The sequence below is a fragment of the Gadus morhua genome, chromosome 21, assembly GCF_902167405.1.
Source record: "Gadus morhua chromosome 21, gadMor3.0, whole genome shotgun sequence".
NCBI lineage: Eukaryota > Metazoa > Chordata > Actinopteri > Gadiformes > Gadidae > Gadus > Gadus morhua.
The window spans coordinates 1,672,353-1,727,352 of NC_044068.1; the positions used below are offsets into that span (position 1 = coordinate 1,672,353).

Consider the following 55,000-nt stretch of genomic DNA (forward strand, 5'->3'; position numbering starts at 1 on the left):
ACCATCAGCAACACCTCCTCCACCACCACCTCGTTCAACACCAACACCTCCTCCACCACCTCATCCAACACCTCCAGACCACCTCATCCAACACCTCCATCACCACCACCACCATCAGCCACCGTCCCAACGGTCCAGGAGCTGCGAGCGACTGGTCAGGTATATACTTGATGGAACTTGCTCCCAGACTCTGTGGAGCAAATCCCATTGCAGGAACCGCTGAAGAGAAACTCTGTGAGTCGGAGACCTCTGAGTCAGTTCGAGCTAAAGAACAACATTTGAAAGACCTGAAGAAAACAAACAGGCCGTCGAGTTTCCCGACGACAGAGATCGCTCATCAATCAGTGACCGCGACACACGCGCTCTGTGGCGAAGCGGCGGTGGCCCAGCCGCAGACGTCCCCCCCCCCCCAACACACACACACACACACACACACACACACACACACACACACACACACACACACACTTGTGTTCGGTCGGGGGGAGGGGCTCCCACAGCAGCGTTGGACGACGTGCGTCACGACGACTCCCGTACGTTGGAAAGCCTTTGTCACGTCTCCAGATGGGAAAACAAATTGTGTCGATATACCATCGGGGAGCCCGAGAGGAGCGGGGAGGGAGAACAATAGCTCGTCCTTACCTGAGCTGCGCGGCCGGGTGGGATGGCGCTGGCATATTGCCTCATGAAAGTGTAATGTAATTCTCAACGGCTTTGCACTCCATTCCAGCAAATCAAAACACACTGACTCTAAACAAATTGAGGCCGATTTATTGCCTCTGGCTGCTGATTAAGTGCATAAGGAGAGAATATCATCTGAAGATAGACAGAACTGAGGACAGAGCTCGGCGGGTGTCTGCGGTCTCCGCTGTTTCATTTTGAAATGTTCCACTCCTAAACTCGTGGTTATTAGGGAGATCAGATAACGTTATGGTGATGCTCAGAGCATAACAAGTAGACAACATGGCGTTGTCTGCTTGGTTAGGCCTGCATACGCTCAGGCGTACACACACGTACGGCACTTAGACAGAGGTTGAAAGGTCACGGGCAAACTAGCCACCGATTCCAGTCTCTCTCCGGAGACACTTTGGTTGAACAAGGAGGAGGGGCCCTAACAGCTCGGGCCAATCGGCTGGCGCCTCACCTGTGATTGGATGGAGTGGCCTTGACAAGAGTTGAAGGGCGGAAGGGAAGCTAGATGGACCAATCACAGGCTGTGGGCATGAAGCTAGGGAGCTAGACCGGTAGAAGCAGCTGATAGTTCCAGACTACGGACGAGGTCAGCAGACAGAAGTCTCTCTTTAGGACACGGACTGACAGCAAGAAGACATCCTACAGGTACAGCAGACTAATGAACCACAGAGAGACGCAGAAACACACACACACACAGAAACACACACACACATGCATACACATACATACATACATACATACACATAGTATACACATACACACATTTACACACACATACACTCATAAACACACACACCAACAGGTACAGCAGACTGATGAACCGAAGTGACACGGCGCATGTAATGGAGGGGTTCTGTGGTCCGTCACTGTAGTACGCCATCTTCTCTAGCTCCTGCCCGTCCCTGACCCTCCATCTCAGCCATCTCAGTCATCTCGCGCCGTGAAATCCAACCGACACATGACTAAACGAGTTCAGCCCCCCCGCCATCCGCTGGCCCTCCTCTAGTGAGTCTCCTACACTGACAGAGAACATCATTCACGCTTTGAAATCCATCCGGCTGCATTCATGTAATCAGAGGAGTCTTCTTCATCGGCCAGCACTAGCACAACGCCTCCAGTTAGCAGTAAATGCTGGGTCTTTGAGCAAGGCACCACGGAGAAGCATGCACACACATAGACACAGACTAGTGCTTGTGGACGAAGTGATGCAAATGAGTGCCGGAGCAGTTCATACTGAGATGATATCCTTTCATCGACTCGTGGCTCTAGAGGAATCCCCGTCGTCTACTTTGTTTATGACGCATCGGGCGCCACGATTACTGATCATCGTTTCTTCAGAGGTGATGTAGCAGGAAGCCGAGTGTGATCCATCTTACACCACTATCAACTCCACACACCAATCAGAGGCCACTCCGAAAGGGACGGCAGCCAATAGGGGTGCAGGGCCAACAAAACGACCGGGACATCAATCGGGCCAGACTGGACGAGTGTTCTGTAGTTCACACTGATGACTGCCCCTCCTGACACTAAAGAGAAAGATGAAAGATTTATTCCCCACCTGCTCACTGTCCTCTTTCCCCAACGTTGTTCACTTTAAGAGCTTTCTGAGCTTCCTTTAGAAAGACGGTTAATGGACTATAATCCTTCAGTCCTCAGAACTCTGTTTAGTTTTTCTGTTTCAGGACAATTACGGCGGGAATCAAGACCCATTTTTTCTACAGAGCGTCGATCACGAAGCGCCATTCAGCCTGCCTCTTTATCTATCCCACACACCGAGACTCCGCCGCATTGTGCTGCTAGCTCTGTGTGAGAGAGACAATCTGATTCTCTGTGGCCTTCAGGAGACAAACGCCGGCCGCTTTCTGACCGGTCCTTCAGGGGCCCGTATACAGCGGCTTCAGACTGCGATCCAACCCACTGATTCAGTAACGTAGTGTTGTATCTTTTCTCATCTGCACCGTGTGATGTCCATCAACAGCCTCTCAGCTCTCCGTCCTCCAGCCCCCCCCCCCCCAGTATTCCTCGTGTTTTCATTGGTCCCAACGAGCAGCTCTTTGTGGTCAGAGTGTCGTCCCCATCCCCCCAGGGTGATGAGAGGGGGTTGCTCACTCAGTCAGCTGCGGCCCGCTGGGCTGATAAACAAACCTGTACTTAGTCCCCCCTGTTATTTCGGCCTCCGGTTGCCGGCGGCACCGGTGGCGGTTGCTATGGTTACCGCCGGGTGGGACGGACCGTCTGCGGGGACCTGTCCACGCCGGTCCACGCCGCGGCCGCCGGGCGGGGAATCGGAACACGGTCGAAGCAGGGGGAGCTTCAGGCTGTGACGTGTTACCGTGACGATGTGTTACAGCCGTGAGCAGCAGCGGCCGGCGGCGTCCATATGGAGTGGAGTGTTAAAGCCTAGCCTAGCGCTGACACTAACCTAGCGCTGAGGCTAACCTAGCGCTGACGCTAACCTAGCACTGAAGCCCTGCCTAGCGCTGACGCTAACCGAGCGCTGACACTAATTTAGCACTGACACTAACCTAGCGCAGAGGCTAACCTAGCGCTGACACTAACCTAGCACTGAAGCCCTGCCTAGCGCTGACGCTAACCGAGCGCTGACACTAATTTAGCACTGACACTAACCTAGCGCATAGGCTAACCTAGAGCTGACGCTAACCTAGCGCTGACGCTAACCTAGCGCTGACGCTAACCTAGCGCTGACGCTAACCTAGCACTGAAGCCCTGCCTAGCGCTGACGCTAACCGAGCGCTGACGCTAGAGCGGGCTAGCGGACCGCTGGGGCGCTCCAGCTTGTTATTTTCCCACCTGTACCCCTCGCTGGAGCGCGTCCAATCGGATCACAGCTCTGTTTGACGTTCCTAAACCGAATACATGCTCGATACCTCATTAATTCCTGCTCTGCCTCTCACCCATCCTCGCGTTGTTAGCAGCACTGGCATCATTAGCGCAGACCACAGCCACACCGCTGTTAAGCACAGTTGTTAGAGGTTTGTGTATGCTAATGCGAGGCCCGCTACCAAGGCAAATCCAAGAGATTCATGCCTCGAATTGGTCGGGACGGATTAGATGTGAAACATGGATCTGAGTCCTCCAATCAGGGCTCACGCTTTCTAATTAATTCACATTGTGTGATCAGCATGCATGGACACACGCACAGATACACACACGCGTCAACACACACACAAATACATGCATAAACACACACAGATGCACACACAAACACACACACACACACATATACACACATTCACATATACACAAACACACACACATACGTATCAACACATTCATAAACACACACACATACATGCATACACACACATACACGCATAGACACACACAGAAGCACACACACACACACACATATACACACATTCACATATACACAAAACACACACAAACACATACATATACACACATATAAATACACATATAAAAAACACACACACGCATAAACAAACACACACACACACACATACGCTCACACACACACATTCTCCCGACTGCCAGTAGGCATGTGATTTATTCATTCTCTCCCCACTATAATGTCCAATGCCGGTGTTCTATAAAATAACCATTACTCTACTGTTGCTCAAAGGCACTTCAACTGTTTATTTTGAAGGACTTGGTTTTCCTTGACCCGGTCGGTTGTTGGATTGATTCTGGTTTGTAGCTGTTTGCTTCTCCCCTGATCCCTCCCTGGTTTATTCATGACTTCTGTCTGCTTTATTCACGACTTATTGTTGGTTTATTCATCATCTGCTCATCGCTGGCTCCTCCGGTGCGTCTGTTTTTATTATTATAATGTTTTCAGGTGCTTTCTGATCTGTTGCTGGTTCCGTTACATCCCGGGAGTCTCCAGTGATCCGGTGAGAAGGACTGAGACCCCGACGTGGGTGGGGTTCTGTGGACCTCCAGTAGTTCTTGGGACATGCCCGTACCAGCTATGAGGTCACTGAGGTCCGGACCGTGGTCAAAGAAAACATTCAAACCTAAATACAACTGTATAGAACATCAGCGGTTGAGAACTTAAAATAAATGCTAAATTAAGTTGAGACTAGTAACTTTGTGTCCGCTGTGTGTGTCCGCTCCCCCCCCAACAAAAGTGAACTCCAGCCACTGCAGCCCCAGCCGGCATCATAGTCCCTCCACAGGTACTCCTGGTTGTGGGGGCAGACTGGTGTGGGTGCTGGGAACCTCCACATCCCCACAGAACAGAATTAACATTTAGATTCAATATGTGATCGATATTCCTCTGGAGGGAGATGAATGCTTATCTCCTTGTGATTTCCCCCAGCCCTCGCTCCCCTCCGCCCGTTATGGGGTTCAGTCTGGTACCTCTGGGGTACACAGACTGTACAGACTGTACAGCAGGAGGTATCTGACCCTGGAAGAGACAGACTGTTCCATTGCAGGGTTCATTTGCATTTAGGGCGTTAAGCAGACGCTAAAGCAAAGCGAATAGAAGCGACTTTGAGCAAGAAAGATAAACAATATTTCGCTGCCAGTACAGTATGGATGTTTATAGAACCACTACTGTAGGTAGTTCATAGAACCACTACTGTAATACTGTAGGTAAACCCATTCCCCGTATACAACAGAGATAGCTAGGATAAGACGCTACACGATACTAAGTGCTATTTTTAAGTGCAAGGATATACCATGTACAATAAGTGTGTACATTAAGTGCCAGGATGTACGACATACAAAAAGTGCATACATTAAGTGCGTGGCTGTGCAGCCTACAACAAGTGTATACAAAGTGTGGGGGGTAAGGGGGGTGGTTATTCAGAGTCCAGGTAAGCTACGGTTCATATCACCATAGCATATTGTATAGACTTCGAAATAGACAGAGAACAGAGTTTTAATATCCCGGTAGTATTTTTTGAGAGTGTAAAAAGTTTCATAAAATAGTCTTCAGGAAATTGACAGAATGTATTATAAAAGGCTGCATTATTTTAGTGTTTTCATACCCATAATCTTTCATTTCTGACGGGATAATACAATAATAACTGTGTGTGTGTGTGTGTGTGTGTGTGTGTGTGTGTGTGTGTGTGTGTGTGTGTGTGTGTGTGTGTGTGTGTGTGTGTGTGTGTGTGTGTGTGTGTGTGTGTGTGTGTGTAGTAACCCCTGGTCAAAGTTCCTCTCCTGCCTCCCGGCTATAACTGTTCCCAGGTAAAGTTAACTATATGAAGCACCGTCTCTCACTCTCACTCCACCGACCCGTTCTCTGGGTCTGTGTCCTGTGGACCTCCCTGGTGCTCTCCTTCCTCGCTGTGTGGCTGACGGCTGTCACCGACCCTGTGCTGCTCTGTCTGATGGCTGCCTTGCTAAATAGCGTCCGCCTTAATGGAAGTCCCCTCATTATTCACCGGCTACACAATGAGCTCTCCAGACGACCTCAGACCTGTCTAACTGATTCACTCAGCCGCCGCCACCGCCGCCAACGTAGCACTCCGGCGCAGAGTATTAGCAAACATGCTATTCACGTCTTTCCTTTTAACTTAGAGCATCGGGAATCGAACCAAGTACCTCTCGTTCGGGAGGCCACTTCCCTTCCATCACTCCGAGATGCCCTCGCGTTCCCCCCCCCATCCCCACCAACTGCCAAAACACTTGGCAGTTGGTTTCCGACTAAAAGGGATCACTCCTCATTGGGCGGCCATCTTCTGGCGTGCCGACAAACGTTTGGCGTCGCCTGACATCTGGAATATGATGGTCTTCTCTTCCCTCTGGACATTCTCTGAGGCTGCTTCCATCCTTCCAATTTCATGCATATTCACACACACACACACACACACACACACACACACACACACACACACACTCACACACTCAGACTCATACTCGCACACACGCACTCACACACACATACACACACACTCACACACGCACTCGCACACGCACACACAATCTGCTCAGAGCGGGCGTGTGCGCGTGAGAGAGACATGGATAAACGTGACCACGACAGGGCTGAGTGTGTATCGGAGCGCACCCAGGGTGTATAGGAAAAAGTATGTAAATAATGGATCTAGACACTTCATTTACTGTGGCGCTTTACGAAGGCATTATAAAACTCATGAAAGATTCAGGAGATGGGCCATATGGGGCGATGATCAAGGCAGGGAGACCTCGGTGACAGCAGCCCCGGTTTAGCCTCCAGAAATCACAAAGAGAGACGGGAGGACCGGATCAGGAGGTATGAGGAGAAGACTGAATCAGGATGTAGGAGGACAGAATCAGGACTGATTCAAGGACAGTACCAGGGCTGATTTAAGGACAGTACCAGGGCTGATTCAAGGACATTACCAGGGCTGATTTAAGGACAGTACCAGGGCTGATTTAAGGACAGTACCAGGGCTGATTCAAGGACAGTACCAGGGCTGATTTAAGGACAGTATCAAGACTGACTTGAGGACAGTATCAGGACTTATTTGAGGACAGTATCAGGGCTGATTTATGGACAGTATCAGGACTGGCTCAAGGGAAGTATGGAGGTTTGGTGAACACAGTGGGTTACCGATGACAGAAGAAAGATGCATTGTAAGACTGGTGATAAGAAAACAATACAAGTCTCTGATAGCGGACGTGGCTCCGGAATATTCTGTTCACTCTTTGGTCCCTTCGAGAGGCGGATACTGGATGGTTGTTTTTACATTAATGAGGAGACAGGGTGAGGGTCCTGGCTGAAAGATGTCTACAGGTGAAAAAACTGACACCGCTGTTTGAATGAAAAACCTCTCAGCTCAGAGTCGACCTCCCTAACTACGAGAATATCCAGGCCAGGAAGCCCTTTCCCTCTTAGAGGAAGCACAGCATTTTCTCTAATTTCCTCTACTTTCAAAGTACGGACGCGGCTACAATGCTCTTACTTTGAAGTCTCCGGGGTTGGAGGAGGGCTGCCATGGCAGATGTTGCACAGTGCCCTCGAGCGACTCTCTGAACCTTCCCCACCTCTATGATGCACTGGAAAGCGAGTGATAAGAATGTGTCAAATGTAAAAACCAAGCAACTTGTATATAGCCAAAGCGGTGTGTGCTAACACTGTGTGAACACTAGGGAACAGTTTTAGCGCATGTGCTGTAGCAATCGTTAACTGCTCATCTACTTCTGGGGTGGAAAGTGCGTTGAGTTAGGGATGCGTTTATTTGCAGGTATTATTCGGTAAGCTGGGTAGGCTACCCGAAACACTGTTGTTTAGGTCTGCTAGCTAAATTAGCTTGGTAGGCTAGCTGAGGCACTGGTGTTAAGATCTGTTGGCTAAGTTAGCTGGGTAGGCTAGCTGAGGCACTGGTTTTAAGGTCTGCTAGCTAAATTAGCTGGGAAGGCTAGCTGAGGCACTGGTGGCTAGGTGTGCCAGCTAAAGTAGCTGGGTAGGCTAGCTACGGCACTTTTGGCTAGGTCTGCAAGCTAAGTTAGCTGGGCAGGCTAGCCGAAGCACTGGTGGCTAGGTCTGCAAGCTAAGTTAGCATGGTAGGCTAGCAGCAGCTATGTATGCTGGGTTGACTAGCTATATATATTTGTGATATGGTATACAGAAACACAAGGGGGTTTTGAAGCTGGAATTAAATTAGTAATTATTTATTTAAGTACAATTTAAACTTTTTAATTACAGGTCATTTTGTCTATGAATGCATGAGCTGAAAAATGTTGTATCTCCTCAAAGCTGTAGAGGAGTTATTTTATCCCTCAGTAATTTAATCTCATTTGGTGCCTGGCACTACGATGAATACGACCATTCATCTCCAAGCCCTTGAAGCCTGTCACCTCCATTACCGGGGTCTAGCTGTCGTCAACAGATGCACACCTGTCTGGACGGCGGCCATCTTCTCCTCTGGGCTACGGATCGAACAGACATTTGATTTTGTGCCGCAAAATGGTTGACAGCTTCCACTCTCTGCGAGGTACAGGAAGGGGCGACCTCATTCTCAGAATCAACCATCTGTACGTCGGCTCGATGTGACTTATCTCCTCTCACCACTCGTCTATTTCCATCCAAAAGGTTCATTCAGCCTGAGCAGGAAGACCCATTCTGCATGGTGTGTGTGTGTGTGTGTGTGTGTGTGTGTGTGTGTGTGTGTGTGTGTGTGTGTGTGTGTGTGTGTGTGTGTGTGTGTGTGTGTGTGTGTGTGTGTGTGTGTGTGTGTGTGTGTGTGTGTGCATCAAAGTGGTCCACAACGGAAAGGTAGATAGATTAAATTACTTTTGACATGCATACACAAGCACACGCACACGCACACACACACACACACACACACACACACACACACACACACACACACACACACACACACACACACACACGCGCACACACACACACCCTGTGACCGTGCAGTGTGTGTGTGTCCAGTGTGCCGAGGTGTTTCCAATCGTAGTCAACGGTGCTCAACGGGCAGCTGTGGTGAGACGAACATGAATCCGCTGGCTCCTGTTCCCCCCCTCCCCCCCCCCCCTTCCCCCCTCTGGAAACCAAGGCCTGCATGACGGCTCAAGTAGCGAGGCGGCGCTAAAGGCTGTACCGACCGGGGCTGAAAGGGGTCTGCCGGGGCCCCTTCATTCATAGCCCTTTGTGGAGGGGGGGGGGACAGCCTGCCCGCCCCTCGTTCTGCTCCTCCAGATCACGGCTCTTCCTCCTCTGTGAGGGACGGCTGTTCCCCGCCCTCTCTGCTGATGTAAGCCGTCTGTAGATCCACGGCTGCCTGAGGAGACGTGTGAAGGCCACGTGGAGGCCGGACGTGGAGGATCGACCGACAACCGCCCAGCGTCAGCCACAGCCGTGGGGGCGGAGGGGAGGGGACACCTCTGGCTCGTTGTTATGGCGATATGGACAGGGTGGAAACAGTGATGGAGAGGGGGAGGGCGGAAGGGAGGGAGGGAGGGAGGGGAACATACAAAGAACAGCTTGAGCCAAGATATATATATTTTTATTTTCCAAGGAAATATTCATTGCTTTCTGATTTCCATAGACCTTTTATGTATATATGTGTACATATATTTATATATATATATATATATATATATATATATATATATATACATATATATGTATAAATATATATACATTTCTGCAGCAGTGTCTTTTTTGTGAATCTGCTGAGTAAAAGCAAGTTACAGTGCATCACTATGAGGAAAACAGCATTTTTCCAAAGCAGAAGCAAATTCAGACGGTGCAATCTCCTTCGGAGTGACACAGCCATCAGCCAATGGGATCACAAGGAGCAAATGGTCACTTGACAGCAATGCTTTTCACAGTTCCTGAAAGACTGAACCCCCCAATGGACCCGACACTGTTCGGGTTCCATGTATAATAATATTCCTGATATGTGTTGGTTCACGCAGCCCGGCAAAGGCTAGAAGCTATTGTGTCAAATAGCTTACTTTACAATTAGTGTATGAACTTGTGCTTTTCCCCATATTACCTCCACTTTTCTACACAGCGCTATTACAACAGTGGCCATCACTGACAAACAGTCATTGTCATCTTTCACCAGCAACTCTACAGTTCCCATCTCGCTAGTTATTCTAGTTGTGTTGTTTTTCTTTTACAGACACCGAATGCTTTCGGTTCCAACTGCCAAATCATCTTGGCGGCCATTTTGTGTGAATGGCCGAGAGCGGCAGCAGCGCTGGGACTCCTGTCCTGGATCTACGGCCACGTCTTGTGCTTCTGATGACAGTAGTAGGTTAATGTCTATTTTTGCAGTTTTACTCCCTCTCTTCCACTTCCTTCCCTTCTTTAGCATTAGATGGCTGCATGAATATTTCCAGTGTGCGTCATTTGATAAAATCTTATATTTTTACATGTCTCTTTTTTTTTTTTTGCAGATGTTTGTGTTGTCCGTTTCAGTAGCAACAGTGCTTCACTCAAACATGAGTTGTTCACGTTATTATTATTATTGTTGATAAATTATTATTGTTTCTTCCAGAATGAAGATAGAGGAGAGAAGCCATGGATGGAAAGCAGCACATGACTTATTATTATAAACGAACAAACAGAAATATGGTGAAAAATATTCATATTTTTGTTTACCATCGATCTCCCATATGTTTGGTGGTACTTTCGAGGCTAAAGCAGGTCACTATGGAATATGGAAACATCAACATTATTCTTAAGGTAAAGATCATGGCATTTACAAGAAGGCCTTGTTCACAAGGAACAGCGGCCTTCGTGTTTGTTTGTTTTTGTTAGTTTTTTCATCAGGGCTTGCTTTCAAAGTGGTCCCTTCACACAACGCGCATAAAACCCAGAAAATCAAAAACGACTGTCCGATATATTCCATTATACACTAAAAAAAAAACGCACGGCCCAAAAAAGTTTGGCACATTTACTCTCTGAGAGCCCAGTGTTTAAATCAACAACAAACAAAGACAGCGTTGTGTAAAAGAAAAAACTAAAAACCAAAACATGAAATCTAAATTCAATCTAGCTCTAAATGAAAGTCATTAGAATAAACGTTTGTAGGCACCAGCATTTCCCCGGGAGGACGTAGGAATCAACAGATAAATCAACCAATCAATGTGTTCTCTTAGTCTTTTTTCTCCACCACCGCGGAGGCGGGGGAGTTCGAGTCCTTCAGACGTTTGTTCTTCACGGCTCTGTGGAACCAGGAAGATAGAGGTCCTGCGGCCCCCGACTGTCCGTACAGCTGACTGAGTGGGCCCCTGGTTAAAGGGTTCTGGGCGCCTCCCTCACCACGGTCCGTGTCCTCGCCGTACTCCCTACAACAACAGCATTCCCTCTCCGTATTCCCAACACGTCGTTTCGGGCTTCAAAAATGGCCGCGGGCTTCCCCGTCTCGCAGCGGACCACGGAGGACAGGACCGCGGGCTACAAACCACACGTTGCGGGAGGCTCCGGGCGGGTGGTGGTTCTTCTCCAGGTCCCGCCCTGCTAAAGATCTGGTCCTCCGGTCCACACAGCACGCACTCTGTACTCCCACGGTCGCGGACAGCAGGAACGAGGTCCTTCGCATTGGCGCACTCCACAGAACGTCAGGTGGTGACCATGTTTTGCAAAAAACATGGTCACCACCTCATGTCGACGGACGAGGCAGCGGCCCACCGACAGCCCACCGTCTGCTCACAGTGGGTGGCGCGATCCTCTCGGGGGGGGGGGGGCTTCACGCCCGGCAACACTTGAAGCGTATGAGTTTGTGGAAGGCCCTCTTAAAGTCCTCGTTGGACATGGTGTAGATGATGGGGTTGATCAGGGAGTTCAGGTAGCCCAGCCAGGTGAAGCTGTCGAACAGCTCCGGGGAGAAGCAGGCGTCACACGCCGCCACCACCAGGGTGTAGATGAAGAAGGGCAGCCAGCAGACGATGTACGCCCCGAGGATGATCCCCAGGGTCTTGGTGGCCCTCTTCTCCCGGGCCGCCGAGATCCTCTTCTTCTCCAGCAGCGCGTCCGACACGGTGACCTTGACCTGGCCCACGGTGGCCGAGGCGACCGTGTCGCAGGACGAGGTGTCGTTGGTGCCGTAGTTGAGCGACGTGCTCGAGGCCACCGAGCCCGGCGAGTCGGTGATGAGGTGCGCCGAGGTCAGCCGCTTCCCCGGCTTGCTGGGCGACTGCTTCAGGATGCGTTTGCGCGCCTCCACGTAGATCCGCCCGTACAGCGCCAGCAGCAGGAAGGTGGGGATGTAGAAGGCGCCGAAGGTGGAGTAGATGGTGTAGAAGACGTTATCCGTGTTGACGTTGCAGGTGGTCACCTCCTCCGCCTTCACCTGGCGCCAGAAGAAGGGCGGCAGGGAGATGGAGATGGCGATGACCCAGGCGGTGGCGATCATCCCGGCGGCGCGCGCCGGCGTGCGGCGCTTGGTGTACTCCACGGCGTCCGTGATGGCCCAGTAGCGGTCCAGCGCGATCACGCACAGGTGCAGGATGGAGGCGGTGCAGCAGGTGATGTCCGAGGACAGCCAGATGTCACACACCACCTGGCCCAGGGTCCAGGTCTGGCACACGGTGTACAGTGCGCTGATGGGCATCACCAGGATGGACACCAGCAGGTCCGTCACGGCCAGCGACGCGATCAGGAAGTTGGCGGGCGTGTGCAGCTTGCGGGACTGGTAGATGGTGGCGATGACGAAGGCGTTGGACAGCGTGGTGGCGAAGGTGATGAGGGAGAGCGTGAGGGCGAGGGAGACCTGCAGCGAGACGCTGGCCTCCGCCGCCTCGTCCGGCGGGAACGTGGCGTTGAGCGAGTGGTTGGCGGCGCTGAGGTTCATGAGGTCCCCGCGCGGGACGGACGTAGGCGGGAGTGGGCTAGGGCGCTCCATCCCTCGGCCAACGCCGCCCGGACCCTCCAAGCATGGAGCTCCGGGGGAGGCGGGACACACACACACACACACACCGCACACACCAACACACACGAAATGAACACACACACACGAAACGAACACACACACACGCACGCACTCAGCCGCACTCACACATGCACACACGCACTCACGCACTCAGACAAACACACACACACACCAACAAGCACACGTACTCACACACACAAACACCAACACACGCACACGCACTCACGCACACATGCACACGTGTGTTCACAAACACCAACACACACACACACCACACACACACACACGCCCGTACACCAACACACGCACGCACGCACACACACGAACACGCACACACACACGCGCGCACACGCACCGGGATCCCCCTGCAACGTCCACCCGCGCTACTCAGCCATGGCGCGCTCTCCTCCCGTTACGCACGGGTCTACGGGTCCTCCGCGCGCCTCGGACACTGAACCATAAAGCCAACAGAGGAGGTTTTTCTGAAGACCCCACCCCCCCAACCCTCCTCTTCTTTGAAAACGTCTCTTGATTTAACTTCCACACTTCAGCGTCCGCATCGCTTTTTGATCCTGACGCAAACGACCCGAAGTGAAGCTCCGATGTCCATCAGTGTCCTGCTCCCACGCGACCCGCGGCGTTCTGCCGGCGGACTGATGACGGGCGGCGCTACATCCTCACCGCGCGTGCACATGTCCGCGTCCCAGAGACGCTCCCGCAGCGACACGAGACGCGCCGCACTCCAGAAGTTCAGTGCGCGAGAGAAGCTTGACACTTGTTTTTATACTGGCAGCCCACACCGCCTCTCTCTCTCTCTCTCTCTCTCTCTCTCTCTCTCTCTCTCTCTCTCTCTCTCTCTCTCTCTCTCTCTCTCTCTCTCTCTCTCTCTCTCTCTCTCTCTCTCTCTCTCTCTCTCTCTCTCTCTCTCTCTCTCTCTCTCTCTCTCTCTCTCTCTCTCTCTCTCTCTCTCTCTCTCTCTGCTCTATTCTTATCGTGTCTCTTTCTTATTGAAGTAGACCTCTTCCACACAAAGCCCTCCTGCTGGGTCATAAAGCCCCGGGGTTTAATGATTCAGCCTCTTGTGATGGACAGCAACTGTTGCCGCGAGGCCGCGCAGCCCCAGGACCACGGAGAGGGCCCAATGCGCATGTCCTTCTGTTATCACCCTCATTGGGATGGTAGTTGCGCAATTGTAAACACAACTTGTGCTGCTGTTGTTTTTGTGTCGCAAGGAGAAGTAATATTTATAATAATGTGGTTTTATAAACAGAAAAAAATCGAAAAGCCTAATTTTAAGTCAAAAGGTTTATTTTATTTAGAGCAAACCAATTAAACAATATGGCGAAAATAATATTTTGCTGCAAATATTTCCAAACAAATTTTTGTATTTTCTATTTATTCTGCTTCAGGAAGTGAAGCGTGGGTAAACAGGTTAACGCGTAGAAACGTGACCACGTGACCACGCGAAAGGTCCGATCTTCGTTTTCCGGTCTTCTGGCGAAGTCGCTAACAGTTCGATTCTCCATCTAAATAATAGCATCACCATCAAGACCGTCAATCAAAACGATAACAGAACGATAACAGATCGACGACCCTCACGGCCGACACACAATCAGCGGTCGGGTTTCAGAGAGTTCGTTCTCCTGCAGAACAACATCCTGTCCGATGAGCTGGGCGTCCACCGGACCCGCCCATGGACCTGACCCCGGACCCGACCACGTACCAGACCCTGGACCCGACCCAGGGTCCGGCCCAGCTACCCCGGGACGGAGGAGCCGGTACGTTCTAACACCTTCTGATTAGTGGCGCTTGACTTACCGTTCTGGCAGAACCGCGTTGGACGATCAGTGATGTTACACACCGCTGAACTGCGGTGTTTACCAGACAGATAAAACCACAGTGAAATAAATATTTTATATCGTGATATACTGAATACGATCTATGAAGCAAGTGTAGCAAAAATAACAAGTTAGTATGTCGATTTTTAATAACTCAGATTTTTCGTTGTGTTCATTTTGGTTGTCCAACCAGTTTGGCTTGTGTTGTAAACACTAATCGATATTGATTCCCTTATTGTCCACCATCCAACCGTGATCTCTAAAGTCCTCCAGTTGTCCACTAACCTCGACAACCTCAAATACTAGATTAATATTATATACTCATGAACGGGTAAAGTTAATCCTGCCTACAGCGAGGTTTTGAACCGAGGACTTTTGAGTCAAACACGCTAACCGCTGGTCAGCTCAGATACGGATCATAAACCAAAAACAACTCCGTGGACGTTGCGCCCGCGGTGAACGAGCCGTTACCATGGTTACTCCGGCAGGAGGCGGGGCCGCCTGGCTGGTGAGGAAGGCGCGGCTGGCGGTGGCGCTGGCGGTCATCAAGTCCCGCCCGCCCGGGCTGAGTGGCAGGCAGCAGGCGGAGGCTCTGGCCTCAAGGATGAGGAGCAGAGACGCCGGGCTGAGGAGCAGAGGCCAGGAGCTCCAGGAGGAGGTGCTGCGTCTGAGGCAGCAGCTGCTCCTCGCCAAGATGGCCGCCCAGAGACGGGACGTGGGCGGAGCCTCAGGTAAGATGGACGCCATCCGTCTGAAGTTCCCGGCCGTAGGGGGGCGGGGGGGGGGGAACCAGACCTAGAGGGGGAGGAGGAGGTGATGGTGATGATGATGATGATGATGATGATGATGAGGATGGGTGCTTGTGACGGAGAGTCCGCAGCCGGACTCTCCGTCTTAATAAAGCCCGTTCCCGCCGGGCGTTCCCGGGCTGCTGGGTGGAGAGGGCTCGGAGGCTTATCGGGAATAAAGTGAAGACGGATAAACGAATAAATCAGTCCACGGGGCGGGAAGAAAGGAAACCTTGATTTTTAATTTACGGGGCTCTGGTTGTTGGGTCTTAATGAAGCGATGCAGACGGGGGGCTCTTAAAGTCTTTATTCCATTTCAGGAGACACGCTGGGAGGGCGATTAGCAGCTGGCAGCCCACCATCGCAACACTCTAAAGGAGTCGTTTGTCACATCAGAAGCGCTCCTAAGGTCCACCTGGGAACATCTCCCCGGGGTCTTCTGTTCTGAAGCCCGGTGCTGCTGGATCCTGGTTTATTGAGGACTGGGTACTGTTGAAACCTGATCGCACGTTGTGGAGAACTAGAACTCCGCTGGCCAGTATATTAGCAGTGGAGGGACGAGGGTTTGAAGTCGCTGTTGATGGACACCAGAAGCTTCCATGAATGTGGAGTGATATTTGACCTTCTGAAAGCACTCCCCCGTGACCTGCGTCTGACAACAACAAGGTGGGCGGAGGGCGAGGGAGGCTGTGTGTGTGTGTGTGTGTGTGTGTGTGTGTGTGTGTGTGTGTGTGTGTGTGTGTGTGTGTGTGTGTGTGTGTGTGTGTGTGTGTGTGTGTGTGTGTGTGTAGGTGGGTCCATGGCCGCCTGCTCCTTTTATGTGTTATTTTATTTACACTCAAGGCTCCCGTTTGGGATGGATTGAAACCGTTTTACGAAGAGCAGGGAGAATCCCTCCGGGATGACTATCTAGTGGCACGACAATGAAATGGGTTGGACGACAGTTGAATCCAGTGTTCTGTCGGGATCAGGTGCAACATTTTATGTCCTTATCGATGAATCTATTGACCATTTTGTCCAGGTCATTCATTCAATATCTAGTGATTTAGAAGATGCTGTTTTGCGTCTTCATGTCATTGACGAGCAGCTAGCAGTCAGGTGTCTTGCTCAAGGGTCCCTGCTGCCAGACCGCAGACATCGTGGTCAAACCGGGAGCCTTTGGTCTGGAAGTCAAAGACCTTCATCACCTTCATCACTGTACCTCAGCAGAGGCTTTACAGGTCTGCCTGCTTCCCACCATCAACTCCTAATGATCGTAAACCAAGAACATTCCGAATATTGACCCTTCTGAAGCTGTAAATGGACCAGATGATGCTCATCATGAATGAGGGTTGATGAGAGTGAGTGTGAGGGCATGGCGTCTCGCGGCCGTCAGGAGGAAGCGGTGTGTTCAACGGGCTGAAGGCTCCTGGGTTTGGTACAGACGGTTAAACATGGCCGCCACACTGGGTAATGGGCCGAGTATCTCCAGGAGAGACGCGGAGAAGCCGCTATCTCATCCAGCTAACGAGCCCCCCCCCCCCCTCCTAACGAGGGCCCCCACCCTAACGACCCCCCCCCTAACGAGGACCTCCACCCTCATGAGTCAACGGGGAGGGACGGCGTTGCTAGGGAAACCAGGACTCTTCTCATGCAGGACCACCACAGGGATGGACCTCCGTCAGCAGAGTGGGAGATGATCGACCAGGAAGACCTCCGCTCATTGGATGCCGTCAGGCCTTGTGCGTTTTGTTACCGACGGCAACGGCTTAAAACGCCACATCAGTTGTTGTGTCAATCACTGCTCAAACCATCGTAGCTCTAAAAGTTTGATGACACCAACGGTGGACGTCGTGTTGAGCCAACACACTGTGACGCTGCAGAGCATTAATACTGTGCTGGAATGGACCAGAACGATCCAGCCCTCTGCCTCGGCTCCAGTCGTTGCCGGGAAATCACTTGGACCGAATGTGGAGTGTTTGGTTTCAGGCGCTGAGATGTTTTTGGGAGAGACTTCATTAAGGGCTAACTTCCAGCCCTACCATCTCGGTCAGGCCTGCGGTCTCCGGCCCACTTTGAGGTCTTCGTGCCCACGTTGCATCACAGCTATGGTTTATTCAATATCTCCATTAGCAGAAGCTCATCTCACGTAGGTTCTCAAGCAGCATCTGTTGGGTATGATTGCGTGTGTGTTTATGTGCGTACGTCGTGTTAGATATATATGGCATGGTGCAGATGGTTCACTTCAACTGTAGCTTGTAGGATTGTGTGTGCTTCACAATGCAACTCATCTGCAGACTTCAAATAAACACAAATAATCGAATGGATGACATCAGAAAGGCATCGGGTGTATAGTTGTGTTCTAGTGTAGGTTAAGGTGGGTAGGTCGTGACGTTGGTTAAAGTGGCCTCCTAACCCTGACTGTTGAACCCACTCCGCCATTAGCTCCCGGATAGCCAACCTTTAACTGGGGTTTCCCCTCACACATCTTTCACTCTCAGCAGCAGTACAATTACAAACCTTAATTACATATTCGGCCTCGACCTCATTAACCGGGACGTCACACGCACAGGGAGTTCAACCAAGTCTCTGCGCGTCAGCGAGGGGAGCGACGTGAGACGTGCTAGCCTGCGTTGTCTTCAGGGAAATAAAACACCTGTTGCTAACGAGCCGTAATCTAATTGTCTGGAGTTCCACAGGTGAGGATGGGTACCTGCCCCAGGACCTGGGGGTCCCTGCTGAGGAGGAGGCCTCCATGGTGGACTCGGACTCTGAGTCCCTCCTGCCCCACATGGACCCGGTACACCCCGTGGTCTCTGGGGGTCCACACACAGACCCTGTACCCCCTGCGGTCCCCGTGAACCCCCAGACCTTCTCCTCGGCACCCCCCAGGCGGTTCCCCCCGCCCCAGACCGCCTCTCCCCGGGGGGGGTCCATGCAGGGCCACATGCGGTTCCTCCAGAGCCTGTGTGGGCTCCGGCGGGCCGCGGACAGGGGGGGCGGCGGGGGGGCCCCGGGGCCCGCCTGGTCCGGCCCCCAGCAGCAGGAGGGCTCTGCGGTGATGGCCGAGTCCCTCAGCCAGCTGCTGGGCTCGGTGGTGGCGGCGGCGGCGTGTCCGGCGGACCCCCCCGTGCTGCCCTCGGGGGCCCTGGTCCTGGAGGCCTGCCGCGTGCTGGCCGGGGCCACGGACGCCGGGGGTTTGAACCGGCAATCCTTGTTCGTGACGGAGGTGGAGGGGTCCCTGAAGGAGCTGGTGGGGCTTCTGCTCAGCGCAGATCGACTCGGCAAGGTGAGTCACGCAGGTGTGTGTGTGTGTGTGTGTGTGTGTGTGTGTGTGTGTGTGTGTGTGTGTGTGTGTGTGTGTGTGTGTGTGTGTGTGTGTGTGTGTGTGTGTGTGTGTGTATAATCCGTACACACCCTTCCTCAGCGTGCCTCTGGCTTTAATATTCATTTTGGTATATTTCCCTAACAACGGTTATATAAAAAGGCGGCTCACAATAGAAATATGAATCACAAAGGCCTCGGAGCTCAGGACGACCATTACTAATCCACAACACATCGTGTTGTGAAAAGAAAAGGTCCTTTAGAGACGGAAGCAGCAGCCTCACAGCTGTTCACACGTCCCTGTGGTTCGTTCCCCCGGGTGGTGGCTCGCCGGGTGTAGACCCGGTCCACTAGAGCTGTTCAGATACCAGTATCGATACCGATACCAGTATCGAGTCTATGGACCAATCCGATACCTTCACATGAGTAGCTCCTTTACTACACAGACAGAGAATGTCGCAAACACGACGGTGTTACGCTGCGTCCGTTAACGGTAACGGAGGTTGAAAGTCGGAACAGGAAACGCGTCATATCTGACGTACGTGCGTTCGAGTGACGCTGTCAGAATAACATGGAGGCTCACGCTTAACTATAATAATACAAATGTATTATAATTATAGATTATAGATGTTAATTATCTAGTTCTGAAAAAAATGTGTGGACACTAAGTGAACTGACTCTACATTGCTGTCATCGTAAGAGAACCCTTCAGTAAGAACAATTGCTAATAGTAGTTACAATGCTAGATGCTGCATCGGTTTATGCTCGGTATCGGCCAATACTCAAGTTCAGGGATCGGAAACAGTGTCAGGAAGGAAAAAATTTAGTGCTGTCAAGCGATTAGTGATTTCGTTGTCCCATTAATTTTTCTCATTTTAATGCTCTTATCAACATGGAGAAGTGCATCGGCTTGCCTTGTGCAAATGTTTTTTTATTGATAACAACATTGGCATATACTGATCAAAACAGGACGATACAAAAAAAAAGCCTATAGTGCAATTAAACGATGAACATACAAACATACTGCCTTGAGCATAGCAGTCAGGCTACTGCTTCTTTGTTTTGAGCCAAAGAAAAGAATAAAAAAAGAAAAAAAAAATTGCGTTAATCGCGGGATAAAAAAATTAACGCCGGTAACTGACGGCACTAAAAAAATGGTATGGGACATCTGTAGTTGTGGCTCGGTGTGTGTAGACCCACTCCACTCTGAGGTCTGCTTCACAGCACAGCTCCGTGCCCTCTGGCCCCCTGGGGAGACCTGGGCTGGAACCAGGTCTATGACTGCACCGGTTTGATGAGGTGTGCTGCTGTCCAGAGATGTGAGGGGAGCCGAGGCTCAGGAGGGGATTCAACCCTAATCCCCCCTCCCTGGAGGTCTGGGAGAAGGCGAGGAAGGGTTTCCACGGCAATATCACCACGGGTCGTCCGTGCCGACAACGCGAGGGCAATTTCCTCGGGAGTTTGCGAAGAAAGGCTGCCTGCCCCCTTGCTGGGAGGCAGGCAGGAAACGAGCCATTCTCCGTTTGTCACGGAGCTCGGGGAGAAGCCTTTAATGGAGGCAGAGGCCGAGGACAGCTGAGCTAGTTGCCGATGTCGACACGATGTCGACATGCTGATAGGCTTAAAACTCACGACAGCGTTCTGAGCCATCCGACTGAGCGGTCATTACGTTGAAGTAGGCGGACGTTGGGAGCGTGGAAGCAGAACTGAAACCAGTTACCCTTCCTCTGTTGACGTTGTCAACCTCATATTGTGCTAATTTTAAGGACGTATCTTCTATGAATCATCGAGACCACAACACTGTTATCTTGTTAAGTCGATACCTTCATTTCATGACCATTCAATACCATACAAAGACAAAAGAGATCATCTAAATGAATTATTGCCAGGCTGCATGTGAACGTGATGCTGTGACTCTGTGTGATGGGGGGGGGGTAATATTTAGCCCTAGACCCCGGCTCATCACTGGTTTAATACCAGACCATTAAACCGTTCCATTAGGTGATGCCGGCCGTATTCACTCTTTGATAGAGCGTCCGACAGATGAATGAAACATTAGCGAGGCTCGTTTAGGAGGATTTTCCGGATGGTTGGAAAACAATTGGAGTCGAGGAGATCAGGGATCTTATCCCCAATGAGCTCCGGGTTCGTTGGGATTTGATGGAAATTGGTCTGTGGATCCGGTGAACTTTTCTTATTAGCTTTTTAGTCGTGTGATAATGACAAGTTAGGCAGCTTTGTGCTGGTGTGTTGAAGGCCAGCAGGGCCACATTTCTCCATTTAACAATGAGCCCCGGTATTATGGACATTGTTGACGGACTTAAAAGAAATATGACAAGAAATCCATACTTTTTTGAGAGATATATATATTTTTTTTTATATATTTTGTGAAGAAAACTCATTTTTATAAAAAAGAAATAACCCTTTTTCTAATTGTAAGAGTTTCTAATGCACTTGAGAAGGTTGGACTTTGGATTTCTATCCTGTGATTAGTTGAATACTTAGGTGTGTCAAGGCTGAACACTCTGCCCGTCAAGTCTTCTGTCATCACAGCCTTCAGAAGAAGTTAGCTTTCAAGTTGAAAGGACCTTATACAAATCCGCTAATAAAGGGGCTTCCCTTGATGTTCCATTACAAACCTGGTATTTCATCTTATTAGCTAAATCATTCAAAGGTTTGGCTGATTGATGATTAATTAATCACAGATTCCCATGCAGAGGCAGGGGGTGGGTTTGTTTACCAGAACCCTTTGGCCTCTGGGGGCCAGTCTGCCCCCCAGTCATCAGGACAGTCTTCCCTTTGATCAACCTCAAGACAGATTTAATGCTTCTAATATCTTTAAGAACTCACCGCCGGTCGTATTGATTCCCGTTGTCTCGGTTTGAGAGCCGTTTCAGTGGCTGGACGCGCCCATAAATCAGGGCTGACAGCCATTCCTGATCCTAATTGTGCAATTTCTCTGAAGGAACTGAAACCCAGGGCAGAGCTGTGTCGTCATAAAGAGACCGACCATATCGGTGGACGGTGGACTTCAAAGCAGTAACAAGTTTTGATAATAATTATAATTAGTCTGGACCGTTATTTTGCAGACCCTGTTGTAAGTGTTGACAACCACCAGACATAGATTAGAAACAACAGCTGTTTATTAGAAACATTATTGGACAGAGTCAAGACAAACCATAGGCAGCAGAAAGACAAGATAATTCGATTTTAATTGTACATTTTTCTTTTCATTGGTGCATTTCAATCTCAACATAGTGTGTGTCTCACAAACAGTATTCCTACTGTCTTTGCTGCCGTCTTCCACCTGATAGTACACCTAAACACTCTTCAGGTTGTAAGTATCATCTCTACCAGTGAATATCGGGACCATACACGTCTCTGTTTGTCCCAAGCCCTTGATACTAACCTGCACAGACCAGTGACCTGTACTGACCAGTGACCTGCACAGACCAGTGACCTGTACTGACCAGTGACCTGCACAGACCAGTGACCTGTAGTGACCAGTGATCTGTACAGACCAGGGACCTGTACAGACCAGGGACCTGTACTGACCAGTGACCTGTACTGACCAGTGACCTATACTGACCAGTGACCTGTACAGACCAGTGACCTGTACAGACCAGTGACCTGTACTGACCAGTGACCTGCACAGACCAGTGACCTCTACTGACCAGTGACCTGTACTGACCAGGGTCCTGTACTGACCAGTGGACCCTCACAGACCAGTGACCTGCACTGACCAGTGACCTGCACTGACCAGTGACCTGTACTGACCAGTGACCGGTACTGACCAGTGACCTGTACTGACCAGTGACCTCTACAGACCATTGACCTGTACTGACCAGTGACCTGCACAGACCATTGACCTGCACAGACCAGTGACCTGCACAGACCAGTGACCTGTACTGACCAGTGGAGCTGGAGACGGGAGGCTGAGCGTTTGATCCAGACGTCTTCAGAGCAGGATGATGCAACACCGAGAGTATCCGTGGCAGAGCTGGAAAGCAATCCGCTAAATAATAGATAACACATCGTACGGCCCGATGGAAGCAGGGAGAATTAACTGAAAAGCTTTTAAGTTTCTCCCAATCCATTTCAATTATTTGCTTTTTCCGACCATTCGTTTTATTGTTTTTCTGTGAGCTTAGTTTTTTATCAATTATGTAGTGCTTGCAGTTCTGTTTTAACAGTGACTTCACACCCACAATGGAGCTGCCCGATACTTTTTAACTTCTAACTTTTTAATACTTAGTTTACGCTGTAGCTTTAAGATTAAAACGTGCTTACTAGTCGGCACGTCACTAACTAGTATAGTAATGAGATATGTAGAAAACAATTTATTCACACTTTTGGGATTAACCAACTAGGTTACCTTTGGTTAAATATCAAACTTAGAGCTGCATTACATTGTCGTCTGCACATTATGGTCTGTACATTATGGTCTGTAGATCATGGTCTGTTATTGAACAATACGGTCTGTACATTTAGGGCTGTACGTTACGTTCTGTAAATTATGGTCTTTCGATACCACACCAGCTACAGTTAAAGGGAAACCGTCCATCCTGTTTAAGCCCTAACACCTATTAGCACTTTCCCGCCTCACTGAGCCATGTTGGGGTTTGGGTTCCTGGTCCTAAATGAGAACGCCCTGTGCTGGGTTCCCGGGGCTGCGCCCGGTGGCCGGTTCCACCCCACCGGAGGTCTGCATGAGCATCACGGGAAGAGCATCCTGTTCTCTTGTTCATTAGAAATACTCGGCGCTCCTCTGAGCACAGCGGCGGATCGCTTCTCCGAAAGCACTTTAGCCGACCTGTATGTGACAAGGGGGACTTGTTTGTGATACAGAAATAGCATGTTTTATGCAGCGACCACTTCCAGGCTGTAATCAGCCCCCCGGGGCGTTGGGTGTAGCTGGGTGCAGCTGGGTGTAGCTGGTTTCGGCGTCAGGGCCGCTGGAGGAGATGGATGACTCCACCAGGCTCGAGCAGTAGTCCCTCTCGGGGTCCGCTCTCCCAGCTCCACTGCATCTCCTCGCTGGTCTCCACACGGCCCCCCAGTCCCTCCCCGGGTCTCCCACGCACGACTGCAGCTCATCGCTGGGAGTGGGCCCCTGAACCCCCCGGGGCCCCTGGTCCCTGTCCCCCGAAACCCCCCCTTGTCCCCCAACCCCCCTGTCCTCCGACTTCCCCCCCTGTTCCCCGACCCCCCTGTCCCGCGGCAGTCCTGTCCCTCAACCCCCCTGTCCTGCGGCAGCCCGGCCCCCTGGCCTCCTGCCCCCCCTGGCCCCTGGCCCTTCGCCCGCGGCCCCCCTACCCCCCTGGCCCACCCTCCGTCCTCCTGTCCCTCCCTCCCGCTGAAGGGGAAGGCGCTCTGCTTCAGACCGGGACTAAAGACTGAGCTCAGGTCAGGAGCCTGCTTCGTGCCGTCGGGCCGCTGGCCTGGTTCAACGGAGTGCAGAACCCGACGTAGAGGAAACCGGCGGGACAGGACTCGCTCGTACGAGAGATGGACTTCCACTAACGCTTAACGTCATGGACAACATACGATGAAAGTGATGTTCCGTCGAATCCATTGTAGTTTCGGGTTATCGATCTCCTTCCGTCCCATCCAGTCGATTTTAATGGGTGGAGCCTACTCTCCCTCATGGCTATGTAACCAAGGTATCGACCAATTACGGTGCACTTCAGATCTACAGAGCACTGATACACACTTTTGAAACTCTTCTGACAGGATGTTGGAGAGGTGTGTAGTGGCTTCCTCCCTCTGGGATACGTTGTGTTTTAGGACCCTGCTGTCTTCACTTTAATTCATACTTCAGGTGACTTACTTTCTCTTCTATAAGAAGGACGGGCCTCACTTAACCTTGACCCAAGACCATGGAGCTCATGGAGATAAACACTGAGATAATCATACAGAGGATACAGCTCCCTGTGGTGTACCCCTGTACCCCCTGAACCCACCCAGCGCTGACAACCCGACCTAGTTCTAACCACACCCCCCCCCCCATTGTTTTGGATTCATCAGAGCCCACACGTAGTGCTGGAGTCAGGATGCACTCCATGCCATCACGGTGAACAATAATCCCCTCTCACTTAATTGTATTCCCTCCTACAATCGGTCAATTTGTCAACCTTTAGATTATTTCTGTGCGTGTGATGCATGAGGAGCCGGCTCGCCGTAGCAGGGCACCGAGACGGGGCCGGGCTAATGGGTTTGGCCGCGGGCGTGCGGACAGTTTCTGAATTTGATTTGCTGATTAAGTCGTGCCGTGTGCGGGTTTGAGAGAGCAGCCTTTCATGTCGTATTCATTCGGGTGCGGCGGCTTGGGGAATGGTTTTGACCTTTTTGTTTGCGGTGCTGTCACCTTGTGTCGCTCACAGGCCCCTGGATCAGGCGTCTGCTTTTTTCAATCAGACAGCGGTGGGATGATGGATAAGGCGTCGCCCGTGGTTTTATTCGCCCGTAAACTCAGAGGACCAGTACTACATTAAACTGCTCTGCATCCAGTGGAACAGTAATGGAGAGGCAGTAACTGCTTCATCCATGCTGTGATCAAGACCCTCCCGAGGCAGGGACGGCCTGGCAGTGATTGTGTCTCTTTCTGCGTGATATGCAGGGCATTGAGATGCAGCACTCGGTTTGGTTTCGGTTTGGTTTCCCATCTCTTGAGGTACGGCAACTCTGACGGGTTGGGCGCGTTCAGTGTGTCACAAAAATGGTTCAACGCGCCTACGCAGCTAGGTGAGCCCGCCCAAAACGTATTTTCCCCCGCTACTTTTCTTTTGCTCCACAAACGAGCCTGAGATCACCACCATCGCTGCGCTGTATTTGATGTGGAGAGTTCGAGGAGAGAATGAAACACAAATGCCGTCGTGTTTGGGTGCATGACATCCTCCGTAGGCGCTCACAGCTGGGTGGGTTTCACCACCTCCTCCAGGAACTCCGCCTGGATGACGGCCGGTTCAAGCGGTATTTTCGGTTGACTGGGGCCATGTTCGATGACCTGCTAGCCCGGGTTGGTGCCAGGACCTCCCGTCAGGACACCAACTACAGGCGCTCCATATCAGCAGCGGAGCGCCTGTCCTCCGTCTCTCTGCCAGTGACGTCGGGTCAGGCTCAACGCTGATAGGCTATCGCGGCTAAACGTCACGCGTAGGAGTGTAAAAAGTTAAATTTTCTGAACTCTGCGCGCAGGTACGTTTGGCGCGTAGGTGCGTTGTGCACGTTATTTAGGTGCGTCTAACGCGCTGCTTTACCGCGTGTAACGCATCTACGCGCCTAAACCAATGGTTCCCTATGTGGATAGTGGTTCGGGTCTTGGACTCCCAGTTGGGGTTCTTGGGTCTTCCTTCCTCCAGCAAGATGCCCTCTAACCCCTACCTGCTCATTAAGGACTTTGTATCTTTAGAGTAACCTTGGATAAATAACTAAATGGTACCTTAACACTGGCTCTGTTTCCTTCTCTGAGGGGGACTCGCTTGCTGTGAGAAGTTAAAGCGGTCAATCAAAAGGTCTTCCAATGCCCCCGGGCAGACCTCTGCTTGGGGGGGCCGCTCTGGTGCTGGCGGGGGGGGGGCTGGGTGTCTGTACGCATCCACGGTGGTGTAATGGGGTTCCTTATGAGGTGGACCGTCTGGGGCCGGAGGTCCTGCAGGCCACGCTGGAGCAGAAGATTGAGCGCCGCTGAAGAGCCCAGACGATTAAAACGTCGATGCTGCCTCTGCACCGGCGACCTCTGAGATATCACTCTCTCTGCGCGGTGCTCGTGTTTCATAACCTTCTGGGTTGACGGGTTCTGCAGAAGGCCCTCGAACAGCCGTCTCCTCCAGCCCGGCCTCGTAGCACCAGTTCAGACCCCAGCTGATACTGGTGTGCAGCTTCATTTGTCCTGGTCCCATCTTCAGCGACTGATGCCTTCTCCCTGTGCCTGGCCTCGTTTTAATATTTCATCCCGGCATTGCTGATGGAAATGATGGCAGAGAAATTAAGTCATATGTTTTTTGAGGGCGAGAGATACTGGCCAAGGACTGGACAAATATAGATCCAGGCTGATATCTTTCTCTGTTCCCGCCCTATCCCTGTGTCTTTTGGGAAGGAGAGGGAGACTGCCAGACCCAGACTGCAGCAGGAGAAGAACGGGTTAAACTGTGGGGAGGCCGGACGGAAGTGGAGCTAAAGGTTGTCTCCATCCACCGCTGTGATGGCTGGGAACAGAAAAAACCTGAGAGCAATTGAAAAGCTTTTCATTTTTTTTTTCTCTCTCTAAATGAACTCTGGCAAGATTCCCGTAGGAGAGACATCACTACGAGAGCGGAGCTGGATTGGACAGCTTCACGTTAATGGATGACATATTTAAATGTGTTCACCGGATGGATTCGTGAATAAATTACCATGAAAGCAACTTAAAACACCGGCTCCATTAGGCGATACACACTGACTTGACAGCCTAAAGAGGTTCAGCGACCCAGAGGTCAGCTAATTTACACATTGGTGTATAAATACATTGACCCGCCCCCCCGAGAGCCCCTCGTCCAATTGCGTTCTCACAGTGATAGGTTGTGGAATGCCATTGGTCCATGGTACACAAAGAGGGGCGGTCTCAGCATTGCTGATACCCAACTGACTAACTTTCTCCTTACATTTTTTTTTTAAAATACATGATATTTTTTTGCAACAAAACATGCTGTTGATACATCTGATTATAAAAAAATCTTTGGAAAACAATTTTTTTTGCACAGAGGGCATTTTCTCTCTGAACCAAGGCCTTTTTCCAGAGTCACAATTCTATTTTCTAAGGCCTTTCATAGAAAATAGAATTATTATTAAATCCCCCCCAAAAAATGTCTCTGAACCCAATACGATCCCACGATGATTGATTAAACAGCGATTTTATCATAAAGATGTTTGTTTAGCACCAGAAAACCAACAATTTATTCTAGGAAACGACCCCTTAAAAATATGTCCAGGAAATTCTCTTATTTCCCTGGATTTAATATTGGCTTACATCTCCTGAAAGTAAAGCAAAAAAGCAAATCATCATCACATTCATCTCAAAGGCCTCATCTTCTTATGGGTCTGACGTAAGAAATGCACTGTTTTGAAAACAGAGTTCACCAGGGGACATGGTCAACTCTCGACCCCCTAGTGTCACCAACATATGGACCACCTGCGGTATTCTCTACACTCCTAGTTAGAGACCCTAGATCAGTGGTTCTCAACCTTTTTTGAGCAAACGCCCCCCTGACCATACCCTGATCCTCTGGCACCCCCCCCAATAAAAATCACCTCACCTCTGATTGGCTAACAGCACTGTCCATCATTGTAATAAACCCAATTAAACCTCCAGAGCGACGGGGGAGGGGGGAGGGAGAGAGAGAGAGTGATTGGCCAAGAAAGAAGAGTTGAGGAAGAAATGGTTGGATTGAACATTCATTCACCGTGACCGCGGTGGGGGCACGTCTCCCGTCGGCACCCCGCGGCCCGGGCACCGTGACCTGGGGCACCGCGACCACTCCCGTGTCTCCCGTCGGCACCCCGCGGCCCGGGCACCGTGACCTGGGGCACCGCGACCACTCCCGCGACTCCCGCCGTGCCCCGTGAACAATGAATGAATGGCCCGGGAACCAGATTGCACACAGAGGCCTAATAAGGCCTATATATTTTGTATTTGAAATGCAACGGTCTTTTCGTGGAGACTACGCTCAGAGCAGCTGGAACTGAACAACAGCAAGAGGAAGGAGGAAAACGGGCTATGAAACAAAATTAGATATTTTTTTCTTGCTATCAGCCATGTCTGATTATGTTGTGTGGTTATTGAACTGTTAACCCGCGAACTTGGGTTATGTTTATCAGCGATAGAGATCATGACGATAGCCGATGTAACGGGAGTCCGCGCGTGTGCAGGACCGAACCGCGCTGTATGACCACTGTTCCACTGCGCATAAAAAGTAAAAAGTAGCTGAGACGGTAGAGGGGTTAGAAACCAAAAAATGGAATCACCATCCCAGCGCCCCCCCTAGGTTGTGTGAACGCCCCCGTTGAGCAACCATGCCCTAGATGGACTCACCGTTCTGTCCCCTGCTGTGAGGACCTTTCATTTCGTCCCTCCATCCCGTCCGTTTAAAGCCTTCTTTCCCTGGTGCTTGCAGACTTACAGGACTGTCTGTGTCGTCCGCTAACTCCTCACAGACGTGCTCTCATTATGTCACTAAACAACCACTCCGATCCGTTTGGCGTGTCGTCAGGACCTCTCAGTAGGAGCTGTAGCCCTGGGGGTTCTGGCTCCGGACCTCTCAGTAGGAGCTGTAGCCCTGGGGGTTCTGATTCAGGACCTCTCAGTAGGAGCTGTAGCCCTGGGGGTTCTGATTCAGGACCTCTCAGTAGGAGCTGTAACCCTGGGGGTTCTGGCTCCGGACCTCTCAGTAGGAGCTGTAGCCCTGGGGGTTCTGGCTCCGGACCTCTCAGTAGGAGCTGTAGCCCTGGGGGTTCTGATTCAGGACCTCTCAGTAGGAGCTGTAGCCCTGGGGGTTCTGGCTCCGGACCTCTCAGTAGGAGCTGTAGCCCTGGGGGTTCTGGCTCCGGACCTCTCAGTAGGAGCTGTAGCTCTGGGGGTTCGGGCTCAGCGGTGCTCACGCTGTCCCCTCGGCGCCCCTCTACAGGGGGCTGTGAGCGGGGACCACCTGACGGAGGTCCTGGTCCTGCTGGGGGAGAGCCGCCTCTTCCGGCCCCTCCTCGTCCGCCACCTCCTCTCCCTGCTCCGCGGCCTGGCCCAGCGGCTCTGTCACCTGTGCCAGGTAAGCTGGCGGGCCACGCCCATCACTGATTCAAAGGTGACATATTATACCAACCAGGTGTGAGTGTGATTAGACGTTACTCTCCTGACATCACAGGTGGGCGTGTCCACCTAGATGTGTGCTGGATGGATCAGTCTACCAGCCCACCCAGTGGACTGTAACAAATGTTACTCATCCAGATATTCAAAACGGCTTGTAATCGCTAATCACACCTGGTGTTATATTATACTATGTCACCTTTAAAAGGTTTTACCTGTATGTATGTATGTATTTTTGTATGTATTTATATATGTATGTACGTTTAAGCATGGTTTTCAATTATGGCCCCTATTGCACTCCTGACCATCCCTGAAGGAGGGATCCCCCACTCTGAAGGAGGGATCCCCCAGTCTGAAGGAGGGATCCCCCAGTCTGAAGGAGGGATCCCCCAGTCTGAAGGAGGGATCCCCCACTCTGAAGGAGGGATCCCCCACTCTGAAGGAGGGATCCCCCACTCTGAAGGAGGGATCCCCCACTCTGAAGGAGGGATCCCCCACTCTGAAGGAGGGGTCCCCCACTCTGAAGGAGGGATCCCCCACTCTGAAGGAGGGATCCCCCAGTCTGAAGGAGGGATCCCCCAGTCTGAAGGAGGGATCCCCCAGTCTGAAGGAGGGATCCCCCAGTCTGAAGGAGGGATCCCCCACTCTGAAGAAGGGATCCCCCACTCTGAAGGAGGGATCCCCCACTCTGAAGGAGGGATCCCTCACTCTGCGTTCCTTCTCTAGATATCTTCCTTGTTAATTAAAAGAGTGTTTTCTTGCCCTCTTGGGGGGCTAGGGTCAGGGGTGGGACTGGACCTGTGATTTAGGGCTATACAAATGACATTGAATTGTGTTGAATTCCACCGGGTCGCGACAGGGGGTGGACTGGGTCTCTAGCGCTCCATCCAGAGGGACGTGCAGGGTGTTTCTTGGGGCTTAAGGTGCAGGTCGTTCGTCAGCAGCTAGGGGTGTGGATCAGACAGACTCTGGGCGTTGGGGCCGGAACCTTCCGTCTTGGGGCAGAACACCCAGGCCACCACGCTGGCCTGGATTTTTAGGCGCCACTATTGTCCTATTCTACTGGTTTAAACCCTAACCCATGAACTGGTTTAAACCCCAAACCATGAACTGGTTTAAACCCCAACCCATGAACTGGTTTAAACCCTAACCCTTCTACTGGTTTAAACCCTAACTCTTCTACTGGTTTAAACCCTAACCCTTCTACTGGTTTAAACCCTAACCCATGAACTGGTTTAAACCCTAACCCTTCTACTGGTTTAAACCCTAACCCATGAACTGGTTTAAACCCTAACCCTTCTACTGGTTTAAACCCTAACCCATGAACTGGTTTAAACCCTAACCCTTCTACTGGTTTAAACCCTAACCCTTCTACTGGTTTAAACCCTAACCCATGAACTGGTTTAAACCCCAACCCATGAACTGGTTTAAACCCTAACTCTTCTACTGGTTTAAACCCTAACCCATGAACTGGTTTAAACCCTAACCCTTCTACTGGTTTAAACCCTAACCCATGAACTGGTTTAAACCCTAACCCTTCTACTGGTTTAAACCCTAACCCTTCTACTGGTTTAAACCCTAACCCTTCTACTGGTTTAAACCCTAACCCATGAACTGGTTTAAACCCTAACTCTTCTACTGGTTTAAACCCTAACCATTCTACTGGTTTAAACCCTAACCCATGAACTGGTTTAAACCCTAACTCTTCTACTGGTTTAAACCCTAACTCTTCTACTGGTTTAAACCCTAACCCATGAACTGGTTTAAACCCTAACTCTTCTACTGGTTTAAACACTAACCCATGAACTGGTTTAAACCCTAACTCTTCTACTGGTTTAAACCCTAACCCTTCTACTGGTTTAAACCCTAACCCTTCTACTGGTTTAAACCCTAACCCATGAACTGGTTTAAACCCTAACTCTTCTACTGGTTTAAACCCTAACTCTTCTACTGGTTTAAACACTAACCCATGAACTGGTTTAAACCCTAACCCTTGTACTGGTTTAAACCCTAACCCTTCTACTGGTTTAAACCCTAACCCTTATACTGGGTTTAAACCCTAACCCTTGTACTGGTTTAAACCCTAACCCTTCTACTGGTTTAAACCCTTCTACTGGTTAAACCCTTGTACTGGTTTTAAACCCTAACCCTTGTACTGGTTTTAAACCCTAACCCTGGTGGGAGGCTGCGTCACACTCAGGGCTCCGGCACAGTGTCAGCTGAGTCAGTCTCATTTCCAATCCGAAAAATGCACTTACTCTCTCACCCTCTTATCTCATTTCCATGGAAATTTCTGTATTTTTGTTTAGCATACGGCACTGGGCCTATTTCACTGTCGCCCGTGAGTCCTATGCTAATCACCCTGTTTCATACTCCGTTGTTATGGGAGTGGGGTTCAGGCCTTGCTGTTACATCACCTTAATGGACGAGAGGTTCTTGTTCTGCTGTCTTCTCTGCATGCGGATGTCTTAGGGATCCCTCACAGCTCCAGACATGCGCTCACTGCAGCTGGCGGCACGACTAGAAAACCACATCTACACCTCAGAATGGGTTTCCATCTTCACCTCTTCTTTAACCCAGAGTGAGATGCATTATTCATCCCATCCGTTGCCTCTCTCCCGTCGCCATCATGACCGTCTCTATCCCCCCCCCCTCGCCCCCCCTCGCCATCCTCTAGGCTGTTCCATCCCGCTTCCCCCCCCCCCTCCACCGATTCCTGTCAGTGCCCTGTCTTCACCCCGTCCGTCACTCCTCCTCCCTCTTCTCACCTCCTCTGTTTCTCCGGCGCTCCTCTTATCGTGTTTAATCGGCGGGGGTCGCAGCCGATGAAAACGCGCTTTAGTATTCAGCGTTCTCCCGATAGCCTCCGCCGCACACGGTCCTGATGGGAGAGTAACCGTGGAGACCAGAGGCAGGGGGGGGGGGGGGGGGGGGGGGGGGGGGGGGGGGGGGGAGTTGCTCCATCGCTCACTGAGACACGACGGAGGACAGAGAATACAACATGAATAAAAGAGGTGCAGCCGCCAATAAAAGAGACGACAGTGACGACGAGCTGAATGCGTTGAATTAAAACGTAGTTATTGTGTGTGTAAATAAAAAACAACATAGTGTCGTACTATTTCACCGGCCCTCCGAAATCAGACAGCGTCTGGAGGGAGAGGAGCAGCTGGAAAAGTAGGAAACCAGGGCGGCCCGGTTTTATATCTCGTCCTCTTTCTGTTTTTATACCGTCGTTCCACATCATCCCACACCGCCGTTTATTTCATGTGTCTGAACGTCTGCCCAAAGCTGCGCCTGGGGCGGGTCTCGTGTGTGTGCACGGACCCCCCATAGGCTGGCATGGGGGGGGGGGGTACTGTGTAAATACTAGACCCGCAGTCCCCTCCCTGCAGGCGTTGCCTTCGGGGGGGGGTCTCCTGTCTTTACTGGGCCTGCGGGCCCCTCACTGTGGGGGGGCCTCCTGCCCCACATCGATGCCCCCCATCCCGCCTGCTTCCTGTCGGTTTATAGAAGTGGCTCGGAGCCGTCCGCCCCCATCGGCCGGCCCCCCCTCACTGGCAGCGCCCGGTGCCTCGCCAAGACCCACGGGGACGGAGAGAGATGGGAGAAGTGCAAATGATGAGAGGATAAGATGGATGATTTGTGCCCCCCCTCCCCCCCCCCCCCCAGCCCTGCATATTCAGCCTCCAGTGGTCCTGTCACGACTGTATCCACCGGCCCTCCATCCAGTCTCTCTCTCTCTCTCTCCCTCCCTCTCCCTCCCTCCCTCCCTCTCTCTCCTCTCTCTCTCCTCTCTCTCTCTCCCTCTCTCTCTCTCTCTGTCTCTCTCTCTCTCTCTCTCTCTCTCTCTCTCTCTCTCTCTCTCTCACTCTCTCTCTCTCTCTCTCTCTCACTCTCTCTCACTCTCTCTCACTCTCTCTCACACACACACACACACACACACACACACACACACACACCGTCTGAGCTCAGCGAGAAGACACTCGGACCGCTGAGAGTTGACAGTTCAGGAGCATCATCTATTAGAGATGTTCCCAGACCATTCTTTCCTTCCCGATACCGATTCCTGGACTTCGGCCGAGTTTATACCGATACAGCATCTAGCATGTTGTTTTTTTATCCCGCCACCACCCCCACCTCTTCGGAGGGCTTCTTTGTATTGAATGAAGCAATATATATATACATACACACATACAGCATACAGAATATGTTACATTCAGATCCATATACATTGCATTTACTATTTTCCTACCATAATGATCACCCTGTTTTAGTAAGGTTCTGAATCCATATAAGGTGAGGGAGGATTATAGCACCACGATAAAGTGTAACACATACAACGCGACAAGGTGACAACAGACGACAGAGGGAAACGATACAGGACGACATCAGAACTGACAACACGTGACTGGACAAGACAATTGACGAACATAATGGGATGGTATTAAAGATTGGGTGGAGTGATCCCTGATTCACATTAAGTGGTCACGGTTAGGGTGTAGAAAAGGGTTGGTCATGTTATGCGTGAGTGTGGATGGTGTGTGCCTATGTGTATGTGTAAAGTGGTAGTTGCAGGGACAAAAGAAAAGGAAGAGAAAGAAAACAAAACATCTAGCATTGTTACTACTGACAGCTCCTGTTCTTATGAAACAAATTTGAGAACTAGATAGTTGAGATTTATAGTCTTTAATACATTTGTATTATTGTATTTAAGCGTGACCATGTTTTTTCCGACCTGGTAGCTGAAACACACTTAGGTCAGCGCGTAGGTCTGTGTCGTAGATGGCGCGTTTCCCATTCCGACTTCCATCTCCGTTACCGTTAACAAACGCAGCATAACAGCGGAGTGTTGGTGACGTTCTCGGCCTGCGTGGTAAAGGAGCTAGTCACTAGTTGGGATCGGATCGGCGCGTAGACTCACGTGCTCTCCGATACGCGGGGGTATTTGTGATGCGGGTATCGTTATCGGAACAGCTCTATCCTCTGTGGCTGCAGAGCCAGGCCTCCAGACCCCGGTGGGCTGGGCGGTCGTCCGGGAGGGGTAGCGGGGATCGAGGAGGAGAAGCTCCTCTGGGACGGTCCCCCTCCTGGCGTTCCTCTGAACCTTAAGGAGGAACAGAGTTAATTTGCAGCCGAGTCACCTTTGGCCGGGCCGGTTGACGTTGGAACGCGTCCCAGGAGCCAGGGGACCTGGAGAGAACCTCCTGATCTCAGAGGTCGCCTTCTGTCCCTCTCTGGGGATCAGTCCTGCCCCAGAGCCCTTTGGCAACCAAATGAGGGTCCAATCAGAGGTTAAGATCGGGGAAAGAGGAGCCATCGACAGAGCGATCAGAAGGGTTTTGTCAGAGATGGACTGAATAGCGAGGTTTAAATATGATGATCCGCATGGAAGGCTGTTCTCAGAGGACTAGAGGTTTCTTGCTTTGCTTCCAACCGGATTCCTCAAGAGTGGAGAGAGCGAGAGCCAGTCAGTCATCTGAATGGCAGAAAGTGATGCTGCGGCCATATTTGGAAGTCAATTGCTGCCAAGCCAAAGCCTGGCTGATAATCAGGAGGAATTTGAATATCTGGACGGACTCACAAGGGTAATCGGCTTGGCCCTCGTTTGGAGAGTGTTGGACTCAACCAGGCTCCCCAACGCCTCCTCTTCCTACTCCTCCTCCTCCTCCTCCTCCTCCCCCCTCTCCCTTCCTGTGAGGGGGGAGGAGTGGCCGGTGTTTGAATGCGGTGGCGAGCGTTTGAAGATGCAGCCTCTTCATCCTCTCCATCCTCCTCCTCCCCTTCAACCTCTTCATCAGCTGGCTCCCCACTCTGCCTCCTCCCCCAGGGGGCAGCCAGTGTCTCCGTGCCAGAGGGGGGGGTTCCCCCCCGGGACCGCCCCCCCCCCCCCCCCCCCCCCCCCCCCCTCCAGACGCGTTGCCCCTTTCCACACACATCTCTGAGGGCTGTTCAGTCTCTGTTCACATGAAGGGCCCCCAACCCGCCCCCCTGGGCCCCCGACCGGCGTGCTGCTCTCTCCTCCTCCTCCCAGCGACCGGCCCTTAGACGGCCTCCGTCTTAAAGACGTCCCTTCTGAGTGCGTTGCTAGTCATGCATATTTAAAAGCGCTTTTTTAAATGGGTTTTTAAACGACAAGGTTCACATAAGGTTTCATAATGGCCGATACCGATTGAGAAACTTTGTCAGAACTAAAGTGGATGAGCCTGTAAAAGCTTCCCCTTCCTCCTCCCCATAAAGGGGTCGGCATCGATGCCAGCGCTCTGTTGATGCAGTGGGTGTTTCCACATCGTCCTGAAGTGTGCATATTTAATTAAATCACCTCTCTATCTCTATCTCTCTGCCAAGTCACATGTTGTGTTATATATTTATATCTCTATGTCCCTGGGTCCCGCTGGGTTGTGTTATTTATCTATATATCTCTGTACGCTCTCTGCCCAGTCACTGGTCCCACTGGGTCGTGTTATATATCTATATCTATATATCTATGTCACTGGGTCCCACTGGGTCGTGTTATATATATATATCTATATATCTATGTCACTGGTCCCGCTGGTTCCCAGTAACTGGTCCCACTGGGTCGTGTTATATATCTATATCTATATATCTATGTCACTGGGTCCCACTGGGTCGTGTTATATATCTATATCTATATATCTATGTCACTGGGTCCCACTGGGTCGTGTTATATATCTATATCTATATATCTATGTCACTGGTCCCGCTGGTTCCCAGTCACTGGTCCCACTGGGTCGTGTTATATATCTATATCTATATATCTATGTCACTGGGTCCCACTGGGTCGTGTTATATATCTATATCTATATATCTATGTCACTGGGTCCCACTGGGTCGTGTTATATATCTATATCTATATATCTATGTCACTGGTCCCGCTGGTTCCCAGTCACTGGTCCCACTGGGTCGTGTTCCTAACAGCGTTGGTGCTCCGTGTTCCCAGCAGCTGTCACACTCTACAACCACGACGGCGGTTCAAACCGGTCGTAACCGGGCCTCCTGTCACTCCCTGCGGTGTGAGCTCTGAATGGATACGACCGCAGCGGCGCGGCGAAGATGAATTCCTCCACGGCCGCGGCCGTTGCGTCGTCCCCGTGTCCGCGGCCGCCGCCTGCCGGTTCACGAGGTGCGCTGATGCAAGGCCTTGCAAGGCGGCTGCCGGCTGAGACACATTAAGCCTCCGCCAGCACCCTGATCCCGTTATGTGTGGCCACCTTTCACTGTGCTGGAGACGGACACACCGGAGCATCGGAGAAACTATTACACTGGAGCCGGGTGTGTGGGGAGGGGTTTGTGGGGGGGGGGGGGGGGTGTGTGTGTGTGTGTGTGTGTGTGTGTGTGTGTGTGGTCGGTGAGTTTGTACTTCTAGGATAATTCCAATCCAAAGGTCCTGTCTGTGGTGATGTCGGTACAGGGAGCTCCCAGCTACAGAGCGTCTGGTCTCTACTGTATGTGGATCGGCTGCGGCCGCCTCCCCCACCCCCCCCCCCTCCCCTCTCGGTTGACCGTGGCGGGGGGGTGTGTGTGTGTGTGTGTGTGTGTGTTCTCTAAATGTACCTGTGTGTGTGTGTGTGTGTGTGTACTTGTGTGTGTGCTGTAAGTGTGTTAGCGCTGTAACTGGGTGTGTGTGAATGTGTGTGTGTACGTGTTTTCTTTATCTAAGTGTACTTGTGTGAATGTGTGTGTGTACTTGTGTGTGTGTATCTGCACTGTGTGTGTGTGTACTGTGTAATTCCGCGGTGTCCCTTGCATGTATTGAGCCTCTTTCTAAAGCTCTCGGAGTGAGGGAGGACATGATGTTCCATCTCCTCTCAGCTGCTCCTGCTCTCTGACTCTCGGCTACGGCACACAGCTGTTATTGTGCTTATTGTCAAGGCTGTATTGTACGAGCTGAGAGATTATTCTGAGAGTTGTTTGTCCTCCCTTATATATTTATATAAAGTATATCGTGATCCAGACAGAACCCAGTGCTGGCTTTGGACGGCCGATGTCGTCTGCATCTCATCTTTCTTTATGTCACGCTCGCTCCCTTTGACCAGTGACTCGTAGCTCAGGAGGTAGACTCAGTTCTAGTTGCTGGTTCGATCCCCGGCTCCTCCTAGCTGAGTGTCGAGGTGTCCCTGAGCGAGACGCCTCACCCTGACTGCTCCCGACCAGCTGGCTGTCGCCCTGCGTGGCTGACTCCGCCGTCGGTGTGTGAATATGAATGTCTGTGAGTCACTTCGGATAGAAGCAACGGTCGTGTTGGATCTGGATCCAGGCGGCTCGGTGGGTGCGATCAAACCCCCGCTGGTCCGTTGACCCCGGCCTCCGCCTCCACGGAGCCGTTTGACCTCGGAGCACGAGCCCCCGACGCGGCCTGCATGCCTCCAGCGCTCTCCGCCACGGAGCCCAGAACAGCCCCTCCAGGGCCCTGGTGAACGGGGCTTTCTGGGGAGTCACACCCCATCCCACGCGAGCCAGCGAGCAGGGACGTTCGTCTCAAGCTCTCCGCCGGCTCCGGGCCCCGGGGCCCCGGGGCCCGGAGCCGGCGGAGAGCTTGAGACGAACGTCTGTGAGCACTGGGAGTAATCTAGAGCCAATCTGCCGCGGAGTGCGTTCACCCTGCGGAGCCGGTTCCTCGGAATGAGTGTGAGTGGTTCTGCTGTTCTTTAGTGCTCAGTCGCAGCCTCGCCCCCCCCCCGCCCCCCCTACCCTAGAGCTCTCTGAGCGTCTACTCCCATCCTCCCCTCCTGCAGTGTTTCGGGGAACGGAGGAGAGGGAAGTGAGGGTCTGGATGTGTGGAGGTCACCCCGCTCTTCCCTTTGAGGTGCGAGGCGTGGGGGGGTGAGGATGGGGGGGAGGGGGTCGAGGATGGGGGAGGCGAGGGGCGTGGAGGCGGGGAGTGCTGGGTAATGCCGGCGTGTGGCGGGGAACGTGGAGCTCTGTGGGAGAGCACTTTAGCTGCCGGTCGACGGCCCTCGTCCTTAAAGCCCCATCCAGCTAATGGAGCCACCGCATTAAAACAATGACTAATCTGCATCAAACCTTTAGCACCAGCACCCCGGGGGGGGGGGGGGGGGGGGCTGTGAGTGTGTGTGTGTGTGTGTGTGTGTGTGTGTGTGTGTGTGTGTGTGTGTGTGTTATGTGTCAAGTGGAAGAGTGTGTGTGTGTGTGTGTGTGTGTGTTATATGTCAAGTGAAAGTCTGTGTGTGTTATGTATCGAGTGGAGGTGTGTGTGTGTCTTTGTATGTGTCTAGTGGAGCAGTTTGTGTGTGTGTGTGTGTAGTGGAGCATTATGTGTGTGTTATTTGTCTAGTTGATTAGTGTGTGTGTCTATCTCTCTCTATGTTATCTGTCAAGCTGAGCAGTGTTTGCGTGTGTGTGTCTGTCTGTGTGTCTAGTTGAGCCCTGTGTGTGTGTGTGTGTGTGTGTGTGTGTGTGTGTGTGTGTGTGTGTGTCTGTGTGTAGCCTGCCCCCCCTGTCGCCCCTGCAGCAGGTTCTGGTGAGCAGCATATGTTTCATGTCAGCGGCGGGCAGTGATGGATGTCCTCTAGAGAACCCTGCTGCTACTAAACCCCACCGCCTGGTCGAGGTCCAGCGCCCCGGAACCCTCTCCCCATAGGGCCCCCGGCCCCTGAACCCTCTCCCCATAGGGCCCCCGGCCCCCTGAACCCTCTCCCCATAGGGCCCCCGGAACCCTCTCCCCATAGGGCCCCCTGAACCCTTTCCCCATAGGGCCCCCGGTCCCCTGAACCCTCTCCCTATGGGGCCCCCGGCCCCCTGAACCCTCTCCCCATAGGGCCCCCGGAACCCTTTCCCCATAGGGCCCCCTGAACCCTCTCCCCATAGGGCCCCCTGAACCCTCTCCCCATAGGGCCCCCGGTCCCCTGAACCCTCTCCCCCCCGGAACCCTCTCCCCATAGGGCCAGCGGCCCCCTGAACCCTCTCCCCATAGGGCCCCTGGAACCCTCTCCCCATAGGGCCCCCGGCCCCCTGAACCCTTTCCCCATAGGGCCCCCGGCCCCCGGAACCCTCTCCCCATAGGGCCCGCGGCCCCAAGGCCCCTAGAACCCTGTGCCCCTATAACTTACAGCGGTAGAACCCTGGGCCCCTATAACTTACAGCGGTAGAACCCTGGGCCCCTAGAACTTACAGCGGTAGAACCCTGGGCCCCTAGAACTTACAGCGGTAGAACCCTGGCCAGTAAAACGTGGCTGTCATAAGGCTCCATTGGACTCCTCCCGCTGCTGCGAGGGAGCGTGTGGAAGGCTCTAGTTCCCGCGGTCCGTGGCTGACTTCAGGGCTCCAGCCTCGTTACGTTTCACGACGGAGACATCGATCGGGGCTCTGCTGTCTGCTAAGAGTCTGTAATGGACCGTAAACGTCCTGCGTTTGAGATCCCGAGTTACGAGATCGGGTAAACGGTAGGTCTTCTTTAAGGCTCTCTTCATCAAACACGTTTTGATCGGTTTGCGGGTTCTCCAGGAGATACCAGCCTCCTGGTACTGATCAGATCAATATACTGACCATTAGAATACTTTGTGCTCATCTGTTCCTGAAGGCCGAGGCAGAACCTGACCTTTGAAACATTCTGCCGTCTTTGAGGATGCTTACTCATTCTCTGCTCCTGCTCATCCGCCAGATATTCAAATTATTGATTTGATTTGTTCTTCAACACAACAATAATGTGACCTCGCTCCCTATTATACTTTGGGGTCGCAAGACTACATTTCAGGGGCGTTTGCAAACGAAACAATCGTCATTTTAAGCCCGGTATCGTGTTGAATCGCTGCCCTGAAGGGAATCTACGAGCGTGGACGGTCCACAGATGATTGCCACTGGCCTCTCCACCCGTTGTTGCGGTTGTTCTTGATGTTGGGGATTGAGCCAGCGACCTCCCGGTTCTCCTCCAGCCGTGGTCAGTATTCTGATTCACAGAGTGCGTTAATGAGCCCAATGCACTCCCAAGTTATTCTCCAACTTTGATCGCGGGTCACCGAGAAGCGGCCGCGCCAAGATGCATTAGCCCGTGCTGAGTGGCTCTTCATCACCGCTGCGTCTGTCGGGGGGGGGGGGGGGGGGGGGGGAACAGCACAGCGCCGTATGTTGTGGCCATTAGCATTTGCTGACACCACGAGCTTGTAAACCAAAGGTTAGGAGCGGGTGAAGGTCTCTGATGTGGCAGGGCCTGATTACCCCGCCTCGCGCAGCCAGAGGGGGGGCTACGATGGAGGGGGCGTTCGGAGAGATGATCACAGACAGAGCCCAGTGGCGGAAGGTAAAATGAGTCATCAGAAGAACGTTCCGGCGCTTTCTCTGAGAATCGGAGGGACAGTACGTTTCTAGGTTTAATATTGTCTTTAAAATCCAGTACATTTGTATTTTTTGTATCTTGCGTTCCTTTTGTTGCAGCTTGCACAAAAATACTCATCACAAAATTGTTCAGAGTTCACCTAGACTCTGCTTAGCCTCACCCCCCCCCCCCCCCCCCCCCCCCCCTTCCCCTCTCACACACTTATTGTATGTTGCACGTCGTGGCACTTAGGAACAGTACTTGGCATCGTGTAGCATCTTATCCTAGCTATCTGTGTTGTATACGAGGAATGGGTTAACCTAGTGATTGTTAGTGCTTGGCACTCGGTTCTATGAACATCCTCACTGTACCGAAAGCGATATATTGTTGTTTCTCCTTCTTCCTGCAAATGTACTTATTGTAAGTCGCTTTGGATAAAAGCGTCCGCTGAATGCTCTGAATCAAAATTTAAATGCAGCCATATTCCAGAGCACATTCCAGTTAACACTCTCAGTTAATCTATGGGTAGAATGCGACGAAATCGCACACAAATAGCAGCTTCCACGCGTTAGTCGAGCTGATCAGTCAGGCAGCAGGCGTCTGAGGACAGCGTGCGGACTCACTGATCCATGCTGCCGACACACCGGCGCCCGCCGTGTGCAACAGTTCATCCATCTTGTTTCGGCGAGATAAGGGAGAACGGGGACAGAGGCTGAACGAACACCCGGGCTGCGTCAGACGGCGTGGTTAAGAGAGGCACCGTTCAGCCTATTGATTGAAACTCTGAGGGGGGAAATCAAGACACCCAATCAGAGGAAGTCGTTACCCCTAATCGGTGCCCTGGGTTAAGGCTAGCCGATGCAAAACGGAGATTGGATTATGGACGTTGTGTGATGGGGACCGGAGACTTCAGCGCCGTTCCAAGAGCTTATTCATACCCCCGATTGAGGCCATTGGGTTTCAATCAGCTCCTCTCAGACGACCGACCTACACAGCTAGGAGGCCCCGCCACGCTCCAGGCCCCGCTGGCCACACCGGGCCCCTGGGCTGTCCTTGGAGGGCCGCCAGGCATACAGATGAGCTGCCATCTGTGGACACCTGGGCTCCGTCAAAGGGCGTGACGGTCACTGAAGGCCCCGCTCCCCAGGGGGTCCGGGACACCGTCGTGTCCCCCCCCCCACCGCGGGGGCGGCGGGTGGCTCAGGAGGTAGAGCAGGGAACCAGAAGGTTGCAAAGTTCAATCCCCAGCTAGGATACTCCTAGCTGAGTGCCGAGGTGCAACAGCCTGCTTCTGACGAGCTGGCTGTCGCCCTGCGTGGCTGACTCCGCCGTCGTGGCTCCACTCCGCCGTCGGTGTGTGAATGAATGAGTGAATGTGAGGCAGGGTTGTAAAGCGCTTTGAGTGGCCAGTGAGGCGCTGTATAAATGCAGTCCATACATCATTCACAGGCACACTGCTCAGCAAGACCGCTGTCGTACCAGCCCTGCACCAGTGTGGCTCAAATGATTATGTCGCTCAATATTATGATGACGATTATTGATCACGATTCTTCATCCATTTTGAAAGAACTTCTTTCATCGAACAGAAAACAGCCTCCACAGCAATAACGTATTTTATGAACCTATGAATACAAGAACGAGCAAACCAAAACAGGGCTTTCCTCACACGTTTTCCTCAGGCTACATATCAATACAGTTTTACCAAAATGAAGAAGACACCGAGTCAAAAGGACACACCCCACCTGCCCCTGGCCATCACCATGGGGGGGCTCAGGGGGATAGCGGGGCGGCCCAGCCACTCTGGAGACTTAGATGGGGTCTGGTTTCCTCTGTCCAAAGTGTTGACCCTCTCCTTAAGACCGGGACGGTCCACAAGGCGTACTGGACACGTGTCTTTGGCCAAATGGAAGGCGACAGCCTCGTTTGTCTCAATACGTCTTGGAGAACGGGCTTCATATTGAGTTGTGTTACGACGTCCCTCTTATGGATGCCTGTTTTGGACGGGATTTTGTGGGGTTTATTTCAAATTGATTGTATTATGAATAACCCCTTGAGATGAACCCACCTCGTTTCTCAAAGGTTAGCAACCTTAACAACATAAAGTACAATAGCAACATATTAAGAACATATTTCTTAATAACCCCAAAAATGTGTCTTTCATGCGTTTTCCATATTCCACTTGATGACATTTCAGGCGGTTGAACGCAAACCATGCAATTGACTCCAAACAGCAGGAAACAAGCCCTTTTCTGGAAGCAGCCTTCGCCTTCCTCTGCGGTTCGTGACATTCCCCGTGTCTGTGGCAGGTCTCTGCCTGGTGGAGCCCACTGTGTTCCTGCACTAGTCGTGGAGGTGTTATACAGCAGGGGGGAAGGAAATTATTTTCCCAGCACGCACTCGGAACTAACACCTTGGATTGGTCAGTGGCGACACCTTGTCACAAATTGAATACTCTTAAATGTAAAATATACTTCATCTATTTTATTCTTTTTTTTTAATTAAAAGAAATCGACACCTGCCATGATCAATAATTTTTTTCATTTAAAAAAGTATGAATATATCTATATTTTTATTATTCAATTTGTGACATTTTCACAATTCCCTGGCGACAATCAATGAATTGTCGTCTCAGTAAATATAGATAACTGTGCAGCCCCCACCCCGACCAGCGGTACGAACGATATAAAACTGTACCGGTGAAAGACGAGTCCTGAGTTGAATGTGGCTGAACAGCGAGAGCAGATGCTCTGTACGTGCAGGGCTCTGTTCCCGTCAGCCCTGCCAGCCACACAGACGCCCCCCCCACAAACACACCGCAGTACGTCCAGCCACCGACTGTAAACCTGGAGGGACGGATCACCCTCCCAGCGTTATCGGTGTGGTTGTCATTGTCCCACCCCCCTCCCCCTTCATCACCTGCTGCTTCTGATTGACTGAAGATCCGCTGCTGGTGAACGGTTCAGAGGGAAGGCTTCCTCTGGGGCCAGCGGTTCAGTCGCAGCACACTGTGTTTGGCTGTGGCTGCGGTGTGCGTTCTGGACGGTGTTTGCGGTGCCTTGGATGGAGCGTGGGCCCCCGTGGGCCCCCCCCCCCCTTAATGACATCAGGGCCAGGCCGGCGTTGATGAATGAGTGTAATCAGACCCTCTGCCCAGCGCAGCCGCCCTTCACGCCAGGCCGTCCTGCGGCTCAGACCGCGCTTATAAAGGCTGCTGCCAGATCCAGATGTCAGAGCCGTACTGCGGTCTTTGGCTCCCGACCCCAACGCCGAACCCCCCCCCCCCGAACCCCACGACCCCCGGCAGGGCTGTAGGTCTGGGGCCCGGCAGGCTGCGGGGGGTCTTCCTCGCACTTCACCCCCTCTCCTAGATGTCAGGCGTCCAGCTATCTTCCAGAGCGCTTCAGAAGCACCTCACAGCGCCGGTTCCTCTCTACAGCCCGCCTGGCACTGATCTCAGCAGATGAGAGGAGACGCGCTGTGCTCTCTGCTCAGAGGCCTGAGAGGTGCCCCCCTTCCAGCCTGGCTGGGAGGGGGGCACCTCTCAGGCCTCTGAGCAGAGAGCACAGCGCTGCTCTGAGGAGGATGTCTTCGGTCTGGGGGGGGGGGCAGAGCGGAGTAGTGCCTGAGCGACAGTTCCCTGCGACGGACTAAAAGCCAATCTTCCCCCAGGAAGCCCTGGGTGTGTGGTGGCGGCGGCGTTAATGCTCTGTGACGTTAAGTGTTCCACCCCCCCTGCACTGGGCTGTAGCGGGAGGCGTCCCTCAATACCGTGACACCCTACAGTCATGCAAGGTGTTTTAACGTCCATAATGAATACCTCATCCGCATGATTCATCTCTTTTTGCGGACTGCCGTCGCGCCTGCTGTTCATCCAACAGTGAGACCAGTCATTTGGTTTTGAGGACGCCGCGTGACGAGGCGTCGCGGTGAGAGGGGCTAGCTGCTAACCTCACCAGGCTAGCGGCTAGCGGAGGGGCGTCTGTTAGCGCGTGTTAAGCTGAGTCAGCTGTACAGTGATAAGGGGAGATTTCTGCCTCGCTGGGGGGGGAGAGGGAAGCGAGAGCGTCTTATCAGGAAGCACACTGCAGATAACTGCGCCGTGCAGTCAGGAGCCAGGAGGAGGACTCTCCTCCACATGGCCCCACATCCTTCCATCAGTCCCCAAGATGGAGGACCTCACTATCCCCAAAGTCAAAGTTTTCCACTTTTAGTTTTTTTTTTTTCACTCTTTTAGATTGTGTTAAATGTGTTTTCTAAAGTGGGTATTGAACCCGCCACTGGGAGCCCCCAGTGTGGCTGCGCGTCTCAGTGTTACGTCCCCAGTGGTTGGCTGCCGGTTGGAGCTCTGGTTCCCAGTGTGGTCGGCACTCATTCCAAAGCCATGAAGCCATCGACCGTAGTGTTGGAACGGAGCCTCCTCTACAGCCGGACACACGGGTTCACATCCCAGCCATCGTATCGGTTGTGTTTCCTCTCCGGGGGGAGGGCGAGCGGGTCGTAAAAGCAGAAGGATAACGCAGACCTCGGATCTATGAGTGCTTAAAGACACTCAAATCAAATCGAATCTAGGACTGCCTGCCATCTCACTGTGTGTGTGTGTGTGTGTGTGTGGGGGGGGACGGCTGCTGGTTCCGATCGGTCTCAGGCGGCCCCTTACGGCTTTGGTATTTGAGGCCGCCGCTGAAACATCAAATAAAAGTAAGATTGGACCGCTGCAACGTACCCATCTCACCCGGCGTCCTCTGAGCGTTGGGCGTGCTGCCGTCCAATCCCATCCCTGCTCTCTCCCAGACCCGTCCTGGCGCTCCGCTGAACGAGCCTGTAAAAACAAAGGCTGTCGAGTAAACCCGTGTTCCAATCAGTCGGTTTTATTACTGTGATGAAACGTGAGAGATGACATCGACATGCGATGTAGCGGTCCTGTAATCTACTGCTGACGGCTCGGAGAGGACGGATCAGGAGACAACCTACATTTACCAACGACGGTACCTGTCGTTGGTAAATCACTCTCTCTCTCTCTCTCTCTCTCTCTCTCTCTCTCTCTCTCCCTCTCTCCCTCTCTTCCTCTCTTCCTCTTCCTCGTTGCCTAATCCCTCTTCCTCTCAGAGTAGCCTCCAGGGAACGCGCCGTCCTTCCCACACCGGAGCTCCGACGGTCCCGGGTCGCTGCTCCTGGCCAGGACCCCCCCATCTCCCCTCCCCTGCCTCCTCCCTCCTCCCTCCACCCTCGCCGCTGACGGCCGAGAGGGATGGTGTGGCCAGGAGGGGAGGGGGAGGGAGAGGGGGGAGGAGGAGAGGAAGGAGAGGGGGGAGGAGGAGAGGAAGGAGAGGGTGGAGGAGGAGAGGAAGGAGAGGGGGGAGGAGAGGAAGGAAAGGGTGGAGGAGGAGAGGAAGGAGAGGGGGGAGGAGAGGAAGGAGAGGGTGGGGGAGGAGAGGAAGGAGAGGGTGGAGGAGGAGAGGGGGGAGGAGGAAGGAGAGGGGAGGAGGAGAGGAAGGAAAGGGTGGAGGAGGAGAGGGTGGAGGAGGAGAGGGGGGAGGAGGAGAGGGGGGAGGAGGAGAGGAAAGAGAGGGGGGAGGAGGAGAGGGAGGAAAGGGTGGAGGAGGAGAGGAAGGAGAGGGTGGAGGAGGAGAGGGGGGGGGGGTTGAGGTAGCAGAGGGGGGGGGGGGTTAGCGATGTGCTATTAGCCGTGGATCAAAGTGGAGCAGGCTCTCTCCTGGAAGCACACGGCGCTCGTTAAGGAGCTGACCAGGAGAGGGAGGAGAACCCTGATCCCCGTTCTCTACCCAAACCGTCGCCCCCCTCCGTCGCCCCCCGGGGAGAGGGGAAGTGGTTTCGCACCGTTTCCTGTGACATGGCGGCATGATGGCTGTCAAATGGTGAAATGCACACACCTACGCTTAGACACACACCCACGCTTAGACACACACCCTCATACACACACACCCTCAGACACACACACACACAGACACACACCCTCATACACCCACACACACACACACACAGACACACACCCTCAAATACACACACACACACCACACACAAAGAGACACACAGAGACACCGAGACACACACTTACACACACACACACACACACCCTCAGACACACACACACACACACACACCCTCAGACACACACACACACACACACACCCTCAGACACACACACACACACACACACCCTCAGACACACACACACCCCCTCAGACACACACACACACACATCCTCGGACACACAGACCCAGGCGGGGGTGTTGACGTCCCGTTGGCTGGGCGGCGGTCTGTCCTCTGGGGGGTAGAACGCTCCAGCCAGGGACAGCGGGACGGTCAGCATTCTTTAATGGGTCCCCCCCCCACGGACCCCTGGTCCGGGGCGGGCCTGAGGTCCGGCTCCCCGCGCTGTGAGCGTCCTGCTCCGCTGTCCTGCTCCGCTGTCCCGTGTTCCCAGAGCTCCAGGGATGAGTTGTGGGACAGCAGTACGTTATCAACGTGGACGTAAATGATGCAGTAGAAAACAACGCTGGGGGGTTCGAGGGACCTAGTCCCCCCCCCCCCCTCCCTCCCTCCAGACCTTCAGTCCCCCCCCCCCCTCCAGACCTTCAGTCCCCCCCCCCCCCTCCGGACCTTCAGTCCGGGGGTATCTCAGTCCTCTACCCAATCAGTGACCGGCCGAGCCCAACGCGGGTGCACTCCGCTCCCGGCCCCCCGTCCTGACGGACAGCTCGGCCCGGCCAATGGGAGAGGCTGAGCGGTGTCTGTCAGACTTGTGGTGTTATGGTGTTGTTCTCTGGGGAGAGAGTGACAGCCCTCCGTCAGAGCTGTCATACCAGACGTCTACCGCCAGCGGGGGGGGGGGGGGGGGGGGGTCAGTCTATCAGGAGCCCCGTCTCCTGTGTGCTGTGTGCGTCTCCAGTGTTGTGAGCCCGTTTGTGTGTGTGTGTGTGTGTGTGTCTCTAGTGTTGTGAGCCCGGTGTGTGCGTCGGCCTTCGTCTCCGCGTGCGCACGGCGAAACAGACGTGGACAAAGGCGGGGTCAAGGTCCCCGTCGCCGGGCGTGCGCGGGGGGGGCTCGGCTGAGATGGCATTGATTTCCTGTCCGGTGAGTCTGAGGAGCGTCGAGTGCTCCTATCTGTGACCTACAGGAGGAGCAGGTCGGCTGGGAGGACCAGGAGGAGGAGACTGTGATGGGAGGTGCTCTCCCCATGTGGCGGGTCGACATGCGCTCTCGCGTTGTGGAGGAACTGGAGGGGGGGGGGGGGGGGGGGGGGGTGAAGGACGTGACCCCCGTCCTCCTCGCTGACCACGCGGCATTCAGAGCTCGTTCCCCAGGGAGGAGGAGCGTTAAATCACGTTGTGAAGGAGGAACAGGGTTTGATTCCCCATGTGTGAATGTATTGATCAGGTATCAGTCTTATATGCCATGCCAGACTGGGTTGACATGACATGCTTTATAACACCAGAGATTTATCGGACTAGGCAACTCAGACCTCAGCCTCCGCGACGGGAGGGACTTCCACGATGACCCTGGTCGTCATGATATGAAGAATATGTAACTGGTTGCTCGGTGATTGTATAACGTTGAAGAAGTACCGCGATGCCTTTAACTGTCGTGGATGTACTCGAGATCAGGCGATTCGATGCCTCGACCGGCGCCTCCCAGCCTCTCACCGGGCACCACCACGCTGACGAACGTCGACCTGCCGTCCCCTGAACCCACTGCTCTCCTCGCCGCTCCCCACCGCCGGTTCCCTGTTTCATTCTCTTTTGTTCTCCGCTCCGGTGGGTCTGAGCTCGGGTAACAGCAGAGAGCAGAGAGCAGAGAGGAGGGTCTCGTCTCACGCACCGTTAAATCTCGTGGAGGGCTGCGCTCCGTAATCTCTGCTGCTGCTGTTATCTGGCGGCGGCAACCCGGGACGCCGCTGGAGGAATACTAATTAGAGTCCAGGTCCCCACGGCCCGCAGGGGGGGGGGGGGGGGGGGCACTCTGAGGGAGGTCGTCACAACACACGCATGTACACACGCAACACACTGTCATTAGTGTAACCTGCTGCAAACACGCACAAACACAACACATGATCGTACACCTGCTGCAAACACACGCACGCACACAAGTGACACAACCCAGGATCATTAACCTGCTGCCAACACACAACACACTGGCATTAGTGTAACCTGCTGCAAACACGCACAAACACAACACATGATCGTACACCTGCTTCAAACACACGCACGCACACAAGTGACACAACCCATGATCATTAACCTGCTGCCAACACACAACACACTGGCATTAGTGTAACCTGCTGCAAACGCGCACGCACACACACACAACACATGATCTTTTGTGTACCCTACTGCATGCACACAGACAGCAATTAGTGTCATCTAATTAACTTTGATTAACAGGTAGGCTGCATCCAGTTTTGTCTGCAGCAGATGTTGGTAGATGGGTGCAGAAAGCCTTTAGAAAATATTATGTTTCAAAATGTGAATGCGATGAGCTATTAAACAGTTTTTTTTCCCTCGGGGGGGCAATTTCACCGATGAGTTGCAGTATAAATGACAACAATAGAGTGGATCTGCGTCCCTAATTCTAGGATTATGTAAGGCGTGATTAAGGTTTGCCGGCGCGGTGTTATCCTCAAGGTAACTCATTGCGTCTGTTCCAGGCCAGGGGGGGGGGGGGGGGGGGGGGGGGGGAATAAGGGTGTTTATTTTCTGAAGAGCACCCCCCCCCCCCCCCTTTACAGAGGTGTGATCGTCTGCCAAGCTGCAAGGTCTCCCCACTTTCATCTCATCTCCCCCTCCTAAACCCGAGCCGATCTGAGCTGTAGTCAGAACCAGGTTCGATCCCCTGCTCCTCCTAGCTGAGTGTCGAGGTGTCCCACAGCAAGGCGCCTCACCCCGACTGCTCCCGACGAGCTGGCGGTCGCCCTGCGTGGCTGACTCCGCCGTCGGTGTGTGAATGTGTGCGTGAATGACGGAATGTGAGGCGACGTTGTAAAGCGCTTTGAGGGAACACTGGTTAGAACAGCGTGGTGTGAATGCACTCCGTTTACCATTGGAGCCCTATAGGTCAGAACACGGCGGCGACGCCTTCCAGAAGTGTTGTTTAACCTCCGCCACTGTCCCCGGCGACGAGCCGTGACTTTAACCACTCATTTGGGCGGTTAGGGAGATTTGTTCGTACGCCGGTCAAAGCAATTAGTTTTATTGGCAATAAATCACTGCATTTACGTTCTTCGCCTGTCCGATACGTTTGGTCCACATCTCGCTGATTCCGAAACATTTCCAAGTCAGAGGCTCAAAGTGGCTCTCAGAAAGCAATTGCTTGGTCGGTACATTCTGACATTTGTCAGAATGACAGGGAGGGAGGGAGGGAGGGAGGGAGATGGTCTTTGTGTGGAGGAGATGAGAGGGGGGAGAGAGGATGGAGGGCGAGAGGAGGGAGAGAGAGAGGAGGGGGGGAGAGAGGAGGGAGGGAGAGAGGATGGAGGGAGAGAGGATGGAGGGAGAGAGGAGGGGGGGAGAGAGGATGGAGGGGGGGAGAGAGGATGGAGGGAGAGAGGATGGAGGGAGAGAGGAAGGGGGGAGAGAGGATGGAGGGGGGGAGAAGGGGGGGGAGAGAGGAGGGAGGGAGGGAGGCCGGAGGGAGGGAGAGGGTCTATATGTGAATGAGATGAGAGTGAAGGAGTAGGGAGGGCTAAAAGTGTCTGCCAAATGCCCTGAAGGTAAATGTACCACCAGAGCAGAGAAACAAAGGTATGGATTCAGTGTGTAAAAGCAAACACTAAACCTCGGTACCGTCTGACACTCTAATAATAACAATGACTTGTATATATTAATGACTAGAACGACTGCTTGTTTCAGAGTGAGATGGAGGCTCTGAAAACACTGTTTATCGTAGCGTCCTTACCCATCACCTCCACTCTGAGCACACACGGGTCGCGGCCCTGAATTAAAGAGCGGCCCTCAGGGGCCGAGCGTAAAACTGGAATCCATTTCATGTCCTCCTCGCCTGAATCCTCCCGCCGAGGAGTTTTATGTAATTTTTGCGATTTCAATTAAGTTTTTGGCCTCCGAGGGATATGAAGTGTGTGTGTGTGTGTGTGCGTGTGCGCACCGGTCTATCTCGGGCCCCTCTAGGGAGGGTGTAATGCTCTGCTCAGCTGTCCCTTGGCAGAAGGGACAGACTAGTGGCTCTGAGCCGCCGTTGTGGAGCTGGGGACGGGGGCGGCGGGGGGAGATTGGGAGATCAGCGATACACTGAGACGCAGCTCTCAGGCTTTGGTGCATCGCAGTCCGATTTCTGTGTGTTGGAAGCCAAACTCTGAAATAACTTATTATAGATGAAAGTTATGCAGTGGGTTACATCACAGTGTGATGGATTCAGCCTGGCCCCAATCTCCACCTAAACGCAATTAAAACCTAGCCTTAGCCCTCATGACACACAGCCAGCGCAGACCTTTATGACGCACAGCTGGCTTGGGATGGAGACGAAGAGAGGGATACATCTTCTCAACACCTTGAACTTCAGATGACATGGTGGGGTGTGAGGGTGTGTGTGAGGAGGTGGGGGTGTGTGTGTACGACAGACCCTCAAGCCAACCACGAGGTACGAAACAGCTTTCAGGGTAACAATCAGCTGCTTACATAACGTCTTTCTCTGTATTCCTGTGTTCTTTAATACGGATTATCCCCGGATGACTGACAGGAGTATGAATGTAAGACGACGCGACCATGAGTCTTCTAAAAGCCTTTCTGAGTCCTTCAGCTTGGGAGGTGTGAGTGTGTTTGTGGTGTGTTTTTACGGTGCTTTATTTGAGTATGGTGTTATTAGTGGTGTGCATTATTTGTCTTGTGTTTTATTTGTGTGGTGTATTCTTTTTGTTGGCTGAATTTGTGTTTTTGTTATTTCTGTTTGACATAGGCAGGGGTGCTCATAACTGGTACGCAAGTACGCATGCGTGGCCATAATCAGGGATGTCTATCGTCACTTTTGTCGCTACAATGCTTCTGCGTAACTAACGGGAGATCGAAAAAAATCGAAAAAACAAAATACATTGAGCAGCAACTTTGGCATTCACCACCAGCAAAGAAAAGACAAATGGAGCCCGAGCAGAAGAAAAAATGTTTTCGAAAAATGGTGCCAAGATGTGTCGTGGCTCGAAACGAGAGATACGCACCCCGAAATGTGCGCTCATGTGCGCTGTGTGCGCTGTGCGCCGTGCACACACTGGAGAACTGCCCAAAATCAGCTGATCGCAACGTTCCTTTAGTGAGATATTGAAACGTCAAGCTGCTGCAGTTTGATAAAAAATAAATAAAGGTGCATCAAAAAACACGGCTGTGCTTCAGAAGTGCAGCCTTGAAAATGGAATCTCCTTCGTGAAACTGGGTGAGTTTCATAAGTTCAGAAGTTACTTGTGGGGCTATGTGCGGGGTGTGTACCACCAAACACCATCTCCTGGTACTCACCTGAGCAACTCACTACAAAAAGTTATGTGCACCCCTGGATGTAGTTGTGTGTTGTGTGTAGGGCTGGCCCGAATGCCATTTTTCAGGCTTTGAATACTCGTTGGTTTTTCCGAGCGAATATTCGAATACTCGTTCCAGAAAAAAAACACTATCAAAAACAACATTAATAATCCCTATATACTCCCTGGAACCGATTTTGACAGTATCTGCATATTTTGTTGAAGATTTAATAGCTTTTGAACGTTAATTAGTAGGCCTAAGTAGGTTGAAGTTCCTTAGTTTTTCCCCGTGGAAGCGAACAGCTGTTGCTCCGTTCCAAATCAGCTGTCCTCTGCCATCTCAGCCCTTACGGGAGCTTTTCAATTCATTCTGGAACATGCATCTTTTCAGGGAATTTGTACAATAAATCCATAACAAATACCGAATATTGATTGTCTTATGTGTCCGTATTCTATCCATTATATTGACCGGGTATTCCCAAGACGCTCACGCTCTGCAGCAAGCCAGTCACAGTTGATTGGCGCGGCGCTGTACAGCGAACGTAAACAAACAACTAAGCTAAGGTTTTAAGTATTTCTTTTTTTCCAGAGATCCCGCTAATGTTGTGTTATAAAGTAGAGGGAAACAAGATATCTATTCTTCCTCCACCTCTCTCGCTTCTCTGCTTGGTGTTGCTGACGCTTATAGTTTGCCTCCCTCGCTCTGGTAACGTCACGTACGTGAAAAAAAAAAAAACGAAGCTCCGAATACTGATTTAAGCTACGAATAGAGTATTCGAATATTCAAATAATTCGGGCCAGCCCTAGTTGTGTGTTGATTTTATTTGCGTGCAATTTCGGTTTGATCTCTGTTATCTGTGTTACGCTGTGCGACCCTGAGCGTCCGTCTCCATGGTTACGCCCCCCCCCCCCCCCAGGTGGAGGAACACCTGGAGCCCGAGGACGAGGTCCTCCACCTCCACGAGAACTCCTTCCACCTCTTCTGGCTCCTGGAGCGGCTGCTGCAGCCGGGGATGGAGGGGGCCCCCCAAGACTACCAGGGGGCAGGGGCCCCCCAAGACTACCAGGGGGCAGGGGCCCCCCAAGACTACCAGGGGGCAGGGCCCCCCCAAGACTACCAGGGGGCAGGGGCCCCCCAAGACTACCAGGGGGCAGGGGCCCCCCAGGACCAGGGGCCCCAGGACTGTGGGGGGGCAGGGGCCCCCCAAGACTATCAGGGGACAAGGGTCACCCAGGAACAGGGGCCCCAGAAATGCTTGGGGGCAGGGGTCACCCAGGACCGTGGGGCCTTCCAGGGGCCCCAGGGAGGGGCTGAGCTCCAGGGGCCCCAGGAACGCGAGGCCTTCTTGGGGCTCCTCGGCCACAGCGTCCTGCTGCTCTCCGATGAGTTCCCGCTCTTTGCTCTCTACATGTGGCGGATCGGGGCCCTCCTGTCCTGGTCTTAGAACCAGGACCCCTGCGCCAAACCAGTACACAAACCAGTACTCAAACCAGTGCACAACCAGTACACAACCAGTGCACAACCAGTGCACAAACCAGGACACAAACCAGTACAATAACCAGTACTCAAACCAGTGCACAAACCAGTACACAAACCAGTGCACAAACAGGACACAAACCAGTACACAAACCAGTGCACAAACCAGTACACAAATCAGTACACGTTCAGCTGGGTCCTGTTTATTTAGTTTCAGTCGGATCAATAAATGTTATACTTTACTGCAACTATTTTGTATTTTTATTAATGTTAAGCCGTTGCTATAAACGTTTTTATAAAGAGTGTCGGACCCCGGCTCATTTCTCAGGAGGAGTTGATGGACTGACCCCCACGGTGAAGTTGGGGAACTTGAACGCATTCATTAAAAATTGTGATCCGAATGTCAGGCGACAAAAACCCCCTACTGCACTGTAGTGGTGTTCTGTTACACTGTAGTGGTGTTGTGTTACACCGTAGTGTTGTTGTGTTACACCGTAGTGTTGTTGTGTTACACCGTAGTGGTGTTGTGTTACACCGTAGTGTTGTTGTGTTACACCGTAGTGTTGTTGTGTTACACCGTAGTGGTGTTGTGTTACACCGTAGTGGTGTTGTGTTACACTGTAGTGTCCTCACTGCACTGTTACACTGTAGTGGTGTTGTGTTACACCGTAGTGTTGTTGTGTTACACCGTAGTGGTGTTGTGTTACACCGTAGTGGTGTTGTGTTACAGCGTAGTGTTGTTGTGTTACACCGTAGTGGTGTTGTGTTACACCGTAGTGGTGTTGTGTTACACTGTAGTGTCCTCACTGCACTGTTACACTGTAGTGGTGTTGTGTTACACCGTAGTGTTGTTGTGTTACACCGTAGTGGTTTTGTGTTACACCGTAGTGGTGTTGTGTTACACCGTAGTGTTGTTGTGTTACACTGTAGTGGTGTTGTGTTACACCGTAGTGGTGTTGTGTTACACTGTAGTGTTGTTGTGTTACACCGTAGTGG

General features: G+C 52.4%; 2 protein-coding genes across 2 annotated transcripts; one reads left to right on the forward strand and one right to left on the reverse strand.

Moving 5' to 3' along the window:
- Positions 1 to 11,059: 11,059 nt before the first annotated feature.
- LOC115534306 (5-hydroxytryptamine receptor 1B) lies at positions 11,060 to 13,110 on the reverse strand. The gene has a single exon (XM_030345199.1). The coding sequence runs from the start codon at positions 12,972 to 12,974 to the stop codon at positions 11,820 to 11,822; it is 1,155 nt and encodes a 384-aa protein (XP_030201059.1). The 5' UTR covers positions 12,975 to 13,110; the 3' UTR covers positions 11,060 to 11,819.
- Positions 13,111 to 14,425: 1,315 nt separating this feature from the next.
- On the forward strand, positions 14,426 to 54,416 carry mei4 (meiosis-specific, MEI4 homolog (S. cerevisiae)). Its single transcript, XM_030345177.1, has 5 exons — positions 14,426 to 14,779; positions 15,328 to 15,570; positions 18,306 to 18,895; positions 29,592 to 29,726; positions 53,445 to 54,416. The coding sequence occupies exons 1-5, from the start codon at positions 14,695 to 14,697 to the stop codon at positions 53,970 to 53,972; spliced, it is 1,581 nt and encodes a 526-aa protein (XP_030201037.1). The 5' UTR covers positions 14,426 to 14,694; the 3' UTR covers positions 53,973 to 54,416.
- The last annotated feature ends 584 nt before the right edge of the window (positions 54,417 to 55,000 follow it).

Bases quoted from the DNA above. Each gene is read 5' to 3' on its own strand.
- LOC115534306 (XM_030345199.1), bottom strand. From the start codon at position 12,974: ATGGAGCGCCCTAGCCCACTCCCGCCTACGTCCGTCCCGCGCGGGGAC.
- mei4 (XM_030345177.1), top strand. From the start codon at position 14,695: ATGGACCTGACCCCGGACCCGACCACGTACCAGACCCTGGACCCGACC. The intron at 14,780-15,327 runs GTACGTTCTAAC...TTACTCCGGCAG, and splicing joins ACCCCGGGACGGAGGAGCCG to GAGGCGGGGCCGCCTGGCTG. The intron at 18,896-29,591 runs GTGAGTCACGCA...GCCCCTCTACAG, and splicing joins GCGCAGATCGACTCGGCAAG to GGGGCTGTGAGCGGGGACCA.